At 38.0% G+C, this 60,948-nt stretch overlaps 3 protein-coding genes and 1 pseudogene across 6 annotated transcripts; 2 read left to right on the top strand and 2 right to left on the bottom strand.

Annotated features, from left to right (window-relative positions):
* Window positions 1-10,081: 10,081 nt before the first annotated feature.
* LOC114261051 (LEAF RUST 10 DISEASE-RESISTANCE LOCUS RECEPTOR-LIKE PROTEIN KINASE-like 2.1 pseudogene) lies at window positions 10,082-12,959 on the top strand (annotated as a pseudogene). The gene is made up of 3 exons (XR_014365934.1): window positions 10,082-10,409; window positions 11,500-11,535; window positions 11,687-12,959. The product of XR_014365934.1 is annotated as an LEAF RUST 10 DISEASE-RESISTANCE LOCUS RECEPTOR-LIKE PROTEIN KINASE-like 2.1 pseudogene (transcript).
* A 552-nt stretch (window positions 12,960-13,511) lies between these two features.
* LOC114261050 (LEAF RUST 10 DISEASE-RESISTANCE LOCUS RECEPTOR-LIKE PROTEIN KINASE-like 1.1) lies at window positions 13,512-20,451 on the bottom strand. Of its 2 annotated transcripts, none has more exons than XM_082866752.1 (3): window positions 19,812-20,451; window positions 14,811-14,902; window positions 13,512-14,715 (listed from the first exon to the last, which is right to left on the bottom strand). In XM_082866752.1, the coding sequence occupies exon 3, from the start codon at window positions 14,639-14,641 to the stop codon at window positions 13,835-13,837; it is 807 nt and encodes a 268-aa protein (XP_082722878.1). In that variant the 5' UTR covers window positions 14,642-14,715; window positions 14,811-14,902; window positions 19,812-20,451; the 3' UTR covers window positions 13,512-13,834. The 2 variants fall into 2 exon arrangements, with proteins under 2 accessions (XP_082722878.1, XP_082722879.1); XM_082866753.1 differs by having other exon boundaries at window positions 19,816-20,436.
* A 31,881-nt stretch (window positions 20,452-52,332) lies between these two features.
* Window positions 52,333-56,642, top strand: LOC114261023 (LEAF RUST 10 DISEASE-RESISTANCE LOCUS RECEPTOR-LIKE PROTEIN KINASE-like 1.2). 2 transcript variants are annotated; one of them, XM_028201228.2, is made up of 4 exons: window positions 52,333-53,341; window positions 54,958-54,990; window positions 55,078-55,338; window positions 55,434-56,642. In XM_028201228.2, exons 1-4 carry the CDS (start codon window positions 52,897-52,899, stop codon window positions 56,312-56,314), a joined length of 1,620 nt encoding a protein of 539 aa, XP_028057029.2. In that variant the 5' UTR covers window positions 52,333-52,896; the 3' UTR covers window positions 56,315-56,642. The 2 variants fall into 2 exon arrangements, with proteins under 2 accessions (XP_028057029.2, XP_082722877.1); XM_082866751.1 differs by lacking the exon at window positions 52,333-53,341 and adding an exon at window positions 54,210-54,722.
* Window positions 56,643-57,047: 405 nt separating this feature from the next.
* Window positions 57,048-60,541, bottom strand: LOC114261024 (LEAF RUST 10 DISEASE-RESISTANCE LOCUS RECEPTOR-LIKE PROTEIN KINASE-like 2.1). The gene is made up of 3 exons (XM_028201229.2): window positions 59,539-60,541; window positions 58,583-58,618; window positions 57,048-58,425 (listed from the first exon to the last, which is right to left on the bottom strand). Exons 1-3 carry the CDS (start codon window positions 60,326-60,328, stop codon window positions 57,293-57,295), a joined length of 1,959 nt encoding a protein of 652 aa, XP_028057030.2. The 5' UTR covers window positions 60,329-60,541; the 3' UTR covers window positions 57,048-57,292.
* Window positions 60,542-60,948: the final 407 nt, after the last annotated feature.

Genomic DNA, 60,948 nt, shown 5'->3' with positions numbered 1-60,948 from the left:
ACTCAGTATTCAGTTGGAGTGCACTGGTAGAAAAAATGGCGCCTGATTGACCTGCAACAGAAAGAAGAGATTCCGGCTGTGGTTCGTCCACCCGGGGGCACTCCGATGATCAAGTCAGTTATTTCTCAAAGATCGATCAAGTGCTTAATTCACTGTTCAGAATATAAATTACATACCTTAGACCTATGGGGGTGCCTTTCTTTTATAGTTAACTCAATCTTAGTCCGAATAGAAGCCTAGCTTCAATGGACTTCTGCTTAGTGCTTATCCTGGACTCTCTACTAGATAAAGATAAACTCCCTAAGAGCTTTATCCTTATCCAAGCTGAAGTCCTTCCTCATTCTAGGACTCTTGCCCTTTATCTGCTTCTCCCGGATTCCGATATCTTCGGAGATAACCTCGGCCTAGCCGAGATCACCTCGGCGTCACGACCAGGACACGTGGCACCTCGGCTGACACGTCGGCGTCACCTTGGCCACGTGTTGGTACTCAGAAAATATGTCCCCACAGGAATGATGACCAGAATTCAAAGGCAAGATGAAATGATTTGGTTTTGTGAAGAGGAGATGCATTGGCGTGAGAATGAGATTTTATATTTACAAGAAAAAATTGATTATCTTGATTGGCAAGAATTTCAAACAATAGCGCCATTGCCATATTATTTGAGGTTAGAGATACGAAATCATTTTGATAAAGTGATTGGTCAACTTGGTGATCAAATTGATCATTTTGAGATCAAGATTCATCAATGGAGAGAAACATTGAAAATTCTTATAGAAGCCAAAATTTGTGGCATTTCAGTTGTTCTTCCTATGCCTTTAAAGGTTGTAAATGATGAAAAAGTTAAGCCATCAGTTGTTATGGGTGAAAAAACAAAAGGTCACAAGAATAAGAATTCCATGCCAGGGGGGCAATTTCACAAAGAAGAAATATTTTCTGGATTTTCAAAAAATGTTTCTAATCCATTAATGTGTGAAGCAAAGAAGTGTTATCTTAAGCGAAATATGGCTGAAAATGATGAACGATAGTATGTTCATGAATTTAAGTTTTTTGACATTGTTTAAGATGTCAATATGTATGAGTTTTTAAGGCCATTGATGGCTTTTTGTTGTTCAAAATCTTTTTTGGATATGTGGATCACACCAAAACTTGATTTTAATAAAATGGTTAATGAACGAACATTGTTCGGAAAATATACATTCAGAAAATGTATATAAAGTAAGCTAAATAATGGCCATTCGAGTGTGGCCTCTATTTCTTACTTTGAATCTTCGAAGTTATGACTAATTAAGCAAAAGTGTGTTTTCACCGTTGAACACTAACAGTTGAAAGCATGTGATCATATTTTCAAGTGCATGAAGAAACATTTTTGGTCTAAATTGTGTTCATCAAATATGAACACAAGACCAAAGGAAATTGCCGCAGTTGTATTTGCACAAAGATACTGTGTTTGTGAAAGGTGGTTCTAATTAGCCATTTGTAGATCATACACTTAAAATGTTTCTAATATGCTCTATCGAATGTAGCTCACTTGGATTGAGCTGTGATTTTGCCAATTATGTGGCATATGATTATTAAAATTGTGGTGTTTGATCACCGAATTTCTTGGCCGTAAGCATATATTTTATAGATGTTTGTTTGTTGAAAAGGTTGCTGCCAATTTAATTTTTTATACAACTATTCAAGAATTCAAGACTTCTCATTCTTAAAGAGTTGGGGGGCATTGTTTGCGCCCATTTTCGTAAATTTTCTATCGACAAGTGGATCAATTGAATGATGACACATGGAAATAAAGTCAAAAGAAAAAGTCTTTCATTTGATCAAAGAGATACAAGGCACGAAAGAATTGTTTAAGTGCATGAATTGTTAAAAGTAGTCATGGAACAATTATTAAATAATTGTTGGCTTAGTGGACTGATTTGTGTGAAAATTGGTTTATGAAGGAAAGGTTTTCTTTGTTGATTTAGTGCTCAAAATGATGAGGAGCATGTGGCAGTATGGAGCAAAGTTAGTTCGACAGGAAATATGAAGAATTGTAAAAGTTTGAAGACTTGAAAATGATGGAGCAGTTACAGCAACAGTTGGAGGTTAGTGGATTGCAATTTTTAAAGGAAATGGGACAGTTACAGCAGCAGTTGGAGGTTAGTGGCCTGCAATTTCCAAGGAAAATGGGATCATGGATCAAGGAAAGAGAGGAGAAAGAAGAACTATAGAGGCCAGAAGTTTGCAGAGAAAAGAGGGATCAACAATCCAACAATAACTTAGTCTTTGTTTTAGAAGTAGATTATCAAGTTAGGAGTAGTTTTGTTCTCTGTAATTTGTGATTAGTAGTTCTTGTAAACTTGGATTATTTCATTTGGAGTTATCTTTGTTTATTTGAACACTCTTTCTTCTGATTGTTAATTGTTCCAAAGAAGTTTTTGTACTTTTAAGACATTTAAAACCTTTATACAATCGTCTGATTTTCTTTTTAAATTATTCATTAAAATTATTACTTGGTTGTTATCTATCTAAACTCAACATAATTTTTTACCAACAGTGGTCTTAATCAATGATCAGATTTAACTATTGCAATCACCCATTCCGAAGTCCAGTAATGGATTAGTAAAGATTATTTTTTGGTGGTTGTTTGTATCCCCTGATAAGTGTTTTTGAAGTATAAGAAAATGGTAAAAGGATTAAAGAAAATGGAACATACTTTACCTATTTCAAAATATTTTTTATTAATTTTTTTTTAAAAATTATTTATTTATTTATTGAGTTCTAAAGTATTTTTTACTAAAATTTGATATTAAACAAAGCTTCAATAAGATTGGTTAACATTTGTCAATGAGTGAAGTGATGGTTATCTTACTCTTTTTTCATTATGGGTTATTCTGAGAATTGATTTTTTTTTAAAAATTTTTTTATAAAAAATTTAAAAAAGTAGAGAGACAAATTAATTTTTAGGCCTATAGTTTAGTTAGCTTATGTCTTGTTTCATATATAATCTTTTTTTTTTTTTTTTTAAACATGTCTTATTTCATCTAATCAAATAACTATTCAATTTTGCCTCTGTTTGACTTAAATATATCAATAAATCTAAATACGTAGAAGATCAAATATAAACACAACAGCAATGCTAGGTATCATGAAAAACCTTTCATGAAAATAATCATGAAAGTTTCGTGACCCTTGGATTACATTTAGAATGAAACACCACACACTAATCAAGGTAATCCAAGGATCATAAATTTTTCATGATCATTTTCATGACAAAATTTTCATGATCTCTAACTTTTTCCTAAACCCAAATATAGAATGAGACGCGAATATCATATAAATAATGTGAGTCTTATATAATGTGAATCGCAACTTTTATAACATATGACCTATGTATTCTTAGCACTGGTGTGATCAAGCAAAGGGTCACATATAACATTTCTTAAATGAAAAACATCCGAGGCAGTTCCTTACTGCAAGCCATAAATTCAAAAAAACAGCATATGTATATGTTTTTATAGTCGTCGAAACTAGCAGCCTTTCTCTATCTCTGACTTTTCCTCGTCAAAAAACAACTGGGCTCATGACGACTCTTTGTTTTTTTAACAATAAATTACTTTGACAAGCAAACCATTCCCATCTCTTTCATTCCTTTTGAAAAACCATTCTCATTAACATCAACAATCAATCCTTAACAAACAACACCTCCCCCCAACCACCATTCTTCCAATCACCGCTTGTGCAAATGCATACCCATAATCTCTTCTCTCCCATCATCGTCGCCATACTAATCTCCACCGCGATCTCAAAACCATGTTATGGTCATGTCAACCAACAATACAACGTTTGCAATCAAACATACAGTTGCGGATCAAACATACACAACATAAGATATCCCTTTTGGGGAGATAGTAGGCCTCAATATTGTGGCCACCCACTGTTTCAGTTAAACTGTCAGAATACCGAGTACCCAACTGTGATCATCAACGATCGGTCATTTCAAGTACTAGGTGAAGAGGGTGAAAATTAATCAAGTCTTGGTGCTAGGCCCAATGCAATACTCACTCCAAGGTGGAGCTAGGTCGGACCTCGGCCCTATGGCCAACACTTGCTCCGAAGTAAGACAATCATAGGAGTTCGGCCCAATGTACGAGCGTCACTCCAAAGTGGGTCGAGCAACATGGTGGACCTTCTGGATGGACAGAACCACTCCGAAGTGGGTTGAGCAACATATTGGACCTTCTGGATGGACAGAACCACTCCGAAGTGGGTTGAGCAACATATTGGACCTTCTGGATGGACAGAACCACTCTGAAGTGGGTTGAGCAACATGTTGGACCTCCTGGTTGGACAACCGTTCTAGAGCAGACCAACCTAGAGAAGGCCAATTCACTGAAGATCTTTCTTGGGTCCACTAGAGACAAACAACTCTGCTCCTCTCCCTCTGTATGAACATAACGTGGAGACATGGAGGTGCAGAGGGACAAGGAGCATATATGACAGACCTGCGTCTGAATGGCAGGCGGAGTGGTCGTCCTCTTCCAATGAGAGATGTCCGCTAATGAGACAAACAAAACAGACCTGCACCCGAGTGTCAGGCGGAGTGGTCGTCCTCCTCCAATAGGAGACGACCACGAATAAGACACGTTGGACAGATGGCGGAGAGAGAAGGACTTGAACGACAAACAACCTTCTCTTATAAAAGGTGAACACTATTCACTCAGAAGGGATCCGAAAATGGACACACTCAACACATATACTCTTTGTATTCTCTCTTTTTCCTCACCCTGAGTCCCTGACTTTACCATCGGAGGGGTTTCCGACCAAACCCCGGTCGGGCAGCCTCACCGTTTGTTACTCTGTGCAGATTTTCAATTCCCGGAGCACGGTGTTCATCCACGAAGTTCAACCCTTCTTCATAGTGCGGAAATCACCCCCGCACAATTGGCGCCGTCTGTGGGAAAACCACTGTTTGCTTCGTGACAACCTTCGGCGATGGGAATCGAAGATACACCCCATTCTGGGCTAGCAGAGAGGACTCCAATGACAGAGAGAACCAAAGATAACGGTCCAGCATTCCCTAGAAGGCATGAAGACCTTGTAGACCTTAACGAATAGAGCACCGATGTAGTAGAGCAACGTCATGTCATCGTCAGCGAGTCACCCCAACATAGCTCCCTTGATAGAGACAACCGCGACCAAAGGGAGAGAGTACCACACTGTTCTATGACAAGCTCTGGTGAGGGGAACGAAAGAGATACCTTTGTTGCTACTGTGGAAAAGGACTTTGTTGACAGAGAAGACAAAGGATAACAAATTAACACTTCGAAGAGTGCCGGAAAACTAGATCTGCACCAATGGATATAGAGAGACCAGATCTGCACCGACAGATGAAGTCTAGACACGACGTACACCACTGTACTATTGTTTAGTCGTTCTAATGCCTCATTCTAAAGGACTCCGATGAAAGAGATGATGATCGATAAAGGACTATATTTTATGAAAGTGTTGGAGGACCAGATCTGCATCGAAGAACAAAGTCCAAATACGATGGAACACCATCGCATCATTGTTACTGACTCGTCTCATCATCTAGACGGAAGGACTCCAATTGGAGAAGATGAATGATAAAAAACCAATAATCCTAACAGTGTCAAAATACTAGATTTGTATCAATACTATTCAGTTGTCCCACCGACTAGACGGAAGAACTCCAATGATGGAGAAGACGAATGACAAAGGATAGATGCTCCTGAGTCTTCTGAAATATGAGATCTGTATTGACGAAACAAAGTTTAGATGTGGTGAAGCTCTACCATATCCTCGCAATTGAGTTGTTCCATTTATTGGAAGGAAAGACTCCATTGATGGAGAAAACAACAAACAAGGGTATGGTACAACCAAAACATAAGTTTGGGTTAATCCCAGCCAACTACATTAATGTGGGCCTAACAAAGGTCTAGGCCGATCCCAGCCAACCCCCTTAGTGTGGACCTAACAAAGGTCTGGGCTGATCCCAGTCGACCACCTTGACGTGGGCCTAACAAAGGTCTGGGCTGATCCCAGTCGACCACCTTGACGTGGGCCTAACAAAGGTCTGGATCGATCCCAGCCGACCACCTTAGTGTGGGCCTAACAAAGGTCTGGGCTGATCCCAGTCGACTACCTTGACGTGGGCCTAACAAAGGTCTGGGCTGATCCCAGTCGACCACCTTGATGTGGGCCTAATAAAGGTCTGGGCTGATCCCAGTCGACCACCTTGACGTGGGCCTAACAAAGGTCTGGACCGATCCCAGCCGACCACCTTAGTGTGGGCCTAACAAAGGTCTAGGTTGATCCTAGTTGACCAGTTCGATGTGGGCCGAACAAAGGCCACTCCGATATAGGCCGAATAGAAGCTAGGTTAAACCTAGCTGTCCACCCCGAAGTGCGACGAACGAAAGTCACTCTGAAGTGTGCCAAACAGAAGTTAGATCGAAGCTAGTCCTTCACTAAGAGGTGGGTTGAATAGAGGCCACCCAACGTAGGCCAAAAAGAAGATAGGTTCAACCTAGCCGTCTACTCCAAAGTGTGCCGAACAAATGCCACTCCGAAGTGGACCGAACAAGAGCTAGGTTAAACCGAGCCCTCTACAATGAAGTCTGAACAGAAGCTAGGTCAAAGCTTGCTCTCCACTCCAAAGTGGGATAAACAGAGGTGTAACCGAGTCAAGTAACGGCCGAACAATGATGATCGATTGGGGGCAAGACAACTAATTCAATTAAGGCCAAACGGGAAATATTGCAAGGTTTCCCTATTATTGCTCGACTGGAAGAGCAACTTAACTTTTCAAAGGCATAAGGCAAAGTCTAGTCGAACAACGAACAATGTAGGGCTACATCCTTGTTGCTCGGCTGGGGGCAAACAACATAAACATGAAGAAATTGAAAGTTCGAGTTACAAGTCCAACACTTGGCAAATTTCGAAGATACTTTATTAACTTAAAGTTTCATTACAAAAGGACCTCAGCCTAACAAAGGTGATACGAAGTGGAAGAGCTACAAAGAGGGATGAACAATAGAGGTTGGTTAGATGCCCAACGCCCACTTTGAAGCGAGCTAAGCAATGGAGGTTGGTTGGACTCCGAACGTCCACTTTGAAGTAGGCCGAGCAGCAAAAGTTGGTCAAACGCCCAACGCTTGGGCCGAGCAATAGAAGTTGGTCAAACGCCCAATGCTTGGGCCGAGCAATAGAAGTTAGTTAGACGCCTAAAGCTTGGGCCGAGCAACAGAAGTTAATTGGACGCCCAACACCCATTTTGAAGTGGGCCGAGCAACGGAAGTTGGTCGGACGCCCAATGCTCACTCTGAAGTAGACCGAGCAACAAAAGTTTGTCGGACGCCCAATGCCTGGGCCGAGCAATAAAAGTTTGTCGGACGCCCAACGCCTGGGCCGAGCAATAGAAGTTGGTCAGACGCCCAACGCTCCGACCGAGCAACAACGGTTGGTTGGGTACCCAATGCCTACTCTTAAGCGCGCCGAGCAATGGATGTTAATTGGATGCCCAACACCCATTCCGAAGTGGGCCGAGCAACGAAAGTTAGCCGGACACCTAATGCTCACTTTGAAGTGGACCGAGCAACAAAAGTTGGTTGGACGCCCAATGCCTGGGCCGAGCAATAGAAGTTGGTTGGACGCCCGACGCTTGGGCCAAGCAACAAAAGTTGATCGGACGTCCAATGCCTGGGCTAAGCAGTAGAAGTTGGTCAGACGCCCAACACTTGGGCCGAGCAACAAAAGTTGGTCGGACACCCAACGACTGGGCCGAGCAGCAGAAGTTGGTCAGACACCCAATGCCTAGGCTGAGCAACAAAGGCTGAGCAATGAAAGTTGGTCGGACGCTCAATGCTCACTCCAAAGTGGACCAAGCAATAGTGGCTGATTGGACGCCTAACATCCACTCCAAAATGGACCGAGCAAAGGAAGCAAGTCAAAACTAGCTAAGCAAGACCAAGTTTCATAGCTCGAGTAAACAACCAAAAGATTGACAACAAACAAAGTTGGAAGTGCAACATTCTACCAAATAAATACACTACAAACAACAAGCAAATGTCGAAGGAGTGCAGTGCCCGACGAGAGTCAATATTATCGAAGTCAATACCAAGACTATAACGACTATGTGCTAGACAACTCTCAAGATAAGAGGTGCTAACATTGACAGTAGCTTGGTGGTAGAGAAACCGAATTAAAAAATGCAAACTCACAACGCCAAAGTTGCTAGGGCCGACCAAGCAACTCGGTGTTGAAAAACAAAAATTATGCAAACAAGCTGCTACAGCCAACTAACTAAGTGACGGACAATCCTTAAGCTGAAGGTAAAACGACCGACTAATATATGAAGAAACGAGCTGAACAAATGGACGTGTTAATCATGTCCAAACAAGAAAATGGTGCATGATCCGCATGACCAAGCAATGTTAGCAAGCTATGCTTCGAGACCGAGCAGAGTGGAGGGGCAGGACTTGGTCGACCAAGCATTGAGACCAACACCAATTTATCTCTTACAAGTAGGACCGAGCAAAAAGATAGCGAATGTCTTTCAAATTAGAACAAAGCTGTGATAAAGCACACTTGGCCTGCTTTGAAGCGTCGCTGTGTTGCTCGGCCCAATCGACGAACACTGCAAAAATATATATATATATATATACTATTCTGCATATATATTTTTTTCAAGTCAAGCAATGACGCTCAGCCGACTGAGAAAAAAAAAAAACACCAAGCTAGACAATTACGAGGCTAGTGAAGACACATTTAGTTTGGGGGCACAACCGAGCTACAAAACATTGGGCAGACGCATACGTTAGACCGAACAATAATTTTTAATCCAGCTCATGGAGCTCAAATTAAGTTGTGATCACCCAAACTTCGAAGTTGGTGACAGAATTGGCTTCCGCTTCGCCAAACGTAAGCGCAAGCCAGGGGGCAAATGAAGCGGGTGAAAATTAATCAAGTCTTGGTGCTAGGCCCAATGCAATACTCACTCCAAGGTGGAGCTAGGTCGGACCTCGGCCCTATGGCCAACACTTGCTCCGAAGTAAGACAATCATAGGAGTTCGGCCCAATGTACGAGCGTCACTCCAAAGTGGGTCGAGCAACATGGTGGACCTTCTGGATGGACAGAACCACTCCGAAGTGGGTTGAGCAACATATTGGACCTTCTGGATGGACAGAACCACTCCGAAGTGGGTTGAGCAACATATTGGACCTTCTGGATGGACAGAACCACTCTGAAGTGGGTTGAGCAACATGTTGGACCTCCTGGTTGGACAACCGTTCTAGAGCAGACCAACCTAGAGAAGGCCAATTCACTGAAGATCTTTCTTGGGTCCACTAGAGACAAACAACTCTGCTCCTCTCCCTCTGTATGAACATAACGTGGAGACATGGAGGTGCAGAGGGACAAGGAGCATATATGACAGACCTGCGTCTGAATGGCAGGCGGAGTGGTCGTCCTCTTCCAATGAGAGATGTCCGCTAATGAGACAAACAAAACAGACCTGCACCCGAGTGTCAGGCGGAGTGGTCGTCCTCCTCCAATAGGAGACGACCACGAATAAGACACGTTGGACAGATGGCGGAGAGAGAAGGACTTGAACGACAAACAACCTTCTCCTATAAAAGGTGAACACTATTCACTCAGAAGGGATCCGAAAATGGACACACTCAACACATATACTCTTTGTATTCTCTCTTTTTCCTCACCCTGAGTCCCTGACTTTACCATCGGAGGGGTTTCCGACCAAACCCCGGTCGGGCAGCCTCACCGTTTGTTACTCTGTGCAGATTTTCAATTCCCGGAGCACGGTGTTCATCCACGAAGTTCAACCCTTCTTCATAGTGCGGAAATCACCCCCGCACACTAGGAATAAATCAATCTCATGTCATGACTATCGCGAGCATAGATCTCTGGGATAGTTATTGTACTCAGAATTTGAGCAATATCACTTTGGATGGTAACTTTTTTTGGTACAGTCAGGCTGTGAGAGATCTATTCATGTTTTACGATTGCACCCAGAATAATTTTACTAGAGGCTTGCCGAATAATTTTACGTGTACGAATATGGGAAGTGATGGCGGAAAGAGTTTGGGTTTTTACGCGGACGAGTCATTGTTGAGGGCTCTGCTGCTTGGAAATGTTACCAAGTTTGAGGGAGCGTTATGCAGAGTGAGTGTTGAAGTTCCGGTTCTTCGGGTGGCTCTGGATGAGCTTTCGAGCAAGTCATTGTCGCTGCAGGAGGCTTTGAACCAGGGCTTTGAGGTGGTTTATAATGCAGAAAATGCGGCTTGTTTGGGGTGTGAGGACTTGGGTGGGATTTGTGGATCAGATTCTAGTTCCCTCGAGTTTGTTTGCCATTGTCGCGACCATACTTATCCCCACAACTGTCGAGGTATGCAACTCCCCCCCCCGCGAGTAATTAGCATTTGTACTATTTGAAATTGCCATCAGTGAAACCATTATTCGATTTTTGGTTGCCAAGTCGTTGAGAGTAGGGCGGTAAACAAGCGGAGTCAAGCAAATATTAAGTTGTTCAAGTTTGGTTTAAATTTTTTAACCAGCCGAACACGAGTCAAGCTTGAGTAGTAAGTTGTTTAAGCTTAGTTTGAAAAACTAAATGTGTTATTTAAGCTTAGTTCGAACTCTGAAGACGGCCAATATGTGACCTCTGAGAACTTCCTCCGCTTTTGCCAGGACCAACCTCATCCTTTAGCTTGTGATGGTATAATATCAGCCTTTCTCTTCATATGTGCATTTCATTTAGATTCCCCTGTTGCATATTTCTATTGCTTTTACTCATCATGGTAATAAGCTGCTTGTTAATTGCAGTCCATAAATATGTTTCACCATCTTAACTCATTAGCTTAATTGTATAAGCCATGTGATTTTGACCATAAACTAATTCATTAGAGAAATGTTAGAGATCATGAAAATTTTGTCATGAAAATGATCATGAAAAATTTGTGACCTTTAGATTACCTTGATTAGTGTGTAGTGCTTTATTGTAAGTGTAATCCAAAGGTCACAAATCTTTTATGACCATTTTCATGAAAGACTTTTCATGATACCTAGCATTACTGAATTCATTAAGTTGGTGCGTAACATGTTCACAATAGAGTGAATCTAGCCCAATTATGGGGGATTTTGAAAGGGGTCAACCCATTCCATTTATTCTGCAGAATTGTTTTGGCCAAAAGATTAGGCCATCCATCATCTACAAACGTCAAGACTTCCTAGAAGTTGTCTTCAAAGTGTTGTGTACGTGATGCTAAGAAAATGCATTGCATACAAAGATGAGAAGACATTTATCTGAAACACATTAGTCTCATAATCATTTAAGCTGTCAGCTTTTATGTATACTTCTTCCACCGAATTGTGTAACTGGAACAGAAGTGTATACCAAAACAATTGGTGGTGTTTACGAAAATTTTGTCATTTGTTTTTGGTCAAGGAGTTGCTAATTGCTCCAATTTTGCATGCAGGGGCCAGCAGGAAGATGAGGCAGAAGTTGACAATAGGTACCCTTCCTTTTGCTAGTTCCTAGATGCAAAAAAGTTTACTTCTTTCCTCCTGTTCAGAAATGAAAAAAAAAGAAGAAAAAAGACCAAAATAATATTCAAGGAGTACAATTCATCACTCTAATTAAGTTACCCTTGTTTTTATATACAGGAGCTTCTGCTGCTGGGATGGGAATGTTACTAATGTGTATCATTATCTGCTGCTATAGAAGGAAGCTTTGGTCAAATAAATTAATTGTATTATGGAAGAAGAAAACAGAAAATGACCAAAATCTTGAGTCCTTCATCAGACGTTATAAAGCCTTGGCTCCAAAAAGGTATAGCTATTCAGATGTCAAGAAAATAACAAATTCCTTTAGAGATAAACTTGGTCAAGGAGGTTATGGCTGTGTCTACAAAGGAAAGCTACTGGATGGACGTCTTGTGGCAGTGAAGATCTTGAATGCATCCAAGGGAAATGGAGAAGAGTTCATCAATGAGGTTGCAAGCATTAGTAGGACTTCTCATGTCAATGTTGTCGCCTTTCTGGGATTTTGTCTCGAGGGTGGCAAAAGAGCACTAATTTACGAGTTGATGCCTAACGGATCTCTAGAAAAATTTATATATGGTGAAAATCCATTGAAGAATGGTGGGCACCTGGGATTAGAAAAACTGTACCAAATTGCGATTGGAATAGCTCGAGGACTTGAGTATTTGCACCGCGGATGCAAAACACCAATATTGCATTTTGACATAAAACCTCACAACATTCTTCTAGATGAGGAATTCTGCCCTAAGATCTCTGATTTCGGTCTTGCTAAACTATGCACTACAAAAGAAAGTATTGTATCAATGGCGGGAGCTAGAGGAACCATTGGCTACATTGCTCCAGAAGTATTCAGTAGAAACTTTGGAGGAGTGTCACATAAGTCCGATGTGTACAGTTATGGAATGATGGTTCTTGAAATGGTTGGAGGTCGTAGGAACGTCAATGTTGCAGTGGATCATAGTAGTGAGATATATTTTCCACACTGGATTTATAAGCGTCTCGAGCAAGATGAGGATCTAGGACTGCATGGTGACATGACTACTGAGGAAGGGGAAATTACAAGGAAGATGATATTAGTTGGTTTGTGGTGCATACAAACTGATCCATCACAGAGGCCATCAATGAGTAAGGTCGTGGAGATGTTGGAAGGTGACATAGAAGGTTTGGAAATCCCTCCGAAACCTACTTATCTTCTCCTTCAAGACCACTAATGGATTCTTCAATAACGTTGTCAAAACTTTGACTGACTTTTTAAATTATGTATCAGCCATCAAACCTTAAAGGGTGCGTGTTCAACAAATTTGCAACTCTTCCTCTTTTTTCTTTTTCAGTGTGCTTGGAATGATTAATCTGCATCTTTATTCAAGTGTTCATGAGCTCATAAAATCATTTTGAATATGTTTATGTCATCCCATAAAGATTACTAAGATAACGTCACGGGTAGTACTAAATAATTTAACATGTTTATAATTCATAAAATCATTTTGAATTTGTTTATAATGAACTCTGTTCTTGTTGAGGTTGAATTTGTTTATATATACTTGTTTATTATGAGAAGACAAATATGGGAAAGACTACACTGAAAAATTGTCATATATAATTGGATGAACTGGTTCATTTGAGAGATTGTTCATGAATCATGTTTAATCAAATTTCAACAGTATCTTTGTTCACGTGGTTGAAAAATACCAACAATTTTTTTTTTTTGAATAGCGAAGAAGATAACTTTATTAGAATAGGAAAGAGAGACTAGTACATCTGGAATCAAAGCTAGAGACCAATACACCAAAAAACAGCAAAAAAGAGCACAAAATAAACAAACGAAACTTCCCCTGCATCAACTTGGGAAGTTAATTCAACCAACAAGAATGGGGTTATTAAAATAAAATAAAAAAAGGGGTCAAAATATGTTTCTTATTAACAAAAAAAAAGAAAAAGAAAAAGTAGCTTAATCAAAATGTTCTCTTATTATCAATACTTCTATGAGATAGTCTCATTCACATAACAGATACATTTAATCATGACTTAGTTACATGCAGTATATAAATAGTGAATTACATTTCAATCTCCATATGAAACGCATTGCTATTTTACAATCAATTTAATGAAATGACACAATATATACATCAACTTCAGTATAACAAAATCCAGTAAAAAGATAACACCCAAAACTCAGCATCTAATGTACATCAACTACTGAAAAATCTTCAATATGTACTTTGAAAATTTAGTAAAATTTCACAACTTAGCTGCTGGCATTAGGTCATATGGTCACCTGCTAGGCGAAAGCATCAGTGACTCGCTCGTCAACAGCACAACATCATCTTTGCGGATATCCACCACCTCTGCATTTTTCATTGCACAATCCTCGCTCTGAATCCCCTTTAGAACCCCCAATACATTTTCCATAAACGGCCTCGAATCACTCTCATTTTGCAGGCATTGAAAAGCCAACTCTGCCACCTTAGTGATCATCTTCCTCACCTCATAGTCCGAGTCAAATCCAAGACATGGATCAACAAGCTCGTGCAACTTGTGATTTTGGATCTTGTTGATAGCCATGGTGGACAAATTGATCTCATGTCGATGCCTACTGATATCCATAGCAGGCTTGGATAATATGAGCTCAACCAAAACAACCCCAAAACTATAAACATCGCTCTTGTCAGTTAATTGATAGCATTCGTGATATTGAGGGTCTACGTATCCAGGATTCCGTTGTGGGGCAGTGGAGACATGAGTGATATCATTTGGGAAGAGGCGAGAGAGCCCAAAATCGGCAACTTTGACACAAAAATTGTTGTCAAGGAGGATGATGTTCGTTTTTACATCTCTGTGAATGACATCTGAAGCGTGGAGATAAGCCAACACGCTTGTGGCTTCTATGGCAATGCTCATTCGGGTAGTCCAACATAGTGAACGTGGCTTCACTCGTTCACCGTGGAGATGATTGGCAATGGTGCCATTAGGAATGTACTCATAAACAAGTAGGAGTTCACGACAATGGTGCGTTGTGCACCCATAAAGAGAGACAAGGTTTTGGTGACGTAAATGCGTGAGGATCTCAACTTCATTCATGAATTGCTTGGCTCTCTTGAAATTATGCTCATATAATCGCTTGACAGCGATAATACGTCCATCGCGGGGCTTGCCTAGTCACAATATATCAAACAGTGACTGTCAATCAATTGTTGAATATAGTGAAATTTCTCATTTAGTGTATGCTAGAGTGGTTTTTTGTAAATACCTTCATATACTGTACCAAATCCTCTATCTCCAAGTTCTGTTTTTGAATCGAAATTGCTTCTCGCTTTTTCTGATGAAAGGGTCAATCAAGAACTAGAGAGAGGAACTTAGTGAGAGATATTAGAGAGAGAAATTCTCAATACAATACAATTCAATTCAATTCAATATATCCAAGTTAGTTACAAGTGATGTGGTAATTCTCTATTTATGGGATACACTATCTAACACGTGCTATGCACATGACACTACATCATACTCCCCCTCTTAAGAAAAGACTTGCCCTCAAGTGAAGACAACAAAATACAACCAATACTAGAAATGAAAGACACAAACCCAAAGTACAAGATGACAATTTTTCAAGGAACTATTTTACAAGGGTATCATCAATGGAAGAGGCATCCAGAAAGTACGGTACAAGGTGTTGCACGTTAAAGGTATTGGAGATGCCTAAATGAGGCGGTAGCTTAACTTTAGAAGCATTGTCGTTAATCTTGTGCAACACCTCACAAGGTCCCACCTTGTCACTCAACTTAGTGTAGGTACCATGCGGATATCTCTCTTTGCTCAATACCACCCACACAAGATCCCCTACTTTAAACACCACTCTTCGCCTATGCACATCATCGGCCGCCTTATACGTCGCATTAGACTTTTCAATTTGGGCTGTCACTTGAGAATGAATGCTCTTCATAAACGTGGCCATTTCCTCCGCCTTAACGCTTCCTCTCCTTGAGAGTGGCAAAGGCACCAAATCCACCACATCACCACATTTGAAGGCCTTGTCCCATAAACTACTTTAAAGGGAGAAGTATTTATGGTGCGATTGATAGATGAATTGTAAGCAAATTCAGCCAAAGGAAGGATGCCATCCCAACTCTTGGGGTGATCCCCACGAGGCACCACAACAAGTTGCCAAGGCTACGGTTCACGACCTTCGTTTGACCATCGGTTTGCGGATGGAATGTAGTACTAAAACTCAAGACCGTGCCAATTTTCCTCTATAAAGTTCTCCAAAAGTGAGCAAGGAACTTAGCATCTCTATCAGACACAATAGAAGTAAGCACCCCATGCAACTTGCAGACTTCCTTGAAGAAGATAATAGCAATGTTTGTAACATCCATGGTCTTCTTGCAAGGTATGAAGTGTGCCATTTTGGAGAAACAGTCCACTACTACCATGATAGAATCACTCCGCCTTTGAGTAGGAGGGAGGCCCAACACAAAGTCCATACTAATGCACCGCCAAGGAGCATCCGACACTGGTAAAGGTAGATATAGCCCCGCATTAGTGGCAGTCCCCTTGCTCCTTTGACAAATTTGATAACGCTTCACATGACTTTGCACATCCTTGGTCATGTCCGCCCAATAATAAGCATCTTGAAGCAACCCAAGGGTCTTGTCCTTACCAAAATGCCCCATTTTATGATGCTCAACCAACAAATTTTTCCTTAAGGAACAACTAGGATCACACAACTTAAGGCCATAGAAGAGGAATCCGTCCCTTATCATGTAACTTGGATAAGCCGTCCTATTCCCCTTTCGCAAAGAATCAAAGATCTTGGAAAAGTAAGGATCATTTGCATAGAATGTGCGAAATTCATCAAAACTCACAACTTCATTTTTCATTTCAATCAAGAGAGCCGTTTGCCTACTCAACCCATCGGCCACCTTATCAAGAACCCCCGATTTGTGGCGCAAAGAGAATGTGAATTGTTGAAAGTAGGCCACCCATTTGGCATAGCGCTTGTTAAGATGGGATTGACTGTTGATGTACTTGAGAGCTTCATGATCGGCGTTGAGCACAAACTCTTTGTATGCAAGATAGTAGCTCTAATGCTTGATGGCTTGGATAATGGCATAAAATTCCAAGTCATAAGTGGAATACTTGAGTTTAGCCCCATTTAACTTTTCACTGAAGAAAGCAATGGGCCGCCCTTCTTGGCTAAGAACGCCTCCAATACCCAATCCCAATGCATCACAATCAAGTTCAAAGGTCTTGTCAAAATCCGGTAATGCCAAAATTGGAGCCTCAGTAAGCAACTTCTTCAAAAGATGAAAGTTATCGGCGACTTCCTTGCTCCACTCAAAAGCTTGAAGCTTGAGAATGTTGGTCAAAGGGGCAGCGATACTACTAAAGTTGCGGATAAATCGCCTATAGAAAGTAGCCAAACCATGAAAATTCCATACTTCTTGGATACTAGAAGGAGTGGGCCAGTTCACAATTGTTTTGATCTTCTCCACATCCATAAGCACCCCACGAGAAGACACAACATATCCCAAGAAGATGACTTGGTCCACGACAAAGGTGCACTTCTTAGTGTTGCCATAGAACTTGTCTTGCCTCAAAAGCTCAAAGACTTGCCGAAGGTGACACAAATGCTCTTCCAAACTTCGACTATATATCAAGATATCATCAAAGTAGACCACGACACACACTCCCAAAAATGGTTGCAACATTTGTGTCATCACTCTTATAAAAGTACTCGGAGCATTGGTAAGCCCAAATGGCATCACAAGCCACTCAAATAGGCCATAAGGTGTTTTAAAGGCCGTTTTCCACTCATCATCGGGCTTGATGCGGATTTGATGATACTCGCTTCTAAGATCAATCTTAGAAAACACCTTTGATCCGTCAAGGCAATCTAACATGTCATCCAATCTTGGAATTGGAAAGCGGTACGTGATTGTAATCTTGTTGATTACACGGCTATCCACATACATACGCCAAGAGCCATCCTTCTTAGGTGTCAAAAGCGCCGGAACACCACAAGGGCTAAGGCTAGCCCGGATATACCCTTTAGTCAAAAGCTTTTCCACTTGCCGTTGCAACTCTTCTTTCTCCTTTGGAGACATGCGATAGGCCGGTTTGTTTGGAAGCACAGACCCGGGTACCAAATCAATACGATGTTGAATGTCAAGCATAGGAGGCAAATTGGAGGAAGTTCTTGGGGAAAGACATCAGAATACTCTTCCAAAAGAGTAGCCACCTTAACCTTTTGTGTAGAAGCACCCATGTGTACAACCGGAACCAACACCAATACAATCCCAAATCCCGACTCTCTTCCACAAACTCCTTGAAAGCAAGCAATGTAGTGGCACTAGGAGATGATTTGGAAACATCCTTGGAAGTAACCTTTTCTTTCATTGGAAGCAAGGTAAACCGGATATCATTCTTGACAACGGTGTAGGTGTTCCGTTTGCCAAGGTCGCCCAAGTAGAATCTGGCAAGCATCCATAGGCACTATATCACACCATGCCTCATCAAAGTATTTTTGCCGGATAGAAAATGAAACCAAGCACCATTTGGTAACCTTTATTTCATTGCCTTTCTTGAACCAAGACAGAAAATAAGGATGGGGATGTTCCTCCACCGGAAGATAGAGTTTGTCCACCACTTATTGAGAAACTACGTTCTCACAACTTCCACTATCAATGATCATGTTACAAACACGCCCGCCAATGTTGCAAGTGGAATAAAAGATATTAGTACGCAACCAATCTTCTTGGCTCTCTAGTTTTGGTGAGAGAAGAGTCTTCTTCAACCTAAGAGCAAGACCTTCTTCTTCATCACTATCTCCACCAATTGCCATATTACCCAAAGGATCAAAGATTGGAGCATCTTCAAAGTCACCATGCTCCTCAACTTCTTCAATGAGAAGTGCTTTGTTCCGATTATTACTCATGTTCTTGCGGTAATCGGAAGATCTATGCCTCGGTAAACCACACCTAAAGAATTTGAAGGTTCCACCTTGTGGTGGATTTTGGTTTCCGAAAACACCATTAGGACGAGCAGCTTGAGAGGAGGAAGCACCCTTATCCACAAACTTGGAAGGAGGAGTAGCTTTGGCAAAGCTAGGAGTGGAAGGATCTGGCCTAAAACCACCTCAAAACCCTCCTTGGAAGTATTGCCCCATTGGGGAAGCACGGTGGCTTTGTTGCTTCTCCACGGCTAAGGCCCGATTATAAGCTTCGGAAACACTATATAATGTGTGCAAGGCAAGAACATCTTGGATGGAAGATTTCAAGCCGCTCACATAGCGAGACACCCATTGCTCCTCACTTTCACTTAAGTCAACCCGTGCAATGAGGCGATAAAAGGCTTCCATGTATTCATTCACACTACCATCTTGCTTGAGAACATGAAGGCGTTGATAAACACTTTGGAGGTAGTTGAATGGTAGAAAATGGCCCTTTAACTTCTTTTTCATTTTTTCCTTTCCACATTGGCAACGATTGAGTTGAACTTGTTCCCACCAAGTGGAAGCTCTCCCCTTCAACCGAATAGCCAACGATTGAGTTGAAGTTGTTCCCACCAAGCGGAAGCTCTCCCCTTCAACCGAATAGCCACAAGCTTAACTTTCTTTTCAATGAAGACCTCTCCATAGTCAAAGATCCGCTCAATGGTGTTGAGCCAATCGAAGAACTCATCTAGATTGAGGCTTCCATGAAATTCGGAAAGTTCAATCTTGATATTGTTCTCCCATTTGTATTCCATCCTACCTACATCCGTTTGACGCTGTCGTGGGGCCCAAAAGATATTATCAAAAGAATGATGAGTACCACCTTCGGTTTCATCGGAACCATCACTACCCTCGGTAGAAGGTAGGAGACGTTGCACCGTCTCGATTAACGCGGCAATTTGTCGTCTCATCTCGGCCATCTCATCTCTTGGATACAGAATCCCAATACCCCTATCATGATCACCCAAATTCGGGACATCCCTACCACGACCACCACTATGACCCCGACCTCATTGAGCCATTAAATAATTTCCAAGAATATGTAGAGACACAGTAATCTCACCCAGTTGAATATTGATAAAACAGTGCACCAATATACAATCTCAGCACAATGAACAGATAATGTTATAACAGAGGCAAGGCTTAAAATGTTGAAGACAAGAATTGAACTCAAATTGATGCACACAGATTTAAAGAATTTGAGACTTGATATAACATAGGAAATTCAACACAGATGAATTAAAGACTCCAAGAATCGCTTACCCACATGTTGATTTCAGTCAATCGAGTCCAGAACAACTTCAAAGACAGCCCAGGTATGATTTCATCACAAGAGAACAAAACCCAGATTCGCAATTGCGAAAATCCAACAAACTTTGGATCGATGTGTTTTGTGATTCTGAAATCGGAATGTGAACAGCAACGTCGATTTGCGACTGTGACTCGGATCTTGACTAGGGCTTGGACTCGAGTTCGGATGAGAAGCCCAACTTCAAAGAATCGCAAGTCGAATCTTGATCATAAAAGAACTGTAAATCTTCAATCGAGCTCCCAGAATTCACAAAGGACAACTCGCAACTTCAATTCAACCCCAAGTTGCAATTCCCGATTTGAGATAGATTTACGAACCATGAGCTTCGATTCTATGTCTTGAGTTCAACGAAATTTCCACTACTGCTTCATGATGGCTTCTCACACAACTGTGATCGTGATTATGATTCGTAATTAGGGTTTCAAATTTCAGGTACGTATCTTTCCCACAATTCATGCATTTAGAACATGAATTAGAAATCTGATACCAAAATGATGAAATGGTCAATCAAGAACTAGAGAGAGGAACTTAGAGAGAGATTTTAGAGAGACTCAATTCAATATATCCAAGTTAGTTATCCTCTTTATTTATAAGATACACTATTTAACACATGCTAATGCTATGCACATGACACGACCTCATTTTGGAGTTCGTTGTAGCTAAAAACTTAGGCCTTGTTTGGTTTGTGTTTTTTAAAAATTTTGAAATTTTTTTTTTATAAATAAGTTTTCAAAAGTAATCAAATTAAATAAATTTTTCTAAATTTTTTTTCCAAAACTTGTTTGATTTACAAGTTTTTTAAACAAATCTCTCTCTCATACACATCAAATCAATCAATTTTTCCAAAACTCTCTCTCAAAATAATTTTTCAAAACATCTTTTGAAAAAAATCAAACCAAACAAATTCTCATACTTTTTATCTCAAAACATGTTTCTCAAATACAAACCAAACAAGCCCTTGGACTTTTAAGTATGTGCCTGCCTTTTCTAGATCTTTCATTGAAGAGCGATACAAAGAAGCTTTTTTTTAGATACCCAAGATGAAGTACCATAACGCTTTTTGTACCGGAAATGATAGATGATGAAAATAAGGCTCATGACAATGATAGTAATTCCCGTTGTGCCGAACCCTGCATGAAAACAGAGTGAGGATACCCTGTTTCGACGTTTTTGGGCTGAAGAGATAGAAGAAAAAAAATTAATTTTAAGGGTATATTACCTATTAAAAGCTTTCGCCGAACATTTATAATATCTGCAACAATAATCATGAAACACAATAAACCATTTGTACAAATAATCACATTTAAATAAATTATTTATATATATAAAAAAATGTATAACAGAAAATAAGCATATAAGAAAAAATAAAGAAAGAAAAGAGGTACAAAGGTTAACTATTTGTTCTAAGACACCATAAATCTTCTTAAACTTCAAGAATAATAATTATAAAGCACTAAGTACCGATATATTTATTTACCATCATCATAAGATTTGAAATGAGGGCGATCTAGGCCAAAGCAGAGGAATTCATCGTTATTATAACCATAGCTCCTGCCACTTCTACTGCAATCGTTACAATTAGCTTCACCCCATTGCAAAACAGACCCCTTCATCAAAACACCGGTATAATTCATTTCCAACAATTTTTTGATCAACTTCCGCTAGTTTATTAACCAAGGCATGGCACAAATCCATTGAAAATTTTTTGTACTCCAAAATTTCCTTGTGAAACACATGAAAGATTGATGTTGAATATGTTTGATCGATAGCATGTGAGGTGCAATCATAGAAGAAGAGATCCGCGTAGCCTAGACTATGGCTAAATGGAGTTCCCTCGCTACTAAAATTGTGTCGAGGAATTGGGCATGTATTGTCCAAATCACAGACCGTGGTGGTGGCCAAGTGAAATGAATTGCTAGCATAGATTATGCCTTTGACGATATATATTCATCGTTAGAGATTTTTAGAACATTATTGATTGATAAATAGATAGAGAGTTACTTTAACAACACTTAATAATTTTTCACCAAGCACACTGCTAGTTTGCCCATATGCAAATTGATGTAGGACAATTAGGGACAGCAACAAATTTAGGCTTTTGGGTCTGATTTTAATTGGATTTTATGGCTGCAATAGCAATAAGAATATAGGGAACAAGTAGGATTTGTTTAGGGTGATAAATAGGTAAGCATTTAAGCATGAAAAGATGGGATTTCAGCACTTATGAGGCTGTGAACAGTAACTCGTGAATAATAAACTGAAAAAGAAAAGAAGAAGAAAGTAGAGAAGAAGATAGGACTAGGAATCACACCTAGATTCCATAAGCATCAAACCTAGGGTTTGATTGTTTCACACTACCTATAAACAAGCTTCAAAGCTCTCAACTTTTTTTATAAAGTATCAACCCTATTGAATTATAAGCATCACATGGCTTTTATATAGAATTAGGAGATTTCCTAAACCAACTGTAATTAAAAAATGAAACTATTATAATATATTTGATTTCTAAAACTAATTTAAGACTAAATAAGAAACATAAATATAATTAAATAACTTGACCCACATGACGACCCATGGGCGACCCATATAACCCATGTTAGTAAATATAAAATTAACAAAATACCCCGCGCTTAAAAATCCTAGAAAACATAAAAATAATTATAAAATATAACTATAATAATATTAGAAGCATGATTATGTATGGTTTCTATTGATTTCTTTTTGAAACCATTCCAATTTTCAAATATCGCCGCTTCTTTGAATTTACTCTTTCTCGAGCTTCTTATATTCTTCATCACAAATATTGTTGCTGTAATACAAGAAACAAAGAATTGTTTAACAAGTATGTATGTAATTTCCAAAGAAGTAGCAAAGACCAAAATAAAAAAAAAGAATGATACATGTAAAGGAAAGCATAACCATTGATGTCCAAAGCAGACAAAACAACATTCTTCACTCTTTCCTCATATACTACTTCTGTTAAACAAGCAGGATCAAAGACTCTTATCTAAAATAAGAAGCTTTATGCTATTAGTTTACATATAATTAAGAAAAATTATACAATGAAAGCATTTCGCTAAAAGAAAAAAGAAGAGATGAGTGTCACTCAAGTACCGAATGTGAATGTGGCCGGTTGAGTAGCACGGTCATGAGTTGGAGGTATATACACAATCGTATTATCATCAATGCATTCCCATGCTACTTGGTCTTTGGCCAACTACTCTCTGTTGTTTAAAGGCCTTAATCGTACTGTTATGACAATATTCTCTTCCCTGACTTTGGTACCACTTGGAGTGGACACTAGTGTCCTATCTATTTTTGAAGCTGGTGTACTGGGATTTTTAATTGTCATATTTACTTTATGTGTATTTGAAGTTTGCCTTGATAGTTGAACTACCTGCTATTCCTCCAGACCCGTAAGGTAGAATTTTCCGTTGACTTGGTCCCCAATATAGTACATATCTCTAAAGTGCTCTATAGAATGGTACTGTTGGAGTCGAGGGAGTTACAAACTCAGTTACAGGAGTTGTTAGACAAAGGTTTTATTTGGCCTAGCATCTCACATTAGGGAGGACCTGTGTTGTTTGTGAAAAAGAAGGATAGGTCTATGAGATTGTGTATTGATTATAAGGAACTGAACAAAGTCACAGTGAAGAATATGTATCCTTTGCCACGCGTTGATGACCTATTTCACCAATTACAGGGAGTTTACAGGAGTTGTTAGACAAAGGTTTTATTAGGTCTAGCGTCTCACATTGGGGAGCACCTGTGTTGTTTGTGAAAAAGAAGGATAGGTCTATGAGATTGTGTATTGATTATAAGGAACTGAACAAAGTCACAATGAAGAATATGTATCCTTTGCCACGTATTGATGACCTATTTCACCAATTACGGGGAGCTCAAGTATTCTCTAAGATTGACTTGAGGTCAGGCTATCACTAGTTGAAGTTAAGGGATGAGGATGTTCCTAAGACCGCTTTTAGAACCCGTTATATTCATGGATTTGATGAACAAAGTATTTAAACCCTAGCTAGATAAATTTGTGGTGGTGTTTATTGATGACATCCTAATTTATTCGAGGAGTAAAGAGGAGCATGACCAGCATTTGAGGGTAGTACTGCAGACCCTTAAAGAGAAGAGGCTGTATGCAAAATTTAAGAAGTGTGAATTCTAGTTGAGCAGTGTATCCTTTTTGGGTCATGTTGTGAGTAAAGATGGGGTATCTGTGGATAGCAGGTGGAGGCAATTGTTGATTGGCCACGACCTACTTCTGTAACAAAGGTACGCAGCTTTTTAGGGCTTGCTGGATATTACAGACGGTTTGTGGAAGGATTCTCCTGTATTGCTTTGCCACTTACCAATCTCACTAGGAAAGGGGTAAAGTTTGAGTGGAATGATGATTATGAGCGTTGCTTTTAAGAGTTTGAATAAAGATTGACATCAGCGCCAATCTTTGCCTTACTGGCAGATGATGGTGGTTTTGTGATTTATAGTAATGCTTCATGACAGGGTTTAGGATGTGTGCTCATGAAGTATGAGAAGGTGATTGATTGCTTATGCATCACGACAGTTGAAAATACATGAGAGAAATTTATCCTACGCATGACTTGGAGTTAGCAGGAGTGATTTTCGCTTTTAAGATCTGGCGACATTATTTGTATGGAGAGTCATGTGAGATTTACACCGATCATAAGAGTTTGAAGTATATTTTCACACAGAAGGAACTAAATTTGAGGCAAAGAAGATGGCTTGAGTTGCTAAAAGATTATGATGTGAAAATTTTGTATCATCCAAGGAAGGCAAATGTGGCAGCAGATGCCTTGAGTAGGAAGGTCGCAGTTGGAGATGTAGTTGCTTTGTCTATTGAGAGTTGTTTGGTGGAAGACATGAGACGTTTGAGGCTTGAGGTTGTTATGCCTGGTGATAGGGCTTATTGTAGTCAATTGACAGTTCAGCCAACCTTGAGAGAATGGATTTGTTTAGCTTAGGAAATTGACCCCTAGTGTGAACGTCTTAAAGAAGAGATGACAGAGGGTAAGCATGTAGACTTTGGGGTTAGTGATGATGGGTTGCTTAGATTCCTTAACCAAATTTGTGTTCCTGCTGGTGGTGATTTGAGGAAGGAGATTATGACGGAGGCACATAGTTCTAGTTACAGTGTTCATCCTGGAAGCACTAATATGTATCGGATCTTTATGAACATTTTTGGTGGAATGGTATTGTAACAAGCCCGCGGGGGACCTCGCTACAGCTCGGACTCGATTTTGTTGTCACGGTTCTAAATCTGAACCAAATAGTCCAAATCCGGCAAATCGTTTTGAGAAAACAGATTTTTGAAAGAAGTGCCAAACATGGACTGCTTTGCCAGATACAGAGTCGCCACCTAAATATTTTATTTTGGGAAATTTAGGAAACCCTGACTCGGTGCCAAAAGGCCACGTGTCCGTCATCACCAAAGTTGCCTCGGCTCGGGAACTTGGGTACGATTGGGGAAGGTCACTTCGTGAGCACCCCCGCTCGCCCGATCAAAGATCGGCCTCTACTAACCGTGATATCTATTTTTGAAAACTTTGTGTGTTCTTATTCCGGTTATTAGCCTAGGTTACTATGTGATGCACACAGCATATAAGTATAGACTGGATCGCCCGAATTGGAACAAAACATTTCATGCTTGTTTATTTGAAAGATGATTTGCTACTCGCAAGTAGGCTTAAAATGCAGATTTTACCACCCGCAGGTGGGTTTAGAAAAGATGGTTTTGCCACTATCTAGTGGGCTTAAAACAAACAGTCGATGATTTATTCCAATCTAAACAACTCAACCTTCACCCACAGGCATTCAGGCAGATATATCACATAAGCACATAGCCTCATGGTAAGCATGCTATTCATGGCAGTCACTCACACGCATGCGAGGATGCTAAAGCATAGAACTTACCGAGTACTCCAAGCCAAAATAGGAACTACATTAGAAATCATGCATGATCCTAAGTATACAAAAATGCTTAATGCAACACATGCAAAATGAAACTATAGTAGGCTCGGCTATTCTAAGATGGCATATGAAATGCTACAACTAACATGTATTCAACTTGGAATTGAAAATACAATGCAGTTAGTATGATGCGCCGAGCCCGGTGCATGCAAAACAGATGAATGATGCAAACATGCTGTCATACTGTATGCTAATTTAAACATGCCCTAATCTAACCATCATAAGCGGATAAATAAAAGGGAGAAAGACGTGGGGTTGGAAGACATACATCACACTCACGCACACTTATTACAGTTGTGCCCTCACTCGGAGGGTCCGAATAAATAATACAGTCCAAATATTACAGTCCCCAAAATAAAAGAATATTACAGTCCAAAATATTACATAATTCTAATTAATTAATGAATTAACTAGAAAGCGAATAAAACTGGCGTGCAAGCCAGGGGCTGTCTTGCTTCTGGTGGATGATGCACGTCCGGGCTGTCTTGCGCGGAAATCCACCGGAATGCCCCAATTAGCCTCTGTTTACACCTGTTATTCTTGAAAAGCGTGCCAAGTCCCGGAAAGTTGCTGATTCTTCGTTTTGCTGCAACAGAGAGCAGGAAAGGGGCATAGCAATGTATTTGCACAGATATATGCATGTCTCGATCCTCGTGCCACCAATCACGCATACCGAGGCATGATGGCAGAGGAGTCGAAATGCACAACTCAATATAGGATGAATGCACATGAAACTACAGCTAAAACCTAACTCCATCATGGATAATCCGGAGTGTCGGCGACTGGGGAATTGAGACACATTCCGTCACTCGAAGTACGAAATGTACCTCGTTTCCCGTGCCCGGGCTAACTCTTATTCCGGACACGATGCAATATGCATGATATGCATGAAATGCAACTAAGATACAATCCTAACATACTCAATGCTATGAAAATGAGATGCCTCGAAATGCGTGCACGCGGGCACGCAAACCGAGAAAATGATATGTCTCGAAATGCGTGCACGCGGGCACGCAAACCGAGAAAATGATATGTCTCGAAATGCGTACACGCGGGCACGTAAACCGAGAAAATGATATGTCTCGAAATGCCTGCATGCGGGCACGCAAACCGAGAAAATGATATGTCTCGAAATGCATGCACGCGGGCACGCAAACCGAGGCGATGATATGTCTCGAAATGCATGCACGCGGGCACGCAAACCGAGGCGATAATATGTGTCTCGAAATGCGTGCGTGCGGGCACGCAAACCGAGGCGATGATATGTGTCTCGAAATACGTGCACGCGGGCACGCAAACCGAGGCGATGGCGGAATGCAATGTAATGACATGAAAACATGATGTGGGCTTATACCAACATGAGTGAGCCTCAGCCACACTCACATGGGATGCCGGTGGATAAAAATAGGGTGCCTCGAAATGCGTGCACACGGGCACGCAAACCGAGGCAATGATGGAATGCTATGAAATGACATGGAAATGACAAGTGGGCTTATACCAACATGAGTGAACCTCAGCCACACTCACATCGGATGCCGGCGGATAAAAATGAGGTGCCTCGAAATGCGTGCACACGGGCACGCAAACCGAGGTAATGACAGAATATGATGAAATGACGTGGAAATGACAAGTGGGCTTATACCAACATGAGTGAACCTCAGCCACACTCACATCGGATGCCGGCGGATAAAAATGAGGTGCCTCGAAATGCGTGCACACGGGCACGCAAACCGAGGCAATGCTAAAATGTGATGAAATGACATGGAAATGACAAGTGGGCTTATACCAACATGAGAGAGCCTCAGCCGCACTCACATGAGATGCCGATGGCAAAAAAATGAGGTGCCTCGAAATGCGTGCACACGGGCACGCAAACCGAGGCAATGCATACGCAATGCAAATGACATGGAAAATGACAAATGGACTTATACTAACATGAGAGAGTCTCAGCCGCACTCACATGAGATGCCGTTGGATAAAAACGGAGTGCCTCGAAATGCGTGCACACGGGCACGCAAACCGAGGCAATGATGAAATGTGATGAAATGTGGCAAAAATGATACGCAAGCATGCCAATGGAATTTCAGCACTAAAATATGGGGGAAAACAGTCCCGAAATGAGGCGAAATGACATGAAATGCAAGGAAATGTCCCGAAATGCAACATTAGGCACCCGAAATGACCTATAGCTATGCCAAACATGCACAACATGGACATGCAATGCAAAGACAGAAGCTAGACAGTCCCAAAAAATGCACTTTCACAGTTATAAACATGGCCAAAAAGCAAGTATAGGTATGGCAAAAATGGCATGCAAGAATAGGGGCCAAAAGAGGGGTAATGAAGCAAGTGATATAAGAAAAACCCAAACTGAAAAAATCCCTTCTACAACACTGAAGAGGAACCAAAAATATGCACATTTACAGTTTATGGCAGCCTCAAAATCAGTATACAAACATGATAAAAATGCAATGCAAAATGGGGCTCAAAAGGTGCTATAACATGAGGTATGCAAAATAATCACCAAACAGAAAAAAGGTGTTAATAAAACATGAAGTATAGGCCAAAACAAGGTCACTTTCAGTTCGGACCAAGGTCCAAAAACAGAAGCAAAGAGGGCTACCAATTTATGCAAAAATGGGGCCAAATAAGGGATATAACTACAAGTGACACATGGAGGCACCAAATGGTGAGGGGCCCTTCAACAATGTTGAAGAAGGGCCCAAAATAAGCACATCCACAGATTACAACATGCTCAAAAACAGATTAATCAAAGGCTAAAAATAGCATGCAAAATTATGACATACAAGTGGATCAATGAAGCAAGTGCCTCATGGAGGGCTCAAACAGGGTTGAGTCCTTAATGAAAAGTGAAAATGAGCTCAAAATAGGGCCACTTTCAGTTATGGCCGGAGCTCAAAGAAAAAAGCATGGAGGGCTTAAAAATAGATCAAGAAAAGGGTCAAAAGAGGAGAAGTGCTACTTACCCTTGTAGATCAAGACTTTTGTTGCCTCTTGGATCAATTTGCAGCTCCTTTTGCCTTTGAGGAACCTCCCTTGCTGCTGGAAATGAGGTGGTGGTGGTAGAGCTTGGTGGTGTAGAAGGAATGGAGCTTATGGACTTAGGGTTTTTTGAAGAATTGAGAAGGATGGAGATGGAGATGGCTATGGAGCCTTGAAGACCAAATTTTCTAACCCTCAAACACTACAAGACTTGCTTGCTATATAGGCCAAAGAAGGGGTGTAAAGGTGGGGCATAAAGGAGAGCAAAATTCCCCCAAAAGGGTTCCCCCGGATGCAGATATTTTTGGGAGAAAACCAAGGCACAGCTGGAATGCACTCAGCCTGAAGAAGCAGGCCGGCCTATCACTTTTGTTGCAGGTGGCCGGCCGGCCACTTAACATAGCCGGCCGGCTAGGTCAAAGAAAAAAAAACGGCCGGCCGGCCAGAAAAAATGGCCGGTCACCCTCTAGGATGAAGCCCCAGAAGTTAGCTTTCCAATGGCGCAAACCTTGCATTAAAATTCCTCCTGTAGAAAAAGTTATGCCCTTTTCCGTGAAGCCGCGCAGATTCAGTCCAAGCGGACTTCAGCCAACCACATCTCTCCACCCCGGACTTGGACTTGGGAGATTCTTGAGTGCAAAATGAAGCCCCGGAAGTAAGCTTTCCAATGGTGGTGGCCTCATATCTTAATTCCTCTTGTGCAAAGAGTTACGCCCGTTTCGGTAAAGCCGCGCAGCTTTTTCTCCTTCCCGGATTCATGCTGAACCACTTTTGACCAAAAAGAAGTTGGCTTTTCGGCAAAATTACTAGCCTCCCACCAACTTTTGGTGTCCTCTCATGTGTGTAGACCACATATATGTGGTTTGGGGTTGGCAACAGTGACTCTAGGGTGTTCAACATTGCATTTGAAGAGGAGGGGCAAAAATGGAAAGAAAAATTAATGGCCGGCCATAAACTTTTAGGGTCCTCCCAAGTGTGTACATCACAGATATGTGGTTGAAAGTTCAAGAAAGTGGGCCCAAGGTGTTCAACATTGGCCCGGAAGAGGAGGGGCAAAAATGGAAATAACAATTAATGGCCGGCCATGACTTTTTTGGGTCCTCCAAGGTGTGTAGATCACAGTTATGTGGTTGAAAGTTGGCAACACTACCCCTAGGGTGTTCAACATTAGCCCGGAAGTTGGAAAAACGGGCGCCGGGAGGCTCCGGAGGAGAGAAAACTGGTTGCTGCAACAATTACTAGCCTCCCACCCTTCAGTGACCTTCCTGGTGATAAAACAAAGGTACCTGCCAAAAATGAACGAAAACCGATGCAAAACGAATGTTCGGGGGCCAAAACACGCAGTTCGGGGCCCCGGAAACTGCCCGTTAAACACCGAAAGTGGCGTTCGGCCACGAAGTGGGTTTCTCAGACCCCAGTGTCCCTCAAAAGGGAGAAAATAAGATGTATGCCAAAAATCAGAGCAAACGGAGATGGTTAGGCGGTCCCGAACCGAGGCACACGGCCTGACGGCTCCGAAAACCGGAAACCGGGCTCCAAATTGGGAAAAAAAAGGCCTACGGCCACCAAATGTAGCCCACGGGCACTGAGAGATAGTCTACGGGACCTCTCCCTTCCCTCAGGAAAAGAAACAGAGAAAACCGAGTCTGGTTCGCAAACCGAGACAAGGCACAGAAGAGGGTTCGGAAATCCGGAGGCGGGGCTCGCAGCCAAGACTCTGAAACTTCTGAACGAGCACATTATGCGATATCACCAAGTGCTCAACTGGTGACGTCTGAGTCTCAAGGTCGGTCAAAAATGGGGTGTCTACAGGTATGAAGGGAGATATTGCAGAATTTGTGGCTCGGTGTTTGGCGTGTCAACAGGTTAAAGTAGAACATTTGAAACTCGCCGAGAAACTACAACCCTTACCTATACCAGAGTGGAAGTGAGATAATATTACCATGGACCTCGTGTGCGGATTACCTCGTACTACTAGTAATCATGATGCAGTTTGGGTAGTTGTTGATAGATTAACCAAGTCAGCACATTTTATTGCAGTATGAATGAACTATTCTCTAGCTCGATTTGCAAAGTTATATGTGAAGGAGATTGTTAGATTGCATGGTGCACCTGTGTCAATAGTGTCAGATCGGGACCCTCGTTTTGTGTCTAAGTTTTGGGGTGCATTATAGTTAGCTATGAGTATTCAGTTAAATTTTAGTTCAGCTTATCACCCTCAGACAGATGGGCAATCGGAGAGGATTATTCAGACCCTTGAGGATATGTTGAGGGCTTGTGCTTTGGAGTGGAGAGGTAATTAGGATAATTATTTTCCGCTCATGGAGTTTGCGTATAATAATAGTTATCATTCTAGTTTGGGAGTAGCTCCTTATGAGGCTTTATATGAGAGGAAGTGTAAGTCTCCTTTGTGTTGGTATGAAGTTGGTGAAAGGCAATTGTTAGGACCTGACTTGGTGGAGGATGCTACACAGAAAATTGTCACCATCAGAGAGAGATTATTGACTGTTTAGAGTAGACAAAAAAAAGTTATGTTGATCATCGTAGGAGAGATTTAGAGTTTCATGTGGGGGATATGGTGTTCTTGGAAATATCACCATGGAAAGGAGTCATCAGATTTGGAAAGAAAGGAAAGTTAAGTCCTAGATACATTGGACCATTTGAGGTATTGGAGAAGGTTGGTGAGATTGCGTACCATGTTACTTTACCCCCTAGGTTGGCAGGAGTGCATAGGTGTTTCACATGTCTGTGCTGAGGAAATATGTGCACAGTCCATTGCATGTGATAGATTATGAGCCGCTTCAGATTATAGAGGATTTTTCGTATGAAGAGATGCCTGTTTAGATCTTGGATTCGAAAGAGAAAATGTTACGTACAAAGGCCATTAAATTGGTTAAGGTAATGTGGTGTAATCATCTAGTTGAAGAGATTGCAAGGACAGGATGCGCGAGAAGTACCCACATCTATTTTCATGATTTACTCAGGTTAGTTTCGAGGACGAAACTTTTCTTTTAGAGGGGAGGGGGGGAGAATGTGAGAATCCGAATATACAAATCAAATAAATAATTGAGTAATAAAAATTTTACAATATCAAATATTTTCATAGTGAATCCCAAAGTACAAATTAAATATTGTTGGAGGGTCTTTTAATTAATTTTAAACCTGAAATAAATTTATGGTGGAAATCTCTAATTTAGAGGTAAGATTTATTATTTAAAAAAAAAAAATAGGGGGCAAGTTAGTAAGTATATTTTGATATAATAATAATTGTATTTTATTTATATTAATGATGAGTGGAAATATAATAAAATAAAGCACATGATAATAATTTAGAATCTTTTAAGTTTAGATATATATAAAACAACCCTAGTTTTCTTAACAAAAACCCTAACTCTTATTATAATATTTTTCCATAACACTTTCAACACATAGCAGCCATGAGAGAAAGAAAGGAGAGAGGGAAAGAGATGACAAGGTGGTTGGGTGAAGGATGCCTAAGATTGTTTCAGTTTTGTGGTGTCTAGTAGCAAGGTAATTTTCCTCACTATCTTTCCTTTTTGTTCTTATTTTCTTTATTTATTTCCTTGTTGCCTGTTGTGAGTGCTGTGTGGTTGGGGGGTTTTGGAATTATTTATATAGATGTACCTACATACATACTTATACTAATGTAAACAATAAATTTAATTGGTTAGTCATATATATTACATGTGTATCTCGGTTGGTTTGTGTGAGAGTAGTGCATCTGGCAAAGGAATTGTTGGGTATGGTAGGTGTGAAGTAATAGGGCTGTTGTGGTGTGTTTTGATGATTAGATATGTAGGGATATTATTTAGATATCTATGTATGTAACTAAAAATATAAAGGTATGCAGGTGGAGTTTTCTTATTTCTTTATATTTAATTGGTGGATTGGATATGCTGTGAGGGTGTGAGGGAGCTAAATTCATGTATAAAGAATGGTGTAATTCTTAGTTTAAAAATTTTGTATAGAACCATAAACTTTAAAAATTGAGGAATTATATCAAACGAATGAATTTTGAACTGGAACTTTTACAGTAGTTTAATTACATATTGAATTGCATATCAGAATTTTCTCATAATTTTTGGGAATCAAAATCCATATAAACTGGTGCGTTCAAATCTATCCAGAAAACTGGTGTAAAACAATAAATTCGAAAGTGTTGTTCTCTTTGGGTATAAATCCAAAAATTATCCAATTAGCATCATTAGAACTAATTACGAGTCTAGTTTCTTACATTTTTGGCCTTGCGTTGATTGTTCATGTATACTAAGAAAACCATTAATAAGAGTTGAAAGAAGAAGCTTTATGCTATTAGTTTACATATCTAAAAGAAGAAGCTTTATGCTATCACAGACTCTATCTGAAAGAAGAAGCTTTACGCTATTAGTTTACATATAATTGAGAAAAATTATACAATGAAAGCATCTAGCTAAAAGAAAATACGAAGAAGATATGAGTGTCACTTAAGTACCTCATGTAAATGTGGCCGGTTGAGTAGCGCGGTCATAAGCTGGTGGTTTACACACAATCGTATTATCGTCAATGCATTCCCATGCTACTTGGTCTTTGGCCAACTGCTCTCTCTTGTTTAAAGGCCTTAATCGCACTGTTACAACAGTCTTCTCTTCCCTAACTTTGGTACCACCTGGAGTGGACACTGGTGTCCTATCTATTATTGAAGCTGGTGTACTGGGATTTTTAACTGTCATATTTACTTTATGTGTATTTGAAGTTTGCCTTGACAGTTGAACTTGGAAGAAGACTGTGTAAGAAGTACAGTCAAAGCTTCTCTCTCAAGAAATACTAAAGAATTAAAACAGTTGCAAGATGAATGATAATTGGAGTGTTACTAGCCACCCCCAACTTCGCACTGTATTTGTGAGAAAGTTGGAACAAATTATAACTAGTATATGACAAAAAATAGCTGAATTACTACTACTTGTTTTGGGAAGTTGGTTAAAAGCTGACTTTTTAACTTTTTTTTGAAAAAATGTGTAAAAATGTAGAGAGGTGATATGACTCAAAATAGGTTAAAATCTAAAAATTGGTTTTTAGCCAAGTCTCAAAACAATGCAATGAAGAAAAGTTGGAAATTCATATGAATGATTTAGAGAAATAATTGAACAAAGTCAGAGTCAAGAGCTTCAATTCATCAATTGAGCAAACACCGTTAAGCTTTGAATTAAAGTAAACTAGATTTAACATGTTTCAGCAAAATCAACATTAACTGTATAATGAACTAATCAAATTTTATTACTTATACAATCTGTAATGAACATCTTTGGTGACCTAAAAAACCTAACAATCCCAAATCATACTAGAAAATGAGCTATAGAATTTACAATTTAATCATCCAATCCAACAAAACAATAATTTCTCAAAGAACAATTAACAATTCCCAAAAAATAAATAAAAATGCTTTTTTCTTCCATTGCCTTTTCATTTCCCTTCACAAATTCCTCTACAAATCCAAGATCTAAACACATCCTAAAAGTTCAATTATCAGGTGCTATCACTACCATCTTTCACTCTACATATGTGTGTATGTATGCACGTTAAAGTTTGCAATATTTGTACAAATGATGAAAGGAAAATTTGGGGATTTTTAGCAACAAAATTCACCTGAACCTTGAAAGAAAACTTGTAAATTGTAATGAGTTCATATAAAGAAGGAAATGTAATACTTATAGAAATGTCAAATCAGAGCCGATCGATTTACACTAACTTGACAAATCGATGAAGAATTGATCCTTTTGAGCAGATCACAGTTTAGAGAGAGAGAGAGAGAGAGAGAGAGAGAGAGAGAGAGAAGAGAATTCTAGAGAGAGAAACAAAAAGAAAATGGGAGAAAGAGAGAGAAAAGCTATAACGTTGTGTTGGGTCTCTCAGGTTCTCTCTGGCTCTTCAGAGAGTCTGACCCATGGATTTTTGAATTTTGAGTTTTACAACGGCTAGTTGAGTTTCTCAAGTATTAATGTTTCGTGCGTGTTTCGTTAATATATCGCCGAAAGGAATGAATTGCTTATGTGCCCCTCAAGTTTGTATATGTATATTTTTAGCACCACCCATGTTTCAAAACATGAATTGGACACCCTCGGGGCAGTTATGCTATCAACACAATGAGGATGGCTCCTCTCTATGCCACTATTTATTTTTCATATCCATTCATAATTTATTTTGTGGATTCTATTTTGAATTTATAATGATGATTCGAATCATTCATCTCGTAGATCTCACAGTAAAGATTGTTTGTGTAAAAAATCAATTTCGTTGGATATTAATGAATAGATAAATAAATCATATTTTTATTTTGTAAAATGAATGGTTTACGTTTAAACTTATAATTACTGTATATTTTAAAAAATAAAATGTAATTTGCTCATGTGTCTTATGTGTTTATTGATACCTATTGAAACTAATTTTTTTGTACAAATAATTTTTATTGCAAGGTCTACAAATAAACAATTTAAATCATCGTTGTAGGCTCGGTATAGGACCAACAAAATATAATGATAGATATGGAGGATCATGGTATGGAGGGAAGCCATTCCCACACTGAATAAGGCATAGATGTAAAGATATTTATTTCTAATTTTTCTTATTAAAAAACAATTTAAAAAAGAAAAAAAAGAAGAAAAAAGCATAACCAATTTGAAAACCATAGGCAATCATAGTTCAACTAATAAGTTAATTTATTTTTATTTAGTGATTTTTTTTTTCAATTTTAAATTATTATTTTAAAATTTTTGTTTTGATCAGCTCATTAGCGATTTCCTCATTTTTTAGTCAACAATAGCCGCATGGTTTCTTGTACATTTAAAGAATGTTTTAAATAAATAAATTCAAAGGCATATCACTTTCCATTGGAAATTCTCATACTTCAACTTTGTTAAATTGACTTGTTTTGAGCAAACTTGATTTGCCATTTGCTATCCAAATTTGTTTTGTGGCTTAGCCAATGATTGTTTCGATAAAACTACCTACTATGTTAGTATTTACCCAAATATTTTGTTTGTTTTTGTTTTATGATGTAATTGTTACACAAATGAATTTTTATTTTTTTAACAAACTAATTTATAAACTGGTGTTAAACTAAATTGTTTTTATTATTTAGTTTCATCAACTTTTATTTTAAAAAACAAAACTGTAATACTGTACGCCACATCAATTTATAGAAAATATTTATAATTTCTTTTTGTTTATATAAAAAATTTCCTTCTCTATGACAATGTTTAAGGTTTTCAACTTAAAATTGGCTATCAAAACAAAAATTGCTTTTGTTTTACAACCACACCTCCCTTCCCTCATGTCTAATACTTGGTCAGATTGCTAGGAAGGGACATGTTCGTAATTACAAACCAGCACTCGCACAAATAAATCAATCAATGCATGCATGTTCATAGTCTAATTGTTTGGTTCCTTCTTCAGATTCAAAATTGTCACCATGTCTGACCTCTCTACTTCTTCCTTGTTCTCTCTCTCTCCATCTTCTTCTTCTTCTTCAAGATAGCTGAGGGCAAAGATGGAAATTCCTTCGCGACACGAGTGTGGCAATGTCAAAATTGAGTACCCATTTTGGCTCCTAAGCGAGACAACTTCGAACCAAAACTGTGGTTATTCAAGCTTTGGCCTTAATTGTTCGGCTAATAATAATGAAACCATCTCATTGTATGTCATAAAAGATATAGATTATACCAAATTTACCCCTCACTCTCATCGAAACAGATGTTATTAACAATCAAATGTGTCCTATGGTGAGTGTAGACGTCCCCCGAACGCCCCGGGAGGGAGGAACCCCCCTCGTTCCGTTCGATATCGAGCTCACTACAGTTCAGGACTCTAAAATTGCCACGGTTCGTAATCTGAACCAAAGAGTCCAAATTCGGCAAATCGTTTTGAGAAAACAGATTTTTAGAAAAGAAGTGCCAAACATGGACTGCTTTGCCAGATACAGAGTCGCCACCTAAATGTTTTATTTTGGGAAAATTTAGGAAACCCTGACTCGTTGCCTAAGGCCACGTGTCCGTCATCACCAAAGTTGCCTCGGCTCGGGAACTTGGGTACGATTGGAGAAGGTCACTTCGTGAGCACCCCCGCTCGCCCGATCAAAGATCGGCCTTTACTAACCATGATATCGAGTTTTGAAAACATTATGTGTTCTTATTCCGGTTATTAGCCTAGATTTACTATGTGATGCGCACAGCATACAAGTATAGACTGGATCGCCTAAATTGGAACAAAACGTTTCATGTTTGTTTATTGTGAAAATGGTTTGATGGTGCTACCCGCAGGTAGGCTAAGACGTGGATTTGCCACCCTCGGGTGGGCTTAGAAAAACATGATTTTATAGGGCTTTAAAACACACAGTGAATGAATTGTTCCAATCCAAATAACCCAACCTTCACCCACAGGCATTCAGGCAGTTATATCACATAAGCAATTAGCCTCATGGTAAGCATGCTATCATGGCAGTCACTCACACACATGCAAAGATGCTAAAGCATAAAACTTACCGAGTACTCCAAGCCAAAACAGAAGCTAATTAGAAATCCATGCATGATCCTAATTATGCAGAAATGCCTAATGCAACACATGCAAAATGCAACTATAGCAGGCTCGGCTATTCTAAACATGGCATATGAGATGCAACAGCTAACAAGTATTCAACTTTGAAATTGAAATACAAATGCAGTTAGTATGATGCGCCGAGCCCGGTGCATGCAAAACAGATGAATGATGCAAACATGCTGTCATACTGTATGCTAATTGAAACATGCCCTAATTTAACCATTATAAGCTGGTAAATAAAATGGAGAAAGACGTGGGGTTGGAAGACATACATCACACACACGCACACTTATTACAACATTGCTCTCGCATAGAGGGTCCAAATAAATAGTACAGTCCAAATAATACAGTCCGAATAATACAGCCCAAATATGTACAAATCCCTAATTAATTTACAAATTAACTAAGAAAAATAATAAACTGGCATGCAAGCCAGGGACTGTCTTGACTCTTCTCCAGATGATGAATGATGCATGTCCGGGTCGCCTTTGTGCGGAAATCCACTGTGATGCCCCAATTAGCCTCTGTTTTGCAATGGTTTTTGGAAAGCGCGTCAAGCCCCGGAAGACTGCTGATTCTTGATTTGCTGCAACAAAGAGCAGGAGAGGGGCATAGCAATGTATTTTCACATATGTATGCATGCCTCGATCCTCGTGCCACCAATCACGCATATCGATGCATGATGGCCGAGGAGTCGATTTGCATTACTCAATATAGAATGAATGCACATGAAAACTTAACTAAAACCTAACTCCATCATGGATAATCCGGTGTGTCGGTGACTGGAGAATTGAGACACGTTTTGTCACTCGGAGTACGAAACGTACCTCGTTTCCCGTGCTCGGGCTAACTCCTATCCCAAACACAATGCAATATGCATGATATGCGTGAAATGCAACTAAGATACAACCTAACATGCAACATGCTATGAAATGGTATACACGATGCACGAGATGACATGGCATACACAATGCGCTAACATACAACCTAGCATACACGACGTTATGGAATGAAATGGCATACACAATGCGATAATGGACTTACACTAACACAAGTGGACCTCAGCCACACTCACATAAGAGACCATACGATGAAAATGAGACAACTCGAGATGCGTGCATGCATGCACGCAAATCGAGGACCGATGGCAAGGCATGGAACATGGTATGCTAGCATGCAAATCTCAACAGCAAAAAGTGATGCAAAACAGCCCCGAAACATGACAATATAGCACCCGATGCATGAAATGAGACCCGAAATGCAAAACTAGGCATACGCAATGACCTATAGCTATACAAAGCATGCATTATTCAAACATGATGTATGAAGACAGAAGCAAGACAGTCCCAAAACAAGCATGTTTACAGTTTTAAGAAAGGCCAAACAGTGAACACAAATAGGGTAAACCAATATGCAAAAATGGCCCTAAATGTGAGATAAAGAAGCAAGTCATGGCTGCCGGATCTAAACAGATGAGGGCCCTTCAACAATGTTGAAGAGGAGCCCAAAATATGACCTTTTACAGTTTATGATCAAACCCAAAACAGTGCGCAAGCATGCTCAAAATACTATGCAAAACAAAGCCAAAAAGAGAGCTATAACACAAAGTACAAAAAGGATGCCTCAAACAGTAAAAGACCCTAAATGAAACATGAAGAGGGAGTCAAAATAAGTCCATTTATAGTTCAGACCAAAGTCCAGAAACACAAACACAAGGGGCTAACAAATCATGCAAAAATGAGGCCAAAAGAGGGATATAAAGGCAAGTGAAAAATGGAAGCCACAAACAGTGATGAGCCCTTCAACAATGTTGAAGAAGGGCTCAAAATAAGCTTCTTTACAGTTCGGACTAGAGCTCAAAACAGTTTACATATAGGCCTAAAATAATATGCAAGAAAATGGCATACAAAGGAGGTAATGAAGCAAGTGCAAAAAGGGAGCCTCAAACAGTGAGGGGCCCTTAAGAAAACATGAAATAAAGCTCAAAAAAATGATATTTTCAGTTAGGGTCGGAGCCCCAACATGCAAGCACAAAGAGCTAAGATGTGAACCAAGAAAAGGGTCAAAAAGGGGAGAAGAGGACTTACCCTTGAAGACTAATCTTTGACAGCCTTTTGGACCAAGAAATGCTGCCTCCTAAGCTCTGGGAAGACCCTCCAAGCTGCTGGAATGGAGTGGTGGTGTGGTGCTAGGTGATGGTGAGAAAATGGTGTAAGAATCAAAGGGTTTTTCTAAGGCTTAGAGTAGAGAGAGAGAGAGAGATTTAATGTGAGAGCTCCAAACCAAAATTTTCTAACCCCTAAAACACAGCTGGGGGGTCTGTTATATAGACAGAAGAGGGTGGAAAAGAGGGGGAAAAATGGGGGGGAAATGAAATTCAAATTTCCCTCCAAAATTGGCCTAAAAGGGAGATAAAGGGGCAAGTGATAGTAGGAGATCTCAAACCGAAGAGAGCCCTTCAAAAAAGTTGAAGAGAGGCTCAAAATAAGATACTTTGTAGTTTATGACAAGCCACGAAAATAAATACAAGTAGGCCTAAACTATCATGCAAGAAAAGGCCTAAAAGAGGGGTAAAGAAGCAAGTGGCAGTAGGAGATCTCAAACAGCAAAAGGTCCTTAATCAAACATGAAAAAGACCTCAAAATATGACTATCTCAAGTTCGGGTCGGAGCCCAAAAATACAGAATGAAGGTTCGGGAGCTAAAACACGCAGTTCGGGGCCCCGAAAGTGGGCTGTTAGGCACCGGAAGTGGTGTCCGACCACGAAGTTGGTCTCTCGGACCGCAGTGTCCCTCAAAAGGGAGAAAATAAGATGCATGCCAAAAATTGGAGCAAACGGAGGTGGTTAAGCGGTCCCGAACCGAGGCACACGGCAAACGGCTCCGAAAAACCGAAAACCGGACTCCAAACGGGCAAAACGGCCTACGACCACGAAACGTATCCTACGGCCACTGAGAGATGATCTACGAGTCCTCTCCTTCCCTTCGGGAATAGAAAACAGAAAAAAAGGAGCTTGGTTCGCAAACCGAGGCAAAGCACAAAAGAGTCCGGAAGTCCGGAGGCAAGGCTCGCAGCCGAGACTCTGAAACTTCTGAACGAGCACAATATGCAATATCACCGAGCGCTCAACTGGTGACGTCTGAGTCTCAAGGTCGGTCAAAAATGGGGTGTCTACAGTGAGTCACAACATTACCTTTGAGACCTTGCCATTGTCTTGCTCGAAATTAGATTTGAACCTTAGTTTTTACTTTAATTGTAGTGATCTATAGAGTGCTTGAGATCTAGTGCGAACCAGTCATATGTATTTGAGGTGGGGAACGAGCCGGAGGGTATTGATTGGTATGATTATTGTGAGGAGAAAGTGGTGGCAACGGCGATGGAATTAGATATTGATGAGATTAGTGACTTGATTAGCGGGTTTGGTGGGGCCATGAATGATGGGTTAGAGCTTGATTGGTAGACGGTGGCGGATTGCGGCATGTGTGAGGTGTCCCAAGGGCATTGTGGGTTATAATGAACTGGCCAAGGCCTTCTTATGCTTCTACTCTGATGGTTCCATAGGCAATGATCACTGCAAGGTATGTAGTTTTTTCTGTTTTTCTGTTTTTATTTATTTTTATTAATTCTAGTGTTTTGTGGTTGTTCGCACCCATTTTCGTAAATTTCTTATCAATAGGTGGATCAATTAAATGATGACACATGGTAATAAAGTCAAAAGTAAAAGTCTTTCATTTGATCAAAGAGACACAAGTCAGGAAAGAATTGTTTAAGTGCATGAATTGTTAAAAGTAGTCATGGAGCAGTTATTAAATAATTATCGGTTTAGTGGACTGATTTGTGTGAAAATTGGTTTATGAACGAAAGGTTTTCTCTGTTGATTTAGTGTTCAAAATGATGAGGAGCATGTGGCAGTATGGAGCAAAGTTAGTTCGACAGAAAATATGAAGAATTGTAAAAATTTGAAGGCTTTTAAGTGATGGAGCAGTTGCAGCAGCAGTTGGAGGTTAGTGGCCTGCAATTTCTAAGGGAAATGGGACAGTTGCAACAGCAGTTTGAGGATAGTGGCCTGCAGTTTTCAAGGTAAATGAGATCATGGATCAAGGAAAGAGAAGAAAGAAGAATTATAAAGGCCAAAAGTTTACAAAGAGAATGGGGATCAACAATCCAACAATAACTTACTCTTTATTTTAGGAGTAGATTATCAAGTTAGGAGTAGTTTTGTTCTCTATAATTTGTGACTAGCAGTTCTTGTAAATTTGGATAATTTCATTTGGAGTTATCTTTATTTATTTGAATACTCTTTCTTTTAATTGTTAATTGTCCCAAAGAAGTCTTTGTACTTTCAAGGTATTTAGAACATTTATACAATCGTCTGATTTTCTATTTAAATAGTTTGTTTAGAATTAATGCTTGGTTATTGTCGATCTAAGCCCAACATAATTTTTATTAATAATTTTTGGCACGTCCAATGGCACATCTTCCTAATTTGGAATGATGACCATAATTCGAAGGCAAGATGAAATGATTTGGTTTTGTGAAGAGGAGATGCGTTGGCGTGAGAATGAGATTTTATATTTACAAGAAAAAATTGATTATCTTGATTGGAAAGAATTTTAAACAATAACGTCATTGGCATATTATTTGAGGTTAGAGATACGAAATCATTTTGATACAGTGATTGGTCAACTTGGTGATCAAATTGATTATTTTGAGGTTGAAATTTACCAATGGAGAGAAACATTGAAAATTCTTATAGAAGCCAAAATTTGTGGCTTTTCAGTTGTTCTTCCTATGCCTTTAAAGGTTGTAAATGATGAAAAAGTTAATTCATCACTTGTTATGGGTGAAAAAACAAAATGCCATGAGAATAAGAATTCCATGGCAGGGGGAAATTTCACAAAGAGAAATATTTTCTAGATTTTCAAAAAATGTTTCTAACCCATTAATGTGTGAAACAAAAAAGTGTGATCTTAAGCCAAATATGGCTGAAAATGATGAATGACCGTATGTTCATGAATTTAAAATTTTTGACATTGTTCAAGATGTCAACATGTATGAGTTTTTAAGGCCATTGATGATTTTTGTTGTTCAAAATCTTGTTTGGATATGTGGATCACACCAAAACTTAGTTTTAATAAAATGGTTAATGAACCAACATTGTTTGGAAAATATACATTCAAAAAATGTATATAAAGCAAGCGAAATAATGGCCATTCGAGTGTGGCCTTTATTTTTTACTTTAAATCTTCGAAGTTATGACTAATTAAGCAAAAGTGTGTTTTCACCGTTGAACACTAACAGTTGAAAGCATGTGATCATATTTTCAAGTGCATGAAGAAACCTTTTTGTTCTAAATTGTGTTCATCAAATATGAACACAAGACCAAAGGAAATTGCAGCAGTTGTATTTGCACAAAATACTGTGTTTGTGGAAGGTGGTTCTAATTAGCCATTTGTAGATCATATACTTGAAATGTTTCTAATATGCTTTATCGAATGTAGCTCACTTGGATTGAGTTGTGATTTTGCCAATTATGTGGCATATGATTATTAATAATGTGGTGTTTGATCACCAGATTTCTTGGCCGTAAGCATATATTTTATATATGTTTGTTTGTTGAAAAGGTTGCTGCCAATTTAACTTTTTATACAACTATTCAAGAATTCAAGACTTCTCATTCTTAAAGAGTTAGGGGGGTATTGTTTGCGCCCATTTTCGTAAATTTCCTATTGATAGGTGGATCAATTGATTGATGACACATGGCAATAAAGTCAAAAGTAAAAGTCTTTCATTTGATCAAAGAGACACGAGGTAGGAAAGAATTGTTTAAGTGTGTTACCCAAAAAGCAACCTAAAAGGGGGGTGAATTAGGTTTCTACAAATTAAAATTAATAATACCCCAATAAAATTAACTACTAGTACAACAAATTATTAACAAGTACAATGATGAACTTAGTAGTAAATGATCAAGCAAAATAACAATGAAGTATAACTAACATACAGGGTAAATCAAATGATTAAAACATGAATATTAGATAGCTATAGCAGCAGTAGGAAAGTAAAGAGATTGAAGAAGAGGAGACAAACGGATTTATAGTGGTTCAGCTTGAACTAAGCCTACATCTACTCCTCAAGCTTCACTTGAGATTTTCCACTATCTTCTAGCTTCACAGGAGTGCTAGCAACCTCTTTACAAATGGAGCAATCCTCCACAGATTTTACATAGACTTCACAAGCCCAAACCCTTGCAAATCTTAGGTGATTCACAATCACTCTTAAGATTTCAAGAACACAGTATGTGCAACACTTTTATAAGATGAAATGACATTTTTTCTTTCAAAGAAAGTTTACAATAAATATCTCTAAAAAATAGATATATAAAATGAATCTTTGATTTTTCTGTAAATCTCACACAGGAAAGATGAGCTTAATGCTGTAAGGCTCAGTGTATAATTTCTGAGAGAGGATGTAAACAAAAATTGAAAACACTTCTCAGAGAATTTTTCAGAGAATAGATGTGAGTGATTATAGATCAAAGAATATTTTCTGATTTTTCTTGTCACTTGTTTACATTAGAGGCTTTGGTATATGTAATGAAAATTATAGTCGTTTATAGCCGCTGTATTCATTTGAATTATAGCCGTTTATAGCCGTTGTAGTCATTTGAATTTATAGCCGTTTATAGCCGTTGTATTCCATTATTACTAATTTGAATATCTTCGACTCCATTATTACAAATTTGAATATCTTCCACTTAAACCTTTTGAACCTTTTGAACTGCTACTGTGCTGGGCTGTTTGAACCTCTATTTTTGGGCTGTTTGAACTCCTGATTTAATCAAATATTAAATACATTCTAACAACATTTAGGATAAAGGTTTAGGTGAGAAATAATATGACAAAATAAATTTTGATTTTATTAAAACATAAAATCATCAAAATAAATTTTGATTATATTTTTTTCTTTCAAATAAATCATCAAAATAAATTTTGATTCTATTTTTTCTCTTCCAAATAAATTAAAACATAATTAAATAAATCATCAAAATAAATAAGTCTAACAATCTCCCCTTTTTTGATGATGACACACAATGATGTTTTGATTTGATTTGGGAGTAAGAAAGGCTCCCCCTCAAGTCATGCTCCCTGAATTCATTTCTAAATACATAGGTTAGCACATGTGTAATAAATAAGCTTTAATCAACAACATGATATAAGACTAAGATATCAAACGATAAATACATAATCATCAGATTAGGCCTCAAATAATACCATAATTTGAAAATAATAATACATAACATCATATAATTTCTCCCCCTGTGACATTATCAAAAGGAAATCATGGGTCAGAATCTGAAAGAGAAGGAAAATGATAGTGATAAATGGCATCTATACAATTCAAAACATATATATACATATATGCTTACACATACAACTCTCCCGCGACTCTTTTGCCTTCGATAAACGCGTTTGACACGCGGCCTCACTTTTGTGTCATTGGCCGACAAAAGCAGGCCTCGATTTGTACGCACATCGGCTCCCTCTCCCTTATTGTCTTCTTCTCTTTTGCTTTCTTCTTAATCACACATTCTTCCATTTTCTTCTTCACCATTCTTTTCTATTTCTTCTTCCTCATCGAGAGACAAAAAAAAAAAAAAAAGAAACTGAACGGAGGAGGCCAAACCTCAGTCTGTTCGCTTCTATTTCTTTGCAACTCATTTCTTTGACACCTCTCACCTCTAATCCATGGCTTCCGTATCCCGTCCCCTCACTTTGTTTCCAGACCTGAACGATCCCATAAACTCTGCTGGACCGAGTGTCCCTACTCCTACTCTTTCTGTCATTCCTCTTCCTAACCTTCTTATGATGTCGATTGAGCAAATCATGGTAGCTCAATCTGACATAGAAGCCAATCATTTCACACTAACGTCCTGTGTGGAGATAGTGACGACAATCACAAAATTGGATCACCGATTGTAGAACAGAACGAGTGAGCTCCATCAGGTCAATGCCCAACTCTCTCTGCTCCAACGCATGTATAAGGATGCGCGAGCAGAAATAGGCGCACTGAAGGTCGAAAATAAAGAGTTTAAACGGAAGACCACCTCCATGGCCCGATTTGGAGCAACGTCGTTCTTGGCCTTTGATAGTCAGTGGGGAGTCGTCGCTCTCGACGAAAGCACGGGGGCAAGGGCGTCAAGGGTCGCCCAAGGTGATAAAAAGAAGAAGAAAACGATGGAAGAGGCGAGTAAGTAAGATCGGCGTATGGCTGAAAAAAAATGAAGGTTTTTTTTTTTTCTATTTTTTTTATGTTTATTTTGATCGGCGTGTGGCCGTAAAAAAAAATGAAGGGTGTTTTTTTTTTTTTTGATTTTTTTATGTAAATATTTGTATTTTGATTTGTTGTTGTGCTTATGTTTAAGTACTGAAAAATGAAATTAAAAAGCAGAGAAAAAATAAGAAAATTAAGCCCAAACAAAAAATAATAATGAGAGACCAAATTGTTAATGAGTATATGAGAAGCATTTGAGCATGATCTAATTCTCAATTTCTTAGCAAGAGCATACCTATCTCAAAACTATATTAGGCATAACAGTGCATAGATTAAACAAGGTTGCCAAGGAAGAGCATAATTATGGAGTTAAAGTTCAAGTCACTCTTCCTTGAGGAAAACGATCTTCCTCTTACATTATCAACAACTAATCAGCTCAAAGGTCATGCTGTATGAATTAAGATACCAAAAGCATAGAGATACCAAAATAATCAGAGATACTAAAACAATCAAGTTTCTTTTTCTCCTCCGATGACATTTTCAACAAAATCAAGCACAAGGAGGGAGTATGGTACAACACATAGGATGAAAGAATGTAAGTCTCATCATAGCACAAATAATCATCCATATCAAGGTAGCTCTATGATACCAAAAAAAAAATGATAGCACATAACGATCATACAATTGAAGCTCATACCATTTGACAATAATGACAAAAAAAAAATAGTAACATGTGAAATTGCAAGCTCATAAGTTTGATATCAAAAACAGAATAGAAACTGAGGGGATTTTAAAAAATAATCAAGTTTTAAATTCTTCCCCTTGTTTCATTTGGCAAAATCAACAGGAGATATGATAAATGAAAGCTCATAATTGAAATATTCTCATCAATAATATCAAATAGGATGCCAAAATGATACTAACATGCAATCTACCAAGGATATTAATATACAATCTAGAAGATTTAACAATCATAACTCAAACATTATGTAGAATACCAAATATTGCTCATAATAGGTTAAACTCAATATAGTCTCATGGAGCTAATGTAATTCCAAAAAAAAATAAAGCATGCTCAAGGTATAGCAATCCATATGCCAAGAAAAATCATGAATTTCAATATGTACCACAAATTTAAGCATGGGCATGATTTTTAGGTAAGAGCATCATCAAAAAGTATACGTTGCAAATCATATGAAGCATAATCAATCTTTTTCATATCAAAGTAATAACAACATTAGCTCAAGGGATATAAGATAGAATTTTTACCTCAAAAGCTTAAGAGAGTATATGAGGCATATCTTAGGTTCAAGAGATGGAAGCTTTTTAATCTTCAATTTTCTTTCATGAGAAGTTCATCTCAAAAGGGTTTAATAAGTATGTTAGCAAAATGATTTCTCCCCTTAAGTTAGTGTTACCATTTTCTATTTTGTGTAAATATAGCATTCATAGAACAATTACTATTACTCAATAAAAATACAACACAAATCACTTCTTATCACAAACTAAAAAGGTGAAAAATAATTCAATGATCAAACAAGAGTTTGGAATGCTATTTTTCAGAATTTTCAAGTTGTAACGCATAGCATAATATGCATAAAAAAATAGTTTTATGCTCTTTGTTTTATTAAGAAATGATGCAACAATCTCATTTAATCACATAACATTATCAGGAGGCATTTTCATCAATTCAATCCGCATGCTCAAGTGTGATAAAACATTTTACGCAATATAGAACACAACATGAATGTTATAAACAATTAATTCAACAATTTATCAATCAAAAGCATTTCATGAGATGTATGCCAATATAATCCATATTTAAAAGATATTCAATAGGATAGATGCAATGTCTCTACAAACATATGATACTTCTTTTCATTTAGACATTATTGATGGATCATAATCAAGGAATTTCACAACTCATTCAAATATTCCAATGTAAAGCATATAAGTATGAAATTTTCATATTGAGCATATTCTTGAGATCACAAATGTAGAATTCAAAATATAGATAGTATACATCTCAAAAACATACTATGACATCAAAATTGATTCTACAAAAATATGACTCAAAAAGGAATTAATATATTAGTATGAAGTCATATATAAGATGTGAAAAGTATGCTCACAAAAAAATTTATCACTTCTTATTTCTTTTTCATAGTAATGGATGACATGATATAAAATGTTAATGAATACATGAATCATTCATATTCTAATAGGCATTCATCAAAATAATATAATTCTCATTTTTGAGTTCAATGAATGTTTGAAAGAAACTAGCAGAACATGACTGAGCAAACTTAGTACAATTAGGTTACATGGAAACAATGATTAGACACAACCTATTGTACACAAATCACACCTTAAAGAATATAGAACTTTAAGCTTAAAGGTGTGTTAGGAGTTATACCTTCATTTACCTCTTTGGAATCTTTACCCGTACATTACCTCTATTGTTCATCTTGGTGGTTTTCATTTCATCATTTTGCTTTTCGTAGGAGTTGATTTTGCTCTTTAGATTGAACACTCTTGTTGTGCATTTCCTCTCGAAGTCGTTGGTGTTCTTTGAGATTCCACCTACAAAATATCTTGATTTCTTTCTTGGTACCCATACTTTTTTGGGTCCATGGGGATTAGTCTCAAGAACATTTAATCTCATAAAAGGTTTAGGAGGAGCAAAACCAATGCCTATTTTGTCAAAAACACATCTTTTATTTCCAAGAAGCTTGTTGAGGTTTTCTTTTCCTTTTACAAAATTTTCAAGAGTTTTGTTTAAATCCTCAACATTGTCTTTCAAAATGTTTTTCTCATTGGCAATAGACGTAAAGTCAATTTTCAAAGTAGCATTTTCTATTTTTAAAACACCCACATCATTTGCAAGAGAAGTAACCAATTTCTTTAATTTAGAATTCTTAACACAAACATTTCTAAATATGTCATGTAATTCATTGAAAACACTTTCAAGTTCTACATAATTAGAAATTACCTCATCTTGAGTGGATTCTTTTTCTCCAAGAGCCATGAGACACAGGTTGGCTACTCTATCATTTTCTCCCCAAATGGCTTCCTTTTTGCTACCATCCATCATTGAAAGTTCATGAGCCATGAGTGAGCCTAGGAGTTCTTCAATGCCTAATTTTGTTAGGTCTTTTGCTTTTTGGATAGCTGTAACCTTAGCTTCTCATTCATTTGGCAAAGATCTAAGTATTTTTCTTACAAGCTCACCATTAGTATAAGATTTACCAAGAGATTTTAGAGCGTTAATAATATTGTAAATTTATAAAACATCTTAGAAATAAATTCAAATGATTCCATAGTAAAGAGTTCATAATCATGAATAAGCATGTCAATTCGAGACTCTTTTATTTGGCTAGTTCCTTCATAGGTGATTTCAAGTTTATCCCAAATCTCTTTAGCAGCAATACACCCAGAAATTCTATTGTACTTATTTGCATCTAGTTCACACACAAGAATAAGCTTGGCTTTAGAATTAGCTTGAAGGAGTTTATAATTACGCTCATCAAATTCATCCTCAAGTTTAGGCACACTCATATGGTCTACTACCTTGGTAGGGATTTTAGGATCTTTAGTGATAATGAGCCACAAAGCATAACTGGTAGCTTGAAGATACAAGTCATTTTTTCTTTCCAATGAATGTAATTACTATCATCAAAGAGAGGTGGCCTATTGCTAGCTTGTCCTACAGCAGAGTAAGTAGAATACATGGTTGCTATGGATCAAAAACTCAAGATTGTTAAATCTAAACAAGAGCCCCAGGCTTTGATACCAAGTGTTACCCAAAAAGCAACCTAAGAGGGGGGTGAATTAGGTTTTTACAAATTAAAATTAATAATACCCCAATAAAGTTAACTACTAATACAACAAATTATTAACAAGCACAGTGATGAACTTACAGTGAATGATCAAGCAAAATAACAATGAAGTATAATTAATATACAGGGTAAATCAAATGATTAATACATGAATATTAGATAGCTATAGCACTAGTAGGAAAGTAAAGAGATTAGGGAATAGGAGACAAAGAGATTTATAGTGGTTCGGTTTCAACCAAGCCTACATCCACTCCTCAAGTTTCATTTGAGATTTTCCACTAACTTCTAGCTTCACAGGAGTGCTAGCAACCTCTTTACAAATGGAGCAATCCTCCACGGATTTTACATAGACTTCACAAGCTCAAACCCTTGCAAATCTTAGGTGATTCATAATCATTCTTAAGATTTCAAGAACACAGTGTTTGCAACACTTTTACAAAATGAAATGGTATTTTTGATTTCAAAGAAAGCTTATAATAAATATCTTTCAAAGATAGATATATAAAATGAATCTTTGATTTTTCTGTAAATCTCACACAGGAAAGATGAGTTTAATGCTACAAGGCTCAGTGTATAATTTCTGAGAGATGATGTAAACAAAAATTGAAGAACACTTCTCAGAGAATTTTTCAAAGAATAGATGTGAGTGATTATAGATCAAAGAATATTTTCTGGTTTTTCTTGTCACTTGTTTACATTAGAGGCTTTGGTATATGTAATGAAAATTATAGTTGTTTATAGTCGTTGTATTCATTTGAATTTATAGCCGTTTATAGCCGTTGTAGTCATTTGAATTTATAGCCGTTTATAGCCGTTGTACTCCATCATTACTAATTTAAATATCTTTCACTCCATTATTACAAATTTGAATATCTTCCACTTAAACCTTTTGAACCTTTTGAACTGCTGCTGTGTTAGGCTGTTTGAACCTCTGTTTTTGGGCTGTTTGAACTCCTAATTTAATCAAATATTAAATACATTCTAACAACATTTAGGATAAAAGTTTAGGTGAAAAATAATGGGACAAAATAAATTTTGATTTTATTAAAACATAAAATCATCAAAATAAATTTTGATTATATTTTTCTCTTTCAAATAAATCAAAACATAATTAAATAAATCATCAAAATAAATAAGTCTAACAAAGTGCATGTTGTTAAAAGTAGTCATGGAACATTTATTAAATAATTATTGGCTTAGTGGACTGATTTGTGTGAAAATTGGTTTATGAAGGAAATGTTTTCTCTGTCGATTTAGTGTTCAAAATGACGAGGAGCATGTGGCAGTATGGAGCAAAGTTAGTTCAATAGGAAATATGAAGAATTGTAAAACTTTGAAGACTTGAAAATGATGGAGCAGTTGTAACTACAGTTGGAGGTTAGTAGTTGGAGGTTAGTGGCCTGACGTTTCCAAGGGAAATGAGATCATCGATCAAGGAATGAGGAGAAAGAAGAACTATAAAGGTCAGAAGTTTGTAGAGAGAAGGGGGATCAACAATCCAACAATAACTTAGTCTTTGTTTTAGGAGTAGATTATCAAGTAAGGAGTAATTTTGTTCTCTGTAATTTGTGACTAGTAGTTTTTGTAAACTTAGATACTTTCATTTAGAGTTATCTTTGTTTATTTGAATACTCTTTCTTTTAATTGTTAATTGTTCTAAAGAAGTCTTTGCACTTTCAAGACATTTAGAACCTTTATACAATCATCTGATTTTCTGCTTAAATTAATCATTTAAAATTATTACTTGATTGTCATCGATCTAAACTCAACATAATTTTTACTAACAATGGTCTTAATCAATGATCAGATTTAACTATTGCAATCACCCATTCCGAAGTCTAGTAATGGATTAGTAAAGATTATTTTTTGGTATCCCTCAATAAGTGTTTTTGAAATATAAGAAAATGGTAAAAGGATTAAAGAAAGCAGCAATACTAGGTATCATGAAAAATCTTTCATGAAAATGATCATGAAAGATTTGTGACCTTTAGATTACACTTAGAAATAAAGCACCACACACTAATCAAGGTAATCTAAGGGTCACAAATCTTTCATGATCATTTTCATGAGAGACTTTTCATGATCCCTAACATTTCTCTAAAGAAAATGGAACATACTTTACCTATTTCAAAATATTTTTTATTAATTTTTTTTAAAAAAAATTTATTTATTTATTTACTGAGTTCTAAAGTACTTTTTACCTAAAATTTGATATTAAACAATGCTTCAATAAGATTGGTTAACATCTGTCAATGAGTAAAGTGATGGTTATCTTACTCTTTTTTCATTATGGGTTATTTTGAGAATTGATTTTTTTTAAAAATTTTTTATAAAAAATTTAAAAAAGTAGAGAGACAAATTAATTTTTAGGCCTATAGTTTAGTTAGCTTATGTCTTGTTTCATATATAATCTTTTTTTAAAAAAAATTAAAACATATCTTATTTTATATAATCAAATAACTATTCAATTTTGCCTGTGTTTGACTTAAATATATTAATAAATCTAAATACATAAAAGATCAAATATAAATACAAATATAAAGTGAGACACAAATATCATATAAATAATGTGAGTCTTATATAATGTGAATCGCACCTCTTATAACATTTGACCTATGTATTCTTAGCACTGGTGTGATCAAGCAAAGGGTCACATATAACATTTTCTTAAATGAAAAACATCTGAGGCAGTTCCTTACTGCAAGCCATAAATTCAGAAAACAGCATATATATATATATATATATATATATGTTTTTATAGTCGTCGAAACTAGCAGCCTTTCACTATCTCTGACTTTTCCTCGTCAAAAAACAACTGGGCTAATGACGACTCTTTGTTTTTTTAACGATAAATTACTTTGACAAGCAAACCATTCCCATCTCTTTCATTCCTTTTGAAAAACCATTCTCATTAACATCAACGATCAATCCTTAACAAACAACACCTCCCACCAACCGCCATTCTTCCAACCACCGCTTCTGCAAATGCATACCCATAATCTCTTCTCTCCCATCATCGTCGCCATACTAATCTTCACCGCGATCTCAAAACCATGTTATGGTCAGGTCAACCAACAATACAACGTTTGTAATCAAACATACAGTTGCGGATCAAACATACACAACATGAGATATCCCTTTTGGGGAGATGGTCGGCCTCAATATTGCGGCCACCCACAGTTTCAGTTAAAGTGTCAGAATACCGAGTACCCAACTGTGACCATCAACGATCGGTCATTTCAAGTACTAGGAATAAATCAATCTAGTCATGTCATGACTATCGCGAGAATAGATCTCTGGGATAGTTATTGTACTCAGAATTTGAGTAATATCAGTTTGGATGGCAACTTTTTTTTGGTACAGTCAGGCTGTGAGAGATCTATTCATGTTTTACGATTGCACCCAGAATAATTTTACTAGAGGCTTGTCGAATAATTTTACGTGTACGAATTTGGGAAGTGATGGCGGAAAGAGTTTGGGCTTTTACGCGGACGAGTCATTGTTGAGGGCTCTGCTGCTTGGAAATGTTACCAAGTTTGAGGGAGTGTTATGCAGAGTGAGTGTTGAAGTTCCGGTTCTTCGGGTGGCTCTGGATGAGCTTTCGAGCAAGTCATTGTCGCTGCAGGAGGCTTTGAACCAGGGCTTTGAGGTGGTTTATTATGCAGAAAATGCGGCTTGTTTGGGGTGTGAGGAATCCGGTGGGATTTGTGGATCAGATTCTAGTTCCCTTGTGTTTGTTTGCCATTGTCAGGACCATACTCATCCCCGCAACTGTCGAAATGATGGTATGCCACTTATTTTATTTTATTATTATTATTTTTTTAATGAGTAATTAGCATTTGTACTATTGAAATTGCCATCAGTGAAACCATTATTCGATTTTTAGTTGCCATTGCCAAGTCATTGAGAGTAGGGTGGTAAACAAGCCGAGTCAAGCAAAATATTAAGTTGTTCAAGCTTGGTTTAAACACTTAAATTTTTAACCAGCCAAACATGAGTCAAGTTTGAGTAGCAAGTTATTTAAGCTTAGTTTCAAAAATTAAATGTGTTTAAGTTTGACTTGTTTACATAACGAATTAATATTGAACAAAATTTTAGTGAGCTAAACACGAGTCGAATTCAAATAACTTACTTTATTCACAGTGCTAATTAAGAGTGTGGTGATTTAGTGATTTAGTTCACCGTAGAGCACTTCTTGAAGAATAGCAACCGATCAAAACCAGAAGATAACTGGCGACATGACAATATTATATATATTAGTTTTGTCTTTGATCACATTCAAACTTAGATTTACTTCATACTTGTATGCTATTTTGTTTTTTTTGCAGTAATTTATTCAATGTGTTTAAATTACTATTTTAAAGAATAAAAAGAAGAAGAAGAAGAAGATGTATTTCAAATTCGTCTGCCAATTGTATTTTTGCAGGACTTTCTTTGCTTGTTTTGTTTTGTTTTGTTTTTTTTTTCTTGTTTTAAATTCCTTAATCAACAACTTCCAATGGAGTTAGTGGTTATAGTCTTTCTTTGACCATAAGGACAGTGAAACTTCATATCAGCATAGCTTCTGAAACTTTGAATAAATGCTATGGGGGGACCCATTAAGGGTGTGCTTGGTGAAAAATTATTAAGTGTTTTAAAAGTAATTCTCTATGTATTTATCAATCAATAATGTTCTAAAAATCTCTGACGATGATGAATATATATCTTCAAAGTCATAATCTATGCTAGCAATTCATTTCACTTGGCCACCACCACGATCTATGATTTGGACAATACATGCCCAATTCCTCGACACAAGTTTAGTATCGAGGGAACTCCATTTAGCTATAGTCTAGGCTACGTGGATCTCTTCTTCTACGATTGCAGCTCACATGCTATCGATCAAACATATTCAACATCAATCTTTCATGTGTTTCACAAGGAAATTTTGGAGTACGAAAAATTTTCAATGGATTTGTGCCATGCCTTGGTTAATGAACCAGCGGAAGTTGATCAAAAAATTGTTGGAAATGAATTATACCGGTGTTTTGAGAAAGGGGTTTGTTTTGCAATGGAGCGAAGCCAATTGTAACGATTACACTCAAAGTGGCGGGTGCTATGGTTATAATAACAATGAATTCCTCTGTTTTTGCCCAGATCGTCCTCATTTCAAAACTTACGATGATGGTAAATAAATATATCGGTACTTAGTGCTTTATAATTATTATTCTTGAAGTTTAAGAAGATTTCCAGTGTCTTAGGACAAATAATTAACCTTTGTCCCTCTTTTCTTTCTTTATTTCTTCTTATATGGTCGTTTTCTGTTTTACACTTTCTTATTTTTTATTTTTTATATAAATAATTTATCTAAATGTGATTATTTGTACTAATGGTTTATTGTGTTTCATGATTATTGTTGCAGATATTATAAATGTTCGGCGAAAGCTTTTAATAGGTACCATACCCTAAAATTAAGTTTGTTCTTCCATCTCTTCAGCCCAAAAAGGTCGAAACAGAGTATACTCACTCTGTTTTCATGCAGGGTTTGGCACAGCAGGAATTACTATCATTGTCATGAGCCTTATTTTCATCATCTATCATTTCCGGTACAAAAAGCGTTGTGCTACTTCATCTTGGGTATCTCGAAAAACTTTTTTGCATCGCTCTTCAATGAAAGATCTTGAAAAGGCGGGCACATACTTAAACATCCAAGTTTTTAGCTACAGCGAACTCGAAAAAGCGACAAGCAATTTCGATTCAAAAACAGAACTTGGAGATGGAGGATTTGGTACAGTATACCAAGGTATTTACAAAGAACCACTCTAGTATACACTAAATGAGAAATTTCACCATATTCAACAATTGCTTGACAGTCACTGTTTGATATATCTTGACTAGGCAAGCTCCGCGATGGACGCATTGTCGCTGTCAAGCGATTATATGAGCACAATTTCAAGAGAGTCGAGCAATTCATGAATGAAGTCGAGATCCTCACGCGTTTACGTCACCAAAATCTTGTCTCTCTTTATGGGTGCACAACGCACCATTGTCGTGAACTCCTACTTGTTTATGAGTACATTCCTAATGGCACCGTTGCCGATCATCTCCACGGTGAACGAGGGAAACCAGGTTCACTATGTTGGACTACCCGAATGAGCATTGCCGTAGAAACCGCAAGCGCATTGGCTTATCTCCACGCTTCAGATGTCATTCACAGAGATGTAAAAACCAACAACATCCTCCTTGACAACAATTTTTGTGTCAAAGTTGCCGATTTTGGGCTCTCTCGCCTCTTCCCAAATGATGTCACTCATGTCTCCACTGCCCCACAAGGGACTCCTGGATATGTAGACCCTCAATATCACGAATGCTATCAATTAACTGACAAGAGTGATGTTTATAGTCTTGGGGTTGTTTTGGTTGAGCTCATATCATCCAAGCCTGCTGTGGATATCAGTAGGCATCGACATGAGATCAATTTGTCCACCATGGCTATCAACAAGATCCAAAATCATGCGTTGCACGAGCTTGTTGATCCGCGTCTTGGATTTGACTCGGACTATGAGGTGAGGAAGATGATCACTAAGGTGGCAGAGTTGGCTTTTCAATGCCTGCAAAATGAGAGTGATTCAAGGCCGTCTATGGAAAATGTATTGGAGGTTCTAAAGGGGATTCAGAGCGAGGATTGCGCGATGAAAAATGCAGAGGTGGTGGATATCCATGAAGATGATGTTGTGCTGTTGACGAGCAAGTCACCGACGCTTTCGCCTAGCAGGTGATCATATGACCTAATGCCAGTAGCTAAGTTGTGAAATTTTACTAAATTTTCAAAGTACATATTGAAGATTTTTTCAGTAGTTGATGTACTTAGATGCTGAGTTTGAGTGTTATGCCATCTTTTTACTGGATTTTTTTATACTGAAGTTGATGTATATATTGCGTCATTTCATTAAATTGATTGTAAAATAGCAATGCGTTTCATATGGAGATTGAAATGTAATTCACTATTTATATACTGAATGTAACTGAGTCATAATAAAATGTATCTGCTAATGTGAATGAGACTATCTCATAGAAGTATTGATAATAAGAAAACATTTTGATTAAGCTACTTTTTCTTTTTCTTTTTTTGTTAATAAGAAACGAATTTTGAGGGTTTTCTTTTTTTTTAATAAGCCCATTCTTGTTGGTTGAATTAACTTCCCCAGTTGATGCAGGGGAAGTTTTGTTTGTTTATTTTGTGCTCGTTTTTGCTGGTTTTTGGTGTAATGGTCTCTAGCTTTGATTCCAGATGTAGTACTCTCTCTTTCCTATTCTAATAAAGTTAACTTCTCTGCTGTTCAAAAAAAAAAAAAAAAGGTTGGTATTTTCAACCACATGAACAAAGATACTGTTGAAATTTGAATTGAACCAGTTCATCCAATTATATGTGACAAATTTTCAGTGTAGACTTTCCCATATTTATCTTCTCATAATTAAACAAATATATATAATCAACAGGAACAGAGTTCATTATAAACAAATTCAAAATGATTTTATAAATTGCAAACATGTTAAATTATTTAGTACTACCCGTGACGTTATCTAGTAATCTTTATGGGATGACATAAACATATTCAAGATGATTGTATGAGCTCATGAACACTTGCATGAAGATGCAGAATAATCATTCTAAGCACACTGAAAAAGAAAAAAGGGAAAGAGTTGCAAATTTGTTGAATACATACCCTCTTAAGGCTTGATGGCTGATACATAATTTAAAAAGGAAGTTGAAGTGTTGACGATGTTATTGAAGGATCCATTGGTGGTCTTGAAGGAGAAGATAAGTAGGGTTTCGGAGGGATCTCCAAACCTTCCATGCCACCTTCCAACATCTCCACAACCTTACTCATTGATGGCCTCTGTGATGGATCGGTTTGTATGCACCACAAACCAACTAATATCATCTTCCTTGTAATTTCCCCTTCCTCAGTAGTCATGTCACCATGCAGTCCTAGATCCTCATCTTGCTCGAGACGCTTATAAATCCAGTGCGGAAAATATATCTCACTACTATGATCCACTGCAACATTGACGTTCCTACGACCTCCAACCATTTCAAGAACCATCATTCCATAACTGTACACATCGGACTTATGTGACACTCCTCCAAAGTTTCTACTGAATACTTCTGGAGCAATGTAGCCAATGGTTCCTCTAGCTCCCACCATTGATACTATACTTTCTTTTGTAGTGCATAGTTTAGCAAGCCCGAAATCAGAGATCTTAGGGCAAAATTCCTCATCTAGAAGAATGTTGTGAGGTTTTATGTCAAAATGCAATATCCGTGTTTTGCATCCGCGGTGCAAGTACTCAAGTCCTCGAGCTATTCCAACCGCAATTTGGTACAGTTTTTCTAATCCCAGGTGCCCACCATTCTGCAATGGATTTTCACCATATATAAATTTTTCTAGAGATCCGTTAGGCATCAACTCGTAAATTAGTGCTCTTTTGCCACCCTCGAGACAAAATCCCAGAAAGGCAACGACATTGACATGAGAAGTCCTACTGATGCTTGCAACCTCATTGATGAACTCTTCTCCATTTCCCTTGGATGCATTCAAGATCTTCACTGCCACAAGACGTCCATCCAGTAGCTTTCCTTTGTAGACGCTGCCATAACCTCCTTGACCAAGTTTGTCTCTAAAGGAATTTGTTATTTTCTTGACATCTGAATAGCTATACCTTTTTGGAGCCAAGGATTTATAATGTCTGATGAAGGACTCAAGATTTTGGTCATTTTCTGTTTTCTTCTTCCATAATACAATCAATTTTTTTGACCAAAGCTTCCTTCTATAGCAGCAGATAATGATACACATTAGTAACATTCCCATCCCAGCAGCAGAAGCTCCTGTATATAAAAACAAGGGTAGCTTAATTAGAGTGATGAATTGTACTCCTTGAATATTATTTTGGCCTTTTTTTTTTTTTTTTTTTTTTTTTTCATTTCTGAACAAGAGGAAAAAGTAGGCTTTTTTGCATCTAGGAACCAGCAAAAGGAAGGGTACCTATTGTCAACTTCTGCCTCATCTTCCTATTGGCCCCTGCATGCAAAATTGGAGCAATTAGCAACTCCTTGAAGAAAAACAAACGACAAAATTGTCGAAAACAACACCAATTTTTTTGGTACACTTTGTTCCAGTTACACAATTTTGTGGAGGAAGTATAAACATACAAGCTGACAGCTTAAATAATTATGAGACTAACTTGTAATGTGTTTCAGATAGTGTCTTCTCATCTTTGTATGCAATGCATTTTCTTAGCATCACGTACAGAACTCTTCGAAGACAACTTATTCTAGGTAAGGTTATTAAAATCGGGATCCTAAGTAGGATGAGTGAGAGGGGCTGGTGGATCGAATCGTAGGATCGGATCGAGGATTGTAAAGATCCTACTTTTTATTAAAAAAAAAAGATAAAAATTAAAATTAAAATGATAAATATTAAAAATAAGATGAAAAATCATAAAATTTACGATCCTACTTGCGATCCTATCTACGATCCTATACGATCCCATACGATCCTACACGATCACATGCGATCCTATATGATCCTACTTGCGATCCTGTTATAACATCGACATAACAATTCTGAAAGTAGATGATGGATCGCGACTTTAACAACCATGATTCTAGGAAGTCTTGACATTTGTAGATGATGGATGACCTAATGTTTTGGCCACAACAATTCTGCAGAGTACAAAATGGAATGGGTTGACCCCCTTTCAAAAATCCCGCATAATTGGGCTAGATTCACTCCATTGTAAAAGTGTTACGCACCAACTTAATCAATTAGTTTATGGTCAAAATCATATGGCTTAGACAATTAAGCTAATTAGTTAAGATAGTGAAACATATTTGTCGACTGCAATTAACAAGCAGCTTATTACCATGATGAGTAATAGAAATATGCAACAGGGGAAGCTAAACAAAATGCACATGTGAAGAGAAAGGCTGATATTATACCATCACAAGCTAAAGGATGAGGTTGGTCCTGGCAAAAGCAGAGGAATTTCTCAGATGTCACATAGCCGTCTCCAGACTGCGAAAAATCAAATCCAGATCCACATATCCCACCGGATGCCTCACAAGCTGAACAGACCACATCATCTGGGTTATACACAACATTAAACCCTTGATTAAATGCTTGCTGCAGTGTCAATTTTCCATTCCACAGCTCCTCATAAGCGGTCCAAAGAACAGGAACTACAATATTGACGTCACATCCAGTGACATTTTGGCCAACAAAGCCTGCAAAGAAAGCACCACTACTTCTGCTACCATTTATTAGACAGGTAAAATTGTAGCGAACCTGTTCTGTCACATTAGAAGTACAACCATAAAACATGTAGAGGTAGCGAACCATGTCGTCATATGTAAAAAGGTTGCTCGCCTTCAAAGCGGTGCTTCTGAATTCCTTGGGACAAACACCATTCCAGAGATCATTTCGTGCAATTGTCATTGTGCTACTAGTTGTATTGATCTTAAGCACGCGGAATGTCAGCGTGTCAATCTGAATAATTGGGTACTGGTTATTTATGCATTTCAGCTGAAATTCATCACGACCACAAAATCTCTCTCTCTCATCCCCCCAGAAGGGATATTTGACACCCTGTATGCTTCCACAATTGTAGGGATGACTTCTGCAATTGTTGTATCTTTCTTCCTCAGCATGGCAAGACTTTGTACAGATGATGAAGATGAGGAGAAGGGTGATGAATTGTGCAAGAGATGACTGGAAGAGCTGAGGACTCATTTGCTTGAACAAAAAGGCTAATCAATGTTCAAAGGAAATGTGGCCACAACATTCTCAAAGAAGACATAGATTTATGTATTATCATTTTAACAAGGTCAGCACCTACAGCTGTACATATATAGGAGAAAATGAGAGAGCATATTTTGTATCACTGACTCTGAAGCCAATGCTTATTTAAGTCAACTAAATGTCGCTCTCTATCTCTCTCAATGTATCATTTTAACATTAGCCACAAGTGTATTTATTTGAAAACTTTTTGGCTAACATAAGTTTAGGGTCTGTTAGTTCTCACCAGTATTTAATTGAACGTTGTTGAAAAAGTCTATGATACAATAGGAAATGCCAAGCAAAACAAAGGTTACAAGTTTTTGATAAGTTTTATAGACTGCTTTGAAATTTATTATTACCCTATATTTAAAATACCAATATCTCCATTCATGTTATATTATTATCATAAAGCAGAAAGAAAATGAAGTTTCATTTGTTTTTCTGGGTGGGGGAGAGGGTTTGGTGGTGATAGTGACGGACAACAGAGAGGCAGCGGCTGTGTTTGGCAGTGGCAAGGGTGGGGGAGAGGGGTAAGTGGGTGTGTAGAAATTTTTTTTAAGGGTTTCTGTTCT

The sequence above is a fragment of the Camellia sinensis genome, chromosome 4, assembly GCF_055761805.1.
Source record: "Camellia sinensis isolate YWXY chromosome 4, ASM5576180v1, whole genome shotgun sequence".
Taxonomy (NCBI): Eukaryota; Viridiplantae; Streptophyta; class Magnoliopsida; order Ericales; family Theaceae; genus Camellia; species Camellia sinensis.
The sequence above is the reverse complement of the archived record's forward strand: the minus strand, read 5'-3'. Positions and strand labels throughout refer to the sequence as shown.

What these genes read in the sequence shown, in the direction of transcription:
- LOC114261023 (XM_028201228.2), top strand. Translation starts at nt 52,897, where the DNA reads ATGGCAACTTTTTTTTGGTACAGTCAGGCTGTGAGAGATCTATTCATG. An exon ending in CCGCAACTGTCGAAATGATG is followed by an intron (nt 53,342 to 54,957) that starts GTATGCCACTTA and finishes TTATTGTTGCAG; the next exon opens with ATATTATAAATGTTCGGCGA. An exon ending in TCGGCGAAAGCTTTTAATAG is followed by an intron (nt 54,991 to 55,077) that starts GTACCATACCCT and finishes GTTTTCATGCAG; the next exon opens with GGTTTGGCACAGCAGGAATT.
- LOC114261050 (XM_082866752.1), bottom strand. Translation starts at nt 14,641, where the DNA reads ATGAATGAAGTTGAGATCCTCACGCATTTACGTCACCAAAACCTTGTC.
- LOC114261024 (XM_028201229.2), bottom strand. Translation starts at nt 60,328, where the DNA reads ATGAGTCCTCAGCTCTTCCAGTCATCTCTTGCACAATTCATCACCCTT. An exon ending in TCATCCTTTAGCTTGTGATG is followed by an intron (nt 58,619 to 59,538) that starts GTATAATATCAG and finishes TTTTGCATGCAG; the next exon opens with GGGCCAATAGGAAGATGAGG. An exon ending in GAGGCAGAAGTTGACAATAG is followed by an intron (nt 58,426 to 58,582) that starts GTACCCTTCCTT and finishes TTTTATATACAG; the next exon opens with GAGCTTCTGCTGCTGGGATG.